Raw genomic sequence first — 72,089 nt, 5'->3', positions numbered from 1 at the left:
TGAAATCTAATCGAGGGGCTCGGGGGGTTTATATATAGAATAACAGATACCCGGGAGTGAGTTACAGACTGGAATCCAATCGAGGGGTTCAGGTGGTTTATATATAGAATAACAGATACCCAGGAGTGAGTTACAGGCTGGAATCTAATCAAGGGGTTCGGGGATGGTTTATATATAGAATAACAGATACCCGGGAGTGAGTTACAGGCTGGAATCTAATCAAGGGGTTCGGGGGGTTTATATATAGAATAACAGATACCCGGGAGTGAGTTACAGGCTGGAGACTAATCGAGGGTTTCGGGGGGATTGATATATAGAATAAAAAATACCCGGGAGTGAGTTACAGGCTGGAATCTAATCGACGGGTTCGGGGGGTTTATATATAGAATAACAGATACCCGGGAGTGAGTTACAGACTGGAATTCAATCGAGGGGTTCAGGTGTTTTATATATAGAATAACAGATACCCGGGAGTGAGTTATAGGCTGGAATCTAATCGAGGGGTTCAGGGGTTTATATATAGAATAACAGATACCCGGGAGTGAGTTACAGGCTGGAATCTAATCGAGGGGTTCGGGGGGGTTTATATATAGAATAACAGATTCCCGGGAGTGAGTTACAGACTGGAATCTAATCAAGGGGTTCGGGTGGTTTATATATAGAATAACAGATACCTGGAATGAGTTACAGACTGGAATCTAATCGAGGGGTTCGGGTGGTTTATATATAGAATAACAGATACCCAGGAGTGAGTTACAGGCTGGAATCTAATCGAGGGGTTCGGAGGGTTTATATATAGAAAACAGATACCTGGAATGAGTTACAGACTGGAATCTAATCGAGGGGTTCGGGGGGTTTATATATAGAATAACAGATGCCCGGGAGTGAGTTACAGGCTGGAATCTAATCGAGGGGTTCGGGTGGTTTATATATGAATAACAGATACCTGGGAGTGAGTTACAGGCTGGAATCTAATCGAGGGGTTCGGGTGGTTTATATATAGAATAATAGATACCTGGGAGTGAGTTACAGGCTGGAATCTAATTGAGGGGTTCGAGGGGTTTATATATTTCGAATAACAGATACCGAGGAGTGAGTTACAGACTGGAATCTAATCGAGGGGTTCGGGGGGTTTACATACAGAAAACAGATACCTGGAATGAGTTACAGGCTGGAATCTAATCGAGGGGTTCGGTGGGGTTTATATATAGTATAACAGATACCCGGGAGTGAGTTACAGGCTGGAATCTATTCGAGGGGTTCGGTGGTTTATATATAGAATAACAGATACCCAGGAGTGAGTTACAGACTGGAATCTAATCGATGGGTTCGGGGGCTTTATATATAGAATAACAGATTCCTGGGAGTGAGTTACAGGCTGGAATCTAATCGAGGGGCTCAGGGGGTTTATATATAGAATAACAGATACACGGGAGTGAGTTACAGACTGGAATTCAATTGAGGGGTTCAGGTGGTTTATATATAGAATAACAGATACCCGGGAGTGAGTTATAGGCTGGAATCTAATCGAGGGGTTCAGGGGTTTATATATAGAATAACAGATACCCGGGAGTGAGTTACAGGCTGGAATCTAATCGAGGGGTTCGGGGGGGTTTATATATAGAATAACAGATTCCCGGGAGTGAGTTACAGGCTGGAATCTAATCGAGGGGTTCGGGGGGTTTATATATAGAATAACAGATACCCGGGAGTGAGTTACAGGCTGGAATCTAATCGAGGGGTTCGGGGGGTTTATATATATAGAATAACAGATACCCGGGAGTGAGTTACAGGCTGGAATCTAATCGAGGGTTTCGGGGGGGTTTATATATAGAATAACAGATACCTTTAACTGAGTTACAGGCTGGAATCTAATCGAGGGGTTCGGGGGGTTTATATAAAGAATAACAGATACCCGAGAGTGAGTTACAGACTGGAATCTAATCGAAGGGATCGGGTGGTTTATATATAGAATAACAGATACCCGGGAGTGAGTTACAGGCTGGAATCTAATCGAGGCGTTCGGGGGGGTTTATATATAGAATAACAGATACCCGGGAGTGAGTTACAGGCTGGAATCTAATCGAGGGGTTCGGGGGGTTTATATATAGAATAACAGATACCCGGGAGTGAGTTACAGACTGGAATCTAATCGAGGGGTTCGGAGGGTTTATATATAGAAAACAGATACCTGGAATGAGTTACAGACTGGAATCTAATCGAGAGGTTCAGGGGGTTTATATATAGAATAACAGATACCCGGGAGTGAGTTACAGGCTGGAATCTAATCGAGGGGTTCGGGTGGTTTATATATAGAATAACAGATACCTGGGAGTGAGTTACAGGCTGGAATCTAATTGAGGGGTTCGAGGGGTTTATATATTTCGAATAACAGATACCGAGGAGTGATTTACAGACTGGAATCTAATCGAGGGTTTCGGGGGGTTTACATACAGAAAACAGATACCTGGAATGAGTTACAGGCTGGAATCTAATCGAGGGGTTCGGTGGGGTTTATATATAGTATAACAGATACCCGAAGTGAGTTACAGACTGGAATCTAATCGAGGGGTTCGGTGGTTTATATATAGAATAACAGATACCCGGGAGTGAGTTACAGACTGGAATCTAATCGAGGGGTTCGGGGGCTTTATATATAGAATAACAGATTCCTGGGAGTGAGTTACAGGCTGGAATCTAATCGAGGGGCTCGGGGGGTTTATATATAGAATAACAGATACACGGGAGTGAGTTACAGACTGGAATTCAATCGAGGGGTTCAGGTGGTTTATATATAGAATAACAGATACCCGGGAGTGAGTTATAGGCTGGAATCTAATCGAGCGGTTCAGGGGTTTATATATAGAATAACAGATACCCGGGAGTGAGTTACAGGCTGGAATCTAATCGAGGGGTTCGGGGGGGTTTATATATAGAATAACAGATTCCCGGGAGTGAGTTACAGGCTGGAATCTAATCGAGGGGTTCGGGGGGTTTATATATAGAATAACAGATACCCGGGAGTGAGTTACAGGCTGGAATCTAATCGAGGGGTTCGGGGGGTTTATATATATAGAATAACAGATACCCGGGAGTGAGTTACAGGCTGGAATCTAATCGATAGTTTCGGGGGGGTTTATATATAGAATAACAGATACCTTTAACTGAGTTACAGGCTGGAATCCAATCGAGGGGTTCGGGGGGTTTATATAAAGAATAACAGATACCCGAGAGTGAGTTACAGGCTGGAATCTAATCGAGGGTTTCGGGGGGGTTTATATATAGAATAACAGATACCTTTAACTGAGTTACAGGCTGGAATCTAATCGAGGGGTTCGGGGGGTTTATATAAAGAATAACAGATACCCGAGAGTGAGTTACAGACTGGAATCTAATCGAAGGGATCGGGTGGTTTATATATAGAATAACAGATACCCGGGAGTGAGTTACAGGCTGGAATCTAATCGAGGCGTTCGGGGGGGTTTATATATAGAATAACAGATACCCGGGAGTGAGTTACAGGCTGGAATCTAATCGAGGGGTTCGGGGGGTTTATATATAGAATAACAGATACCCGGGAGTGAGTTACAGACTGGAATCTAATCGAGGGGTTCGGAGGGTTTATATATAGAAAACAGATACCTGGAATGAGTTACAGACTGGAATCTAATCGAGAGGTTCAGGGGGTTTATATATAGAATAACAGATACCCGGGAGTGAGTTACAGGCTGGAATCTAATCGAGGGGTTCGGGTGGTTTATATATAGAATAACAGATACATGGGAGTGAGTTACAGGCTGGAATCTAATTGAGGGGTTCGAGGGGTTTATATATTTCGAATAACAGATACCGAGGAGTGATTTACAGACTGGAATCTAATCGAGGGTTTCGGGGGGTTTACATACAGAAAACAGATACCTGGAATGAGTTACAGGCTGGAATCTAATCGAGGGGTTCGGTGGGGTTTATATATAGTATAACAGATACCCGGGAGTGAGTTACAGACTGGAATCTAATCGAGGGGTTCGGTGGTTTATATATAGAATAACAGATACCCGGGAGTGAGTTACAGACTGGAATCTAATCGAGGGGTTCGGGGGCTTTATATATAGAATAACAGATTCCTGGGAGTGAGTTACAGGCTGGAATCTAATCGAGGGGCTCGGGGGGTTTATATATAGAATAACAGATACACGGGAGTGAGTTACAGACTGGAATTCAATCGAGGGGTTCAGGTGGTTTATATATAGAATAACAGATACCCGGGAGTGAGTTATAGGCTGGAATCTAATCGAGCGGTTCAGGGGTTTATATATAGAATAACAGATACCCGGGAGTGAGTTACAGGCTGGAATCTAATCGAGGGGTTCGGGGGGGTTTATATATAGAATAACAGATTCCCGGGAGTGAGTTACAGGCTGGAATCTAATCGAGGGGTTCGGGGGGTTTATATATAGAATAACAGATACCCGGGAGTGAGTTACAGGCTGGAATCTAATCGAGGGGTTCGGGGGGTTTATATATATAGAATAACAGATACCCGGGAGTGAGTTACAGGCTGGAATCTAATCGATGGTTTCGGGGGGGTTTATATATAGAATAACAGATACCTTTAACTGAGTTACAGGCTGGAATCCAATCGAGGGGTTCGGGGGGTTTATATAAAGAATAACAGATACCCGAGAGTGAGTTACAGACTGGAATCTAATCGAAGGGATCGGGTGGTTTATATATAGAATAACAGATACCCGGGAGTGAGTTACAGGCTGGAATCTAATCGAGGCGTTCGGGGGGGTTTATATATAGAATAACAGATATCCGGGAGTGAGTTACAGGCTGGAATCTAATCGAGGGGTTCGGGGGGTTTATATATAGAATAACAGATACCCGGGAGTGAGTTACAGACTGGAATCTAATCGAGGGGTTCGGAGGGTTTATATATAGAAAACAGATGCCTGGAGTGAGTTACAGACTGGAATCTAATCGAGGGGTTCGGGGGGGTTTATATATAGAATAACAGATACCCGGGAGTGCGTTACAGGCTGGAATCTAATCGAGGGGTTCGGGTGGTTTATATATAGAATAACAGATACCTGGGAGTGAGTTACAGGCTGGAATCTAATTGAGGGGTTCGAGGGGTTTATATATTTCGAATAACAGATACCGAGGAGTGAGTTACAGACTGGAATCTAATCGAGGGGTTCGGGGGGTTTATATATAGAATAACAGATACCCTGGAGTGAGTTACAGACTGGACTCTAATCGAGGGGTTCGGGGGGTTTATATATAGAAAACACATACCTGGAATGAGTAACAGGCTGGAATCGAATCGAGGGGTTCGGTGGGGTTTATATATAGAATAACAGATACCCGGGAGTGAGTTACAGGCTGGAATCTAATCGAGGGGTTCGGTGGTTTATATATATAGAATAACAGATACCCAGGAGTGAGTTACAGACTGGAATCTAATCAAGGGGTTTGAGGGGATATATATGGAATAACGCATACCCAGGAGTGAGTTCCAGGCTGGAATCTAATCGAGGGGTTCGGGGGCTTTATATATAGAATAACAGATTCCTGGGAGTGTGTTACAGGCTGGAATCTAATCGAGGGGCTCGGGGGGTTTATATATAGAATAACAGATACCCGGGAGTGAGTTACAGACTGGAATCCAATCGAGGGGTTCAGGTGGTTTATATATAGAATAACAGATACCCAGGAGTGAGTTACAGGCTGGAATCTAATCAAGGGGTTCGGGGATGGTTTATATATAGAATAACAGATACCCGGGAGTGAGTTACAGGCTGGAATCTAATCGAGGGGTTCGGGGGGGTTTATATATAGAATAACAGATTCCCGGGAGTGAGTTACAGGCTGGAATCTAATCGAGGGTTTCGGGGGGGTTTATATATAGAATAACAGATACCTTTAACTGAGTTACAGGCTGGAATCTAATCGAGGGGTTCGGGGGGTTTATATAAAGAATAACAGATACCCGAGAGTGAGTTACAGACTGGAATCTAATCGAAGGGATCGGGTGGTTTATATATAGAATAACAGATACCCGGGAGTGAGTTACAGGCTGGAATCTAATCGAGGCGTTCGGGGGGGTTTATATATAGAATAACAGATACCCGGGAGTGAGTTACAGGCTGGAATCTAATCGAGGGGTTCGGGGGGTTTATATATAGAATAACAGATACCCGGGAGTGAGTTACAGACTGGAATCTAATCGAGGGGTTCGGAGGGTTTATATATAGAAAACAGATACCTGGAATGAGTTACAGACTGGAATCTAATCGAGGGGTTCGGGGGGGTTTATATATAGAATAACAGATACCCGGGAGTGAGTTACAGGCTGGAATCTAATCGAGGGGTTCGGGTGGTTTATATATAGAATAACAGATACCTGGGAGTGAGTTACAGGCTGGAATCTAATTGAGGGGTTCGAGGGGTTTATATATTTCGAATAACAGATACCGAGGAGTGAGTTACAGACTGGAATCTAATCGAGGGCTTCGGGGGGTTTATATAAAGAATAACAGATACCCGAGAGTGAGTTACAGACTGGAATCTAATCGAAGGGATCGGGTGGTTTATATATAGAATAACAGATACCCGGGAGTGAGTTACAGGCTGGAATCTAATCGAGGCGTTCGGGGGGGTTTATATATAGAATAACAGATACCCGGGAGTGAGTTACAGGCTGGAATCTAATCGAGGGGTTCGGGGGGTTTATATATAGAATAACAGATACCCGGGAGTGAGTTACAGACTGGAATCTAATCGAGGGGTTCGGAGGGTTTATATATAGAAAACAGATACCTGGAATGAGTTACAGACTGGAATCTAATCGAGGGGTTCGGGGGGGTTTATATATAGAATAACAGATACCCGGGAGTGAGTTACAGGCTGGAATCTAATCGAGGGGTTCGGGTGGTTTACATATAGAATAACAGATACCTGGGAGTGAGTTACAGGCTGGAATCTAATTGAGGGGTTCGAGGGGTTTATATATTTCGAATAACAGATACCGAGGAGTGAGTTACAGACTGGAATCTAATCGAGGGCTTCGGGGGGTTTATATATAGAATAACAGATACCCTGGAGTGAGTTACAGACTGGACTCTAATCGAGGGGTTCGGGGGGTTTATATATAGAAAACACATACCTGGAATGAGTAACAGGCTGGAATCGAATCGAGGGGTTCGGTGGGGTTTATATATAGAATAACAGATACCCGGGAGTGAGTTACAGGCTGGAATCTAATCGAGGGGTTCGGGGGGGTTTATATATATAGAATAACAGATACCCGGGAGTGAGTTACAGGCTGGAATCTAATCGAGGGGTTCGGGTGGTTTATATATAGAATAACAGATACCTGGGAGTGAGTTACAGGCTGGAATCTAATTGAGGGGTTCGAGGGGTTTATATATTTCGAATAACAGATACCGAGGAGTGAGTTACAGACTGGAATCTAATCGAGGGCTTCGGGGGGTTTATATATAGAATAACAGATACCCTGGAGTGAGTTACAGACTGGACTCTAATCGAGGGGTTCGGGGGGTTTATATATAGAAAACACATACCTGGAATGAGTAACAGGCTGGAATCGAATCGAGGGGTTCGGTGGGGTTTATATATAGAATAACAGATACCCGGGAGTGAGTTACAGGCTGGAATCTAATCGAGGGGTTCGGTGGTTTATATATATAGAATAACAGATACCCAGGAGTGAGTTACAGACTGGAATCTAATCAAGGGGTTTGAGGGGTTTATATATGGAATAACGCATACCCAGGAGTGAGTTCCAGGCTGGAATCTAATCGAGGGGTTCGGGGGCTTTATATATAGAATAACAGATTCCTGGGAGTGTGTTACAGGCTGAAATCTAATCGAGGGGCTCGGGGGGTTTATATATAGAATAACAGATACCCGAGAGTGAGTTACAGACTGGAATCCAATCGAGGGGTTCAGGTGGTTTATATATAGAATAACAGATACCCAGGAGTGAGTTACAGGCTGGAATCTAATCAAGGGGTTCGGGGATGGTTTATATATAGAATAACAGATACCCGGGAGTGAGTTACAGGCTGGAATCTAATCGAGGGGTTCGGGGGGTTTATATATAGAATAACAGATACCCGGGAGTGAGTTACAGGCTGGAGACTAATCGAGGGTTTCGGGGGGATTGATATATAGAATAAAAAATACCCGGGAGTGAGTTACAGGCTGGAATCTAATCGACGGGTTCGGGGGGTTTATATATAGAGTAACAGATACCCGGGAGTGAGTTACAGCTGGAATCTAATCGAGGGGTTCGGGGGGTTTATATATAGAATAACAGATTCCCAGGAGTGAGTTACAGGCTGGAATCTAATCGAGGGGTTTGGGGGGTTTATATATAGAATAACAGATACCCGGGAGTGAGTTACAGGCTGGAATCTAATCGAGAGGTTCGGGGGGTTTATATATAGAATATCAGATACCCGGGAGTGAGTTATAGGCTGGAATCTAATCGAGGGGTTCGGGGGTTTATATATAGATTAACAGATACCCGGGAGTGAGTTACAGGCTGGAATCTAATCGAGGGGTTCGGGGGGTTTATATATAGAATAACAGATACCCGGGAGTGAGTTACAGGCTGGAATCTAATCGAGGGGCTCGGGGGGTTTATATATAGAATAACAGATACACGGGAGTGAGTTACAGACTGGAATTCAATCGAGGGGTTCGGAGGGTTTATATATAGAAAACAGATACCTGGAATGAGTTACAGACTGGAATCTAATCGAGGGGTTCGGGGGGGTTTATATATAGAATAACAGATACCCTGGAATGAGTTACAGTCTGGAATCTAATCGAGGGGTTCGGTGGTTTATATATATAGAATAACAGATACCGAGGAGTGAGTTACAGACTGGAATCTAATCAAGGGGTTTGAGGGGTTTATATATGGAATAACGCATACCCAGGAGTGTGTTCCAGGCTGGAATCTAATCGAGGGGTTCGGGGGCTTTATATATAGAATAACAGATTCCTGGGAGTGTGTTACAGGCTGGCATCTAATCGAGGGGCTCGGGGGGTTTATATATAGAATAACAGATACCCGGGAGTGAGTTACAGACTTCAATCCAATCGAGGGGTTCAGGTGGTTTATATATAGAATAACAGATACCCAGGAGTGAGTTACAGGCTGGAATCTAATCAAGGGGTTCGGGGATGGTTTATATATAGAATAACAGATTCCCGGGAGTGAGTTACAGGCTGGAATCTAATCGAGGGGTTCGGGGTTTTTTTATATAGAATAACAGATACCCGGGAGTGAGTTACAGGCTGGAATCTAATCGAGGGTTTCGGGGGGGTTTATATATAGAATAACAGATACCTTTAACTGAGTTACAGGCTGGAATCTAATCGAGGGGTTCGGGGGGTTTATATAAAGAATAACAGATACCCGAGAGTGAGTTACAGACTGGAATCTAATCGAAGGGATCGGGTGGTTTATATATAGAATAACAGATACCCGGGAGTGAGTTACAGGCTGGAATCTAATCGAGGCGTTCGGGGGGGTTTATATGTAGAATAACAGATACCCGGGAGTGAGTTACAGGCTGGAATCTAATCGAGGGGTTCGGGGGGTTTATATATAGAATAACAGATACCCGGGAGTGAGTTACAGACTGGAATCTAATCGAGGGGTTCGGAGGGTTTATATATAGAAAACAGATACCTGGAATGAGTTACAGACTGGAATCTAATCGAGGGGTTCGGGGGGGTTTATATATAGAATAACAGATACCCGGGAGTGAGTTACAGGCTGGAATCTAATCGAGGGGTTCGGGTGGTTTATATATAGAATAACAGATACCTGGGAGTGAGTTACAGGCTGGAATCTAATTGAGGTGTTCGAGGGGTTTATATATTTCGAATAACAGATACCGAGGAGTGAGTTACAGACTGGAATCTAATCGAGGGGTTCGGGGGGTTTATATATAGAATAACGGATACCCTGGAGTGAGTTACAGACTGGAATCTAATCGAGGGGTTCGGGGGGTTTATATATAGAATAACAGATACCCTGGAGTGAGTTACAGACTGGAATCTAATCGAGGGGTTCGGGGGGTTTATATATAGAATAACGGATACCCGGGAGTGAGTTACAGGCTGGAATCTAATCGAGGGGTTCGGTGGTTTATATATATAGAATAACAGATACCCAGGAGTGAGTTACAGACTGGAATCTAATCAAGGGGTTTGAGGGGTTTATATATGGAATAACGCATACCCAGGAGTGAGTTCCAGGCTGGAATCTAATCGAGGGGTTCGGGGGCTTTATATATAGAATAACAGATTCCTGGGAGTGTGTTACAGGCTGGAATCTAATCGAGGGGCTCGGGGGGTTTATATATAGAATAACAGATACCCGGGAGTGAGTTACAGACTGGAATCCAATCGAGGGGTTCAGGTGGTTTATATATAGAATAACAGATACCCTGGAGTGAGTTACAGGCTGGAATCTAATCAAGGGGTTCGGGGATGGTTTATATATAGAATAACAGATACCCGGGAGTGAGTTACAGGCTGGAGACTAATCGAGGGGTTCGGGGGGATTGATATATAGAATAAAGATACCCGGGAGTGAGTTGCAGGCTGGAATCTAATCGAGGGGTTCGGGGGGTTTATATATCGAATAACAGATACCCGGGAATGAGTTACAGGCTGGAGACTAATCGAGGGGTTCGGGGGGTTTATATATAGAATAACAGATACCCGGGAATGAGTTACAGGCTGGAGACTAATCGAGGGGTTCGGGGGGTTTATATATAGAATAACAGATACCCGGGAGTGAGTTACAGCTGGAATCTAATCGAGGGGTTCGGGGGGTTTATATATAGAATAACAGATTCCCAGGAGTGAGTTACAGGCTGGAATCTAATCGAGGGGTTCGGGGGGTTTATATATAGAATAACAGATACCCGGGAGTGAATTACAGGCTGGAGTCTAATCGAGGGGTTCGGGGGGGTTTATATATAGAATAACAGATACCCGGGAGTGAGTTACAGGCTGGAATCTAATTGACGGGTTCGGGGGGTTTATATATAGAATAACAGATACCCGGGAGTGAGTTACAGACTGGAACCTAATCGAGGGGTTCGGGGGGTTTTATATATAGAATATCAGATACCCGGGAGTGAGTCACAGGCTGGAATCTAATCGAGGAGTTCGGGGGGTTTATATATAGAATAACAGATACCTGGGAGTGAGTTACAGGCTGGAATCTAATCGAGGGGTTCGGGGGGTTTATATATAGAATAACAGATACCCGGGAGTGAGTTACAGACTGGAATCTAATCGAGGGGTTCAGGGAGGTTTATATATAGAATATCAGATACCCGGGAGTGAGTTACAGGCTGGAATCTAATTGAGGGGTTCGGGGGGTTTATATATAGAATAACAGATACCCGGGAGTGAGTTACAGACTGGAACCTAATTGAGGGGTTCGGGGGGTTTATATATAGAATAACAGATACCTGGGAGTGAGTTACAGACTGGAATCTAATTGAGGGGTTCGGGGAGTTTATATATAGAATAACAGATACCCGGGAGTGAGTTACAGACTGGAATCTAATTGAGGGGTTCGGGGAGTTTATATATAGAATAACAGATACCCGGGAGTGAGTTACAGACTGGAATCTAATCGACGGGTTCGGGGGGTTTATATATAGAATAACAGATACCCGGGAGTGAGTTACAGGCTGGATTCTAAATTCCTTGTTATCCGAATAGTCGTTTATGTATTTTTTCAGGACACGCTGAGCTGACAGTGTCACGGACCAATCATGACGTCCGAAGATTTCGATGTTGTCATCGAGGCCATGCTCGAGGCCCCGTACAAGAAACAGGTAACAGCTTCGGAAGCGAGAGGAGAGTCTGCATCGAGATCAAGTTACTCGATCCTAACCTGAGCTTTTGGCTTAATTGCACATCTTCTGACCCTCTAGACCGCGCGATGTTGCACCTCCGCTTCTGGAGACACACCTCCTGCCGGTCGGGCATGGTTCTCACGCTTGTCTGTCTCCATTCCCCCACTGTGAGGTCCTATGTAAACATTTGCCATTGAAATTTGCCACGTCAGCCGTCACGTTACCGTCGCGAGCTCCGGCCAGCGGGTGGCGCTGCGTCCGATAAACCGAATCCGATGCTCGTGTGCTGATGGCCGCTCCCATTGGCCTCAGGGCACCGGCGGGAGTTCTCCGCTGCTGTTCAATAACGGCCGCGGAACTTTTTACATCCCAGCCAAGCACCGCCTCCATTTAACGTCTCGTCCGCTAGACGGCACCGCCCGAAAATCTTCGCCGCGGATCGAACCCTCCTGAACAATGCATTTCCCATTTCTTCAGCAGCTTTCTCAACTTCAGCACGTCCCAAAGTGCTTCTCAGCCAATGATGTAATTTTTCTGAAGTGTGGTCAGGGTTGTAATGCAGGGAACGTCAACTTACGCACAGCAAGCTCCCACAAACAACAGAGGGAGTGCAGCGAAGGTTCACCAGACTGATTCCTGGGATGGCAGGATTGTCGTATGAGGAGAGATTGGGTCGACTGGGCCTGTATTCACTGCAGTTTAGGCGCCCTCATTGAAAGGTATAAAATTCTGACGGGATTGGACAGACTGGATGCGGGAGGATGTTTCCCCGGGGGCTGGGAAGTCCAGAACAAGGAGTCACAGTCTCAGGATACGGGGTAGGAAATTTAGGAGCGAGATGAGGAAAAATGTTTTCACTCCGAGGGTGGTGAACCTGTGGAGGCCAAGTCACTGAATATATTTAAGAGGGAGATAGATAGATTTCTAGACACATAGAAACATAGACAATAGGTGCAGGTGTAGGCCATTCGGCCCTTCGAGCCTGCACCACCATTCAATAAGATAATGGCTGATCATTCCCTCAGTACCCCTTTCCTGCTTTCTCTCCATACCCCTTGATCCCTTTAGCCGTAAGGACCATATCTAACTCCCTTTTGAATATATCTAACGAACTGGCCTCAACAACTTTCTGTGGTGGAGAATTCCACAGGTTCACAATTCTCTGAGTGAAGAAGTTTCTCCTCATCTCGGTCCTAAATGGCTTACCCCTTATCCTTAGACTGTGACCCCTGGTTCTGGACTTCCCCAACATCGGGAAAATTCTTCCTGCATCTAACCTGTCCAGTCCCGTCAGAATTTTATATGTTTCTATGAGATCCCCTCTCATCCTTCTAAACTCCAGTGACTATAAGCCTAGTCGATCCAGTCTCTCCTCATATGTCAGTCCTGCCATCCCGGGAATCAGTCTGGTGAACCTTCGCTGCACTCCCTCAATAGCAAGAATGTCCTTCCTCAGATTAGGAGACCAAAACTGAACACAATATTCCAGGTGAGGCCTCACCAAGGCCCTGTACAACTGCAGTAAGACCTCCCTGCTCCTATACTCAAATCCCCTCGCTATGAAGGCCAACATACCTTCTTCACCACCTGCTGTACCTGCATGCCAACTTTCAATGATTGATGTACCATGACACCCAGGTCTCATTGCACCTCCCCTTTTCCTAATCTGTCACCATTCAGATAATATTCTGCCTTCCTGTTTTTGCCCCCAAAGTGGATAACCTCACATTTATCCACATTATACTGCATCTGCCATGCATTTGCCCACTCACCTAACCTGTCCAAGTCACCCTGCAGCCTCTTAGCGTCCTCCTCACAGCTCACATTGCCATCCATTCCCAATACAAAAAAATTCGTTTCATGTTAGCACTAATTCCAAGACCCTAGCTATCCTTCTCCATCATCAACAACAACCTGTATTTATATAGCGCCTTTAACCTAACAACGCGTCCCAGGGCGCTTCGCAGGAGTATTACGAGATAGAAAATTTGATCCGAGCCGCATAAGGAGAAATTAGAGCAGGTGACCAAAAGCTGGGTCAAAGAGGTCGGTTTTAAGAAGCGTCTTGAAGGAGGAGAGAGAGGTAGAGAGCCGGAGAGGTTTAGGGAGGGAGTTCCAGAGCTTGGGGCCCAGGCAACAGAAGGCACGGCCACCGATGGTGGAGTGATTATAATCAGGGATGGTCAGGAGGGCAGCATTAGAGGAGTGCAGACATCTCGGGGGGTTGTGGGACTGGAGGTTACAGAGATAGGGAGGGGTGTAGGGGCTGGAGGGGGTTACAGAGATAGGAAGGGTTGTGGGTGCTGGAGGGAGTTACAGAGATAGGGAGGGGTGTAGGGGCTGGAAGGGGTTACAGAGATAGGAAGGGTTGTGGGTGCTGGAGGGAGTTACAGAGATAGGGAGGGGTGCAGGAGCTGGAGGGGGTTACAGCGATAGGGAGTGTGTAGGGGCTGGAGGGGGTTACAGCGATAGGGAGGGGTGTAGGGGCTGGAGGAGTTAAAGAGATAGGGAGAGGTGTAGGGGCTGGAGGGCTTACAGAAATAGGGAAGGATGTCAGGGTTGGAGGGGGTAATAGAGATTGGGAGGGGTGTAGGGGCTGCAAGGGGTTGCACAGATAGGGAGGGATGAGGGGCCATGGAGGGATTTGTAAACAAGGATGAGACATTGCTTCAAAGCGAGACAATGTAGGTCAGCGAGCACAGGGGGTGATGGGTGCATGGGACTCGGTGCGAGATAGGACACGGGGCAGTGAGCACAGAGGGTGATGGGTGAGCGGGACTCGGTGCGAGTTAGGACACGGGGCAGTGAGCACAGGGGGTGATGGGTGAGCGGGACTGGGTGCGAGTTAGGACACGGGGCAGTGAGCACAGGGGGTGATGGGTGAGTGGGACTCGGTGCGAGTTAGGACACGGGGCAGCCGAGTTTTGGATCACCTCTAGTTTAAGTCGGGTAGAATGTGTGAGGCCAGCCAGGAGTTTGTTGGAATAGTCAAGTCTGGAGGTAACAAAAGCACAAAGGATGCCATCGTCCCTTTCACCACGAAACATGCACGGCTGAAATATTTGCAACTGTGTTCAACACTTTGCTTTCTCCCAATTCTAATGCAGAATGAAAAATTCAAGACCAAGGGTTTCAACAAAGAAAATCAGACCAGGTGAGATTTCATAAACATCGTACACTGTCCCATCAAACACTCCCAGGGCAGGTACAGCACGGGGTTAGATACAGAGTAAAGCTCCCTGTACACTGTCCCATGAAACACTCCCAGGGCAGGTACAGGGGGTTAGATACGGAGTAAAGCTCCCTCTACACTGTCCCATCAAACACTCCCAGGGCAGGTACAGGGGGTTAGATACAGAGTAAAGATCCCTCTACACTGTCCCATCAAACACTCCCAGGGCAGGTACAGGGGATTAGATACAGAGTAAAGCTCCCTCTACATTGTCCCATCAAACACTCCCAGGGCAGGTACAGCACGGGTTTAGATACAGAGTAAAGCTCCCTCTACACTGCCCTAGCAAACACTCCCAGGGCAGGTACAGCACGGGGTTAGATACAGAGTAAAGCTCCCTCTACACTGTCCCATCAAACACTCCCAGGGCAGGTACACCACGGGGTTAGATACAGAGTAAAGCTCCCTCTACACCGTCCCATCAAACACTCCCAGGGCAGGTACAGCACGGGGTTAGATACAGTGTAAAGCTCCCTCTACACTGTCCCATCAAACACTCGCAGGGCAGGTATAGCAGGGGTTTAGATGCAGAGTAAAGCTCCCTCTACACTGTCCCATCAAACACTCCCAGGGCAGGTACAGCACGGGGTTAGATACAGAGTAAAGCTCCCTCTACACTGTCCCATCAAACACTCCCAGGGCAGGTACAGCACGGGGTTAGATACAGAGTAAAGCTCCCTCTACACTGTCTCATCAAACACTCCCAGGGCAGGTACAGGGGGTTAGATACAGAGTAAAGCTCCCTCTACACTATCCCATCAAACACTCCCAGGGCAGGTACAGGGGGTTAGATACAGAGTAAAGCTCCCTTTACACTGTCCCATCAAACACTCCCAGAGCAGGTAGTGCACGGGTTAGATACAGAGTAAAGCTCTCTCTACACTGTCCCATCAAACACTCCCAGGGCAGGTACAGGGGGTTAGATACAGAGTAAAGCTCCCTCTACACTGTCCCATCAAACACTCCCAGGGCAGGTACAGCACGGGGTTAGATACAGAGTAAAGCTCCCTCGACACTGTCCCATCAAACACTCCCAGGGCAGGTACAGCACGGGGTTAGATACAGAGTAAAGCTCCCTCGACACTGTCCCATCAAACACTCCCAGGGCAGGTGCAGCACGGGGTTAGATACAGAGTAAAGCTCCCTCTACACTGTACTGAGGGAGTGCTGCACTGTAGGAGGTTCTTTCGGGTGGATGTAAAACTATTCCTTGTCACTATTTGAAATAAGAGTGCCTGTGGCCAATATTTATCCCACAATCAACAATGGTAACGATGAATATCTGGTCATTATCACATTGCTGTGTGTGGGAGCTTGCTGTGCTCAAATTGGCTGCCGCGTTTCCCACAATACAACAGTGAGCACACTCCATAAAGTACTTCATTGGCGGTAAAGCACTTTGAGACATCCTGAGGTCATAAAAAGCATTTTTGAATTATCTGCAGCATAAATGGATCAAACAAGTGACACTGAGTCACGTCAGGAGATGTTTAGACAGATGACCGAAGGTTTGTCAAAGAGGTCGGGTTTAAGGAGCGTCTTAAAGGAGGAGAAAGAGGGAGAGAGTGCGTGAGAGAGAGAGAGAGGTGCGGAGAGGTTTAGGGAGGGAGTTCCAGAGCATAGGGTCCAGGCAACAGAAGGCACGGCCACCGATGGTGGGGCGATGGGAATCGGGAGATGCTCCAGAGGCCGGAATTGAACGAGCGCAGAGATCTCGGAGAGTTGTGAGGCTGGAGGGATTTACAGAGACAGGGAGGTGTGTAGGGGCTGGAGGAGGTTACAGAGATAGGGAGGGGTGTAGGGCTGGAGGAGGTTACAGAGATAGGGAGGGATGTAGGGGCTGGAGGAGGTTACAGAGATAGGGAGGGGTGTAGGGCTGGAGGAGGTTACAGAGATAGGGAGGGATGTAGGGGCTGGAGGAGGTTACAGAGATAGGGAGGGGTGTAGGGCTGGAGGAGGTTACAGAGATAGGGAGGGGTGTAGGGGCTGGAGGAGGTTACAGAGATAGGGAGGGGTGTAGGGCTGGAGGAGGTTACAGAGATAGGGAGGGATGTAGGGGCTGGAGAAGGTTACAGAGATAGGGAGGGGTGTAGGGGCTGGAGGTGATTACAGAGATAGGGAGGGGTGTAGGGGCTGGAGGGATTTACAGAGATAGGGAGGGTGTGTAGGGGCTGGAGGAGGTTACAGAGATAGGGAGGGGTGTAGGGGCTGGAGGAGGTTACAGAGATAGGGAGGGGTGTAGGGGCTGGAGGTGATTACAGAGATAGGGAGGGGTGTAGGGGCTGGAGGAGGTTACAGAGATAGGGAGGGGTGTAGGGGCTGGAGGAGGTTACAGAGATAGGGAGGGGTGTAGGGGCTGGAGGAGGTTACAGAGATAGGGAGGGGTGTAGGGGCTGGAGGTGGTTACAGAGATAGGGAGGGGTGTAGGGGCTGGAGGGGTTACAGAGATAGGGAGGGGTGTACTGGCTTGAGGAGGTTACAGAGATAGGGAGGGGTGTAGGGGCTGGAGGAGGTTACAGAGATAGGGAGGGGTGTACTGGCTTGAGGGGGTTACAGAGATAGGGAGGGGTGTAGGGGCTGGAGGAGGTTACAGAGATAGGGAGGGGTGTACTGGCTTGAGGGGGTTACAGAGATAGGGAGGGGTATAGGGGCTGGAGGAGGTTACAGAGATGGGGAGGGGTGTACTGGCTTGAGGGGGTTACAGAGATAGGGAGGGGTGTAGGGGCTGGAGGGGGTTACAGAGATAGGGAGGGGTGTAGGGGCTGGAGGGGGTTACAGAGATAGGGAGTGGTGTAGGGGCTGGAGGAGTTTACAGTGATAGGGAGGGGTGTAGGGGCTGGAGGAGTTTACAGTGATAGGGAGGGGTGTAGGGGCTGGAGCGGGTTACAGAGAGAGTGAGGGGTGCAGGGCTGGAGGAGATTACAGAGATAGGGAGGGGATTAAGACCCAGGAAGGGATTTGAAAACAAGGATGAGAATTTTGAAATCGAGGCGTTGTTTAACCGGGAGCACAGGGGGTGATGGATGAGTGGGACTGGGTGTGAGTTAGGACACGGGGCAGTGAGCAGAGGGGGTGATGGATGAGTGGGACTGGGTGTGAGTTAGGACATGGGGCAGCGAGCACAGGGGGTGATGGGTGAGTGGGACTGGGTGTGAGTTAGGATACGGGGCAGTGAGCACAGGGGGTGATGGGTGAGTGGGACTGGGTGCGAGTTAGGACACGGGGCAGCGAGCACAGAGGGTGATGGATGAGTGGGACTGGGTGTGAGTTAGGATACGGGGCAGTGAGCACAGGAGGTGATGGGTGAGTGGGACTCGGTGCGAGTTAGGACACGGATCAGCGAGCACAGGGGGTGATGGATGAGCGGGACTGGGTGCGAGTTAGGACACGGGGCAGCGAGCACAGGGGGTGATGGGTGAGTGGGACTGGGTGTGAGTTAGGACACGGGGCAGTGAGCACAGGGGGTGATGGGTGAGCGGGACTCGGTGCGAGTTAGGACACGGGGCAGTGAGCACAGGGGGTGATGGGTGAGCGGGACTGGGTGTGAGTTAGGATACGGGGCAGTGAGCACAGGGGGTGATGGGTGAGCGGGACTGGGTGCGAGTTAGGACACGGGGCAGTGAGCACAGGGGGTGATGGGTGAGTGGGACTGGGTGTGAGTTAGGACACGGGGCAGTGAGCACAGGGGGTGATGGGTGAGCGGGACTGGGTGCGAGTTAGGACACGAGGCTGCCGAGATTTAGATGAGCGGATGGTTAAGGAGGGTGAAAGGAGGGAGGCCGGCCAGGAGAGTGTTGGAACGATCACGTCCGGAGGGGAGGAAGGGTAGGGTCGAGGGTTTCGGTAGCAGATGAGCTGAGGCGGGCCGGATACGTGATTTCTTCTCTGTGACTTCCCTCTATCTCTCCGTTACAGCATGGTTCAGGATCGGAGCGAGAGTCGGGATCGGAGCGAGAGCAGGAGTAAGAGTCGCGATCGGAGTGGGAGCAGAGTTCGGAGTCGGGAGGCGAGCAGTAGGTACGTAACTCCCCGTCCTCCGACATATTTCTCTGTCTTTGTATCTCACATCCATTCCTACATGCCCTACTGCCATTTCCATCCACTTCTCCCTATCTCCTCTCCCTCAGGGAGATATCTGTACACTGACTGGTGTCTCTCAGTCCCTCTCCCTCAGGGAGATATCTGTACACTGACTGGTGTCTCTCAGTCCCTCTCCCTCAGGGAGATATCTGTACACTGACTGGTGTCTCTCAGTCCCTCTCCCTCAGGGAGATATCTGTACACTGACTGGTGTGTCTCAGTCCCTCTCCCTCAGGGAGATATCTGTGCACTGACTGGTGTCTCTCAGTCTCCTCTCCCTCAGGGAGATATCTGTACACTGACTGGTGTCTCTCAGTCCCTCTCCCTCAGGGAGATATCTGTACACTGACTGGTGTCTCTCAGTCCCATCTCCCTCAGGGAGATATCTGTACACTGACTGCTGTCTCTCAGTTCCTCTCCCTCAGGGAGATATCTGTACACTGACTGGTGTCTCAGTCCCTCTCCCTCAGGGAGATATCTGTACACTGACTGGTGTCTCTCAGTCCCTCTCCCTCAGGGAGATATCTGTACACTGACTGGTGTCTCTCAGTCCCCTCTCCCTCAGGGAGATATCTGTACACTGACTGGTGTCTCTCAGTCCCTCTCCCTCAGGGAGATATCTGTACACTGACTGGTGTCTCTCAGTCCCCTCTCCCTCAGGGAGATATCTGTACACTGACTGGTGTCTCTCAGTCCCTCTCCCTCAGGGAGATATCTATACACTGACTGGTGTCTCTCAGTCCCTCTCCCTCAGGGGGATATCTGTACACTGACTGGTGTCTCTCAGTCGCCTCTCCCTCAGGGTGATATCTGTACACTGACTGGTGTCTCTCAGTCCCTCTCCCTCAGGGAGATATCTGTACACTGACTGGTGTCTCTCAGTCCCTCTCCCTCAGGGAGATATCTGTACACTGACTGGTGTCTCTCAGTCTCCTCTCCCTCAGGGAGATATCTGTACACTGACTGGTGTCTCTCAGTCCCTCTCCCTCAGGGAGATATCTGTACACTGACTGGTGTCTCTCAGTCCCTCTCCCTCAGGGAGATATCTGTACACTGACTGGTGTCTCTCAGTCCCTCTCCCTCAGCGAGATATCTATACACTGACTGGTGTCTCTCAGTCCCTCTCCCTCAGGGGGATATCTGCACACTGACTGGTGTCTCTCAGTCCCCTCTCCCTCAGGGAGATATCTGTACACTGACTGGTGTCTCTCAGTCCCTCTCCCTCAGGGAGATATCTGTACATTGACTGGTGTCTCTCAGTCTCCTCTCCCTCAGGGAGATATCTGTACACTGACTGGTGTCTCTCAGTCCCCTCTCCTTCAGGGAGATATCTGTACACTGACTGGTGTCTCTCAGTCCCTCTCCCTCAGGGAGATATCTGTACACTGACTGGTGTCTTTCAGTCCCTCTCCCTCAGGGAGATATCTGCACACGGACTGGAGTCTCTCAGTCCCCTCTCCCTCAGGGAGATATCTGTACACTGACTGGTGTGTCTCAGTCCCTCTCCCTCAGGGAGATATTTGTACACTGACTGGTGTCTCTCAGTCTCCTCTCCCTCAGGGAGATATCTGTACACTGACTGGTGTCTCTCAGTCCGCTCTCCCTCAGGGAGATATCTGTACACTGGTGTCTCTCAGTCCCTCTCCCTCAGGGAGATATCTGTACACTGACTGGTGTCTCTCAGTCCCTCTCCCTCAGGGAGATATCTGTACACTGACTGGTGTCTTTCAGTCCCTCTCCCTCAGGGAGATATCTGCACACGGACTGGAATCTCTCAGTCCCCTCTCCCTCAGGGAGATATCTGTACACTGACTGGTGTGTTTCAGTCCCCTCTCCCTCAGGGAGATATCTGTACACTGACTGGTGTCTCTCAGTCCCATTCCCTCAGGGAGATATCTGTCGACTGACTGGTGTCCCTCTGTCCCCTCTCCCCCAGGGAGATATCTGTACACTGACTGGTGTTTCTCAGTCCCTCTCCCTCAGGGAGATATCTGTACACGGACTGGAGTCTCTCAGTCCCTCTCCCTCAGGGAGACATCTGTACACTGACTGGTGTGTCTCAGTCCCCTCTCCCTCAGGGAGATATCTGTACACTGACTGGTGTGTCTCAGTCCCCTCTCCCTCAGGGAGATATCTGTACACTGACTGGTGTCCCTCTGTCCCCTCTCCCTCAGGGAGATATCTGTACACTGACTGCTGTCTCTCAGTCCCTCTCCCTCAGGGAGATATCTGTACACTGAGTCTCTCTCCCTCAGGGAGATATCTGTACACTGACTGGTCTCTCTCAGTCCCTCTCCCTCAGGGAGATATCTGTACACTGACTTGTCTCTCTCAGTCCCTCTCCCTCAGGGAGATATCTGTACACTGACTGGTGTCTCTCAGTCCCTCTCCCTCAGGGAGATATCTGTACACTGACTGGTGTCTCTCAGTCCCTCTCCCTCAGGGAGATATCTGTACACTGACTGGTCTCTTTCAGTCCCTCTCCCTCATCGAGATATCTGTACACTGACTGGTGTCCCTCAGTCCCTCTCCCCCAGGGAAATATCTGTACACTGACTGGTGTCTCTCAGTCCCTCTCCCTCAGGGAGATATCTGTACACTGACTGGTGTCTCTCAGTCCCTCTCCCTCAGGGAGATATCCATACACTGACTGGTGTCTCTCAGTCCCTCTCCCTCAGGGAGATATCTGTACACTGACTGGTGTTTCTCAGTCCCTCTCCCTCAGGGAGATATCTGTACACTGACTGGTGTCTCTCAGTCCCTCTCCCTCAGGGAGATATCTGTACACTGACTGGTGTCTTTCAGTCCCTCTCCCTCTGGGAGATATCTGCACACGGACTGGAGTCTCTCAGTCCCCTCTTCCTCAGGGAGATATCTGTACACTGACTGGTGTGTCTCAGTCCCCTCTCCCTCAGGGAGATATCTGTACACTGACTGGTGTCTCTCAGTCCCTCTCCCTCAGGGAGATATCTGTACACTGACTGGTGTCTCTCAGTCCCTCTCCCTCAGGGAGATATCTGTAGACTGACTGCTGTCCCTCTGTCCCCTCTCCCTCAGGGAGATATCTGTACACTGACTGGTGTCTCTCAGTCCCTCTCCCTCAGGAAGATATCTGTACACGGACTGGAGTCTCTCAGTCCCTCTCCCTCAGGGAGATAGCTGTACACTGACTGGTCTGTCTCAGTCCCCTCTCCCTCAGGGAGATATCTGTACACTGACTGGTGTGTCTCAGTCCCCTCTCCCTCAGGGAGATATCTGTACACTGCCTGGTGTCTCTCAGTCCCTCTCCCACAGGGAGATATCTGTACACTGACTGGTGTCTCTCAGTCTCTCTCCCTCAGGGAGATATCTGTACACTGACTGGTCTCTCTCAGTCCCTCTCCCTCAGGGAGATATCTGTACACTGAATTGTCTCTCTCAGTCCCTCTCCCTCAGGGATATATCTGTACACTGACTGGTGTCTCTCAGTCCCTCTCCCTCAGGGAGATATCTGTACACTGACTGGTGTCTCTCAGTCCCTCTCCCTCAGGGAGATATCTGTACACTGACTGGTCTCTTTCAGTCCCTCTCCCTCATCGAGATATCTGTACACTGACTAGTGTCCCTCAGTCCCTCTCCCCCAGGGAGATATCTGTACACTGACTGGTGTCTCTCAGTCCCTCTCCCTCAGGGAGATATCTGTACACTGACTGGTGTCTCTCAGTCCCTCTCCCTCGGGGAGATATCTGTACACTGACTGGTGTCTCTCAGTCCCTCTCCCTCAGGGAGATATCTGTACACTGACTGGTGTCTCTCAGTCCCTCTCCCTCGGGGAGATATCTGTACACTGACTGGTGTCTCTCAGTCCCTCTCCCTCAGGGAGATATCTGTAGACTGACTGGTGTCCCTCTGTCCCCTCTCCCTCAGGGAGATATCTGTACACTGACTGGTGTCTCTCAGTCCCTCTCCCTCAGGAAGATATCTGTACACGGACTGGAGTCTCTCAGTCCCTCTCCCTCAGGGAGATATCTGTACACTGACTGGTGTGTCTCAGTCCCCTCTCCCTCAGGGAGATATCTGTACACTGACTGGTGTGTCTCAGTCCCCTCTCCCTCAGGGAGATATCTGTACACTGACTGGTGTCTCTCAGTCCCTCTCCCTCAGGGAGATATCTGTACACTGACTGGTGTCCCTCTGTCCCCTCTCCCTCAGGGAGATATCTGTACACTGACTGGTGTCTCTCAGTCCCTCTCCCTCAGGGAGATATCTGTACACTGACTGGTGTCTCTCAGTCTCTCTCCCTCAGGGAGATATCTGTACACTGACTGGTCTCTCTCAGTCCCTCTCCCTCAGGGAGATATCTGTACACTGACTTGTCTCTCTCAGTCCCTCTCCCTCAGGGAGATATCTGTACACTGACTGGTGTCTCTCAGTCCCTCTCCCTCAGGGAGATATCTGTACACTGACTGGTGTCCCTCTGTCCCCTCTCCCTCAGGGAGATATCTGTACACTGACTGGTCTGTCTCAGTCCCCTCTCCCTCAGGGAGATATCTGTACACTGACTGGTGTGTCTCAGTCCCCTCTCCCTCAGGGAGATATCTGTACACTGCCTGGTGTCTCTCAGTCCCTCTCCCACAGGGAGATATCTGTACACTGACTGGTGTCTCTCAGTCTCTCTCCCTCAGGGAGATATCTGTACACTGACTGGTGTCTCTCAGTCCCTCTCCCTCAGGGAGATATCTGTACACTGACTGGTCTCTTTCAGTCCCTCTCCCTCATCGAGATATCTGTACACTGACTAGTGTCCCTCAGTCCCTCTCCCCCAGGGAGATATCTGTACACTGACTGGTGTCTCTCAGTCCCTCTCCCTCAGGGAGAAAACTGTACACTGACTGGTGTCTCTCAGTCCCTCTCCCTCGGGGAGATATCTGTACACTGATTGGTGTCTCTCAGTCCCTCTCCCTCAGCGGGATATCTGTACACTGACTAGTGTCCCTCAGTCCCTCTCCCCCAGGGAGATATCTGTACACTGACTGGTGTCTCTCAGTCCCTCTCCCTCAGGGAGAAAACTGTACACTGACTGGTGTCTCTCAGTCCCTCTCCCTCAGGGAGATCTCTGTACACTGACTGGTGTCTCTCAGTCCCTCTCCCTCAGGGAGATATCTGTACACTGACTGGTGTCTCTCAGTCCCTCTCCCTCAGGGAGATATCTGTACACTGACTGACTTCTCTCAGTCTCTCTCCCTCAGGGAGATATCTGTACACTGACTGGTGTCTCTCAGTCCTCTCTCCCTCAGGGAGATATCTGTACACTGACTGGTGTCTCTCAGTCCCTCTCCCTCAGGGAGATATCTGTACACTGACTGGTGTCTCTCAGTCCCCTCTCCCTCAGGGAGATATCTGTACACTGACTGGTGTCTCTCAGTCCCTCTCCCTCAGGGAGATATCTGTACACTGACTGGTGTCTCTCAGTCCCTCTCCCTCAGGGAGATATCTGTACACTGACTGGTGTCTCTCAGTCCCTCTCCCTCAGGGAGATCTCTGTACACTGACTGGTGTCTCTCAGGCCCTCTCCCTCGGAGATATCTGTACACTGACTGGTGTCTCTCAGGCCCTCTCCCTCGGAGATACCTGTACACTGACTGGTGTCTCTCAGTCCCTCTCCCTCAGGGAGATATCTGTACACTGACTGGTGTCTCTCAGTCCCTCTCCCTCAGGGAGATATCTGTACACTGACTGGTGTCTCTCAGTCCCCTCTCCCTCAGGGGGATATCTGTACACTGACTGGTGTCTCTCAGTCCCCTCTCCCTCAGGGAGATATCTGTACACTGACTGGTGTCTCTCAGTCCCTCTCCCTCAGGGAGATATCTGTACACTGACTGGTGTCTCTCAGTCCCTCTCCCTCAGGGAGATATCTGTACACTGACTGGTGTCTCTCAGTCCCTCTCCCTCAGGGAGATATCTGTACACTGACTGGTGTCTCTCAGTCCCCTCTCCCTCAGGGAGATCTCTGTACACTGACTGGTGTCTCTCAGGCCCTCTCCCTCGGAGATATCTGTACACTGACTGGTGTCTCTCATTCCCTCTCCCTCAGGGAGATATCTGTACACTGACTGGTGTCTCTCAGTCCCTCTCCCTCAGGGAGATCTCTGTACACTGACTGGTGTCTCTCAGGCCCTCTCCCTCGGAGATATCTGTACACTGACTGGTGTCTCTCAGTCCCTCTCCCTCAGGGAGATATCTGTACACTGACTGGTGTCTCTCAGTCCCTCTCCCTCAGGGAGATATCTGTACACTGACTGGTGTCTCTCGCCGTCCTCTCTCTTTTTCCCTCGGACACCGATTGCTCTGCAAGCACGACCTCCAACGGTTGCCTTGTTCTCTCTCCCACCTCTCCGCAGCGACAGTCACACGCGGAGACATGGAAAGGACCGGCCCTGGCACCGGAGGCGGAGTCATGGCCGACGGAGGCGTCGCTCCCACAGGCACGGCCGACGAGGCCATCACAGCCGGAGTGGGGGGCACCGGCACGCTCGCCGAAGAGGCCACAGGTGCGGCGAGACGGGCCGGCGTGGGAATTGCGGGCTTACGCCACGCGTTCTGCAAGCAATTGCACTCTGGCTGACCTCAGCCTGCTGAGCTCGTGCACACACCAACCAATTGCTCTCTGACTGACCTCAACCTGCAGCGCTCGTGCTCACACCAAGCAATTGCTCTCTGACTGACCTCACCCTGCTGAGCTCGTGCGCACACCAAGCAATTGCTCTCTGACTGACCTCACCCTGCAGTACTCGTGTGCACACCAAGCAATTGCTCTCTGGCTGACCTCACCCTGCAGTGCTCATGCCCACAGCAAGCAATTGCTCTCTGACTGACCTCACCCTGCAGAGCTCGTGCGCACACCAAGCAATTGCTCTCTGACTGACCTCACCCTGCAGAGCTCGTGCGCACACTAAGCAATTGGTCTCTGACTGACCTCACCCTGCAGAGCTCGTGCGCACACCAAGCAATTGCTCTCTGACTGACCTCACCCTGCTGAGCTCGTGCGCACACCAAGCAATTGTTCTCTAACTCACATCACCCTGCTGAGATCATGCGCACCAAATAATTGCTCTCTGTGTCTGACCTCACCCAGCAGAGCTCGTGCGCATTAGCAATTTCTCTCTGACTGACCTCCCCCTGCTGAGCTCGGGCGCACACCAAGCAATTGCTATCTTACTGACCTCACCCGGCAGAGCTCATGCGCATCAGCAAATGCTCTCTGACTGACTTCACCCTGCAGAGTTTGCTCACCAAGCAATTGCTCTCTGACTGAACTCACCTTGGAGAGTGTGTGCACCAAGTAATTGCACTTTGACTTGATTGCATTTTTTGAGGAGGTAACCAAGAGGGTCCTTGACGGCAGTGTGTACGATGATGTGTATATGGATTTCAGCAAAGCTTTCGATAAGGTTCCACATGGCAGACTGGTCACGAAGGTTAAAGTCCATGGGAACCAGGCCAAAGTGTCAAGTTGGATCCAAAATTGGTTCAGAGGCAGGAAGCAAAGGGTAATGGTTGATGGGTGTTTTTGTGACTGGAAGGCTGTATCCAGTGGGGTTCCACAGGACTCAGCATTAGGTCCCTTGCTTTATGTGGTATATATCAATGATCTAGACTTGAATGTAGGGGGTATGATTAAGAAGTTTGCAGATGATACTAAGATCGGCCGTGTGGTTGATAATGATGAAGAAAGCTGTGGACTGCAGGAAGATATCGATCGACTGGTCAGGTGGGCAGAGCAGTGGCAAATGGAGTTTAATCCAGAAAAGGGTGAGGTAGTGTATTTGTGGAGGGCTAACAAGGCAAGGGAATACACATTAAATGGTCTAACACTGAGAAGTGTCGAGGAACACAGGGACCTGGGAGTGCAGGTCCACAGATCCCTGAAGGTAGCAGGCCAGGTGGATAAGGAGGTTAAGAAGGCATACGGAATACTTGCCTTTATTAGTCGAGGCATAGAATACAAGAGCAGGGAGGTTATGCTTGAACTGTATAAAACACTGGTTAGGCCACAGCTGGAGTACTGCGTGCACAGTTCTGGTCACCACATTACAGGAAGGATGTGATTGCACTGAAGAGGGTACAGAGAAGATTTACCAGGATGTTGCACTGGAGAGGGTACAGAGGAGATTTACCAGGATGTTGCCGGGACTGGAGAATTTTAGCGATGAGGAAAGATTGGATAGGCTGGGTCTGTTTTCCTTGGAACAGAGGAGGCTGAGGGGAGACCTGATTGAGGTGTATAAAATGATGAGGGGCCTGGATAGAGTGGATAGGACGGACCTGTTTCCCTAGGCAGAGGGGTCAACAACCAGGGGGCAGAGATTGAAAGTAATTGCGGGGTGGGGGGGGGGTTTAGAGGGGATTTGAGGGGAAATGTCTTCACCCAGAGGGTGGTGGGGGTCTGGGGTGGAACTCACGGCCTGAAAGGGGGGTAGAGGCAGAAACCCTCACCACATTTGGATGTGCACCTGAAGTGCCGTAACCTACAGGGCTACGGACCCAGAGCGGGAAAGTGGGATTAGGCTGGGTAGCTCTTGGTCGGCCGGCACGGACACGATGGGCCGAATGGACTCCTTCCGTCCTGTAAATGTCTGTGATTCTATGAACCCCACTACCTCCAAGTCTCACACACACCATCCCGACTTGGAATTGTATCGCTGTTCCTTCAATATCACTGGGTCAACATTATTGGACACCACTCCTAACTGCACTACTACTGCAGTGCGTCTTGTAGACTGTGCACACTGCAGCCAGGGGGCGCCGGTGGTGGAGGGAGTGAATGTTGAAGGTGGTGGGTAGCGGGCCGATTTGTCCTGGATGGTGTCGAGCTTCTCGAGTTTTGTTGGAGCTGCAGCTCATCCAGGCAAGTGGGGAGTATTCCATCACACTCCTGACTTGTGCCTTGTAGACGGTGGAAAGGCTTTGGGGAGTCAGGAGGTGAGACACTCGTCGCAGAATACCCAGCCTCTGACCCGCTCTTGTATTCACGTGGCTGGTCCAGTTAAGTTTCTGGTCAACGGTTCCAAGCATTGTCATTGGGCTGCAGGAAGCATGTGATCAGTAGGATCTGCGAAAGTCGGCTTTCCCTGTCAACGTCTCAAATGCTATTCGACTGCACCAGGCAGCGCGGGGTGTGCGGTGCACCCTCAGCCATCGAGCCCAGGTGTGTAACGTTACTCCGCTTCTCTTTCAGGCACCGTCGATCCAACAGTAGGAGCAAGAGCCCCTTCTTCAGGGGGAGGAGTTCCAGCAGGTGAGGGCCAAGGGCTACATTAGGCCCTCCCTGTCCGCCCCCACCCCCCGCCCCCCTTGTTAACGGCACGGTCACTGCGAGGGCAACAGTGCCAGTCTGAATATTCACCTCCGCACAGATGCAACACTTGAACTCTGACTGATCTGCCTCACTCAAGCAATTGAACTCTGACTGACCTCATCTTGCACAGTTCCTTCACTGAACTACAACGTTCATTTGTATAGCGCCTTCAATGTAGTGGAAACGGCCCAAGTCACTTCACAGAAACAATTATAAATAGGAAATTTCGAACCGAGTCATATCAGGAGATATTAGGACATGTGCCCTAAAGCTTGATCAAAGAGTTTAAGGGTTTAAGGTTCGTCTTAAAGGAGGGGACTGAGACGGAGAGGTTTAGGGAGAGAATTCCAGAGCTTGGGGCCCAATCAGCTGAAGGCACGGCCGCCAATGGTGGGATGATGGAAATCGGGGGATGGGCAAGAGGGCAGAATTGGAGGTGCGCAGAGATCTCGGATAGTTGTAGGGCTGGAGGAGGTTACAGGGATAGGGAGGAGCGAGGGCTGGAGGGGGTCACACAGATAGGGAAGGGTGTAGGGCTGGAGGAGATTACAGAGATAGGGAGGGGTGTAGGGACTGGAGGAGGTTACAGAGATAGGGAGGGGTGTAGGGGCTGGAGGGAGTTACAGAGATAGGGAGGGGTGTAGGGGCTGGAGGAGGTTACAGGGATAGGGAGGGGTGTTGGGGCTGGAGGAGGTTACAGAGATAAAGAGGGGTGTAGGGGCTGGAAGATGTTACAGAGATAGGGAGAGGGCGAGGGACTGGAGGAGGTTATAGAGATAGGGAGGGGTGTAGGGGCTGGAAGAGGTTACAGAGATAGAGAGAGCTGTAGGGGCTGGAGGAGGTTACAGAGATAGCGAGGGTTGTAGGGACTGGAGGAGATTACAGAGATAGGGAGGGGTGTAGGGGCTGGAGGAGGTTACAGAGATAGGGAGGGTTGTAGGGACTGGAGGAGATTACAGAGATAGGGAGGGGTGTAGAGGCTGGAGGAGGTTACAGAGATAGGTAGGGGTGTAGGGGCTGGAGGAGGTTACAGAGACAGGGAGGGGTGTAGGGGCTAGAGGAGGTTACAGAGATAGCGAGGGTTGTAGGGACTGGAAGAGGTTACAGAGATAGGGAAAGGTGTAGTGGCTGGAGGAGGTTACAGAGATAGGGAGGGGTGTAGGGGCTAGAGGAGATTACAGAGATAGGGAGGGGTGTAGGGGCTGGAAGAGGTTACAGAGATAGGGAGGGTTGTAGAGGCTGGAGGAGTTTACAGAGACTGGAGGGTTGTAACGACTGGAGGAGGTTACAGAGATAGGGAGGGGTGTAGGGGCTGGAGGATATTACAGAGATAGGGAGGGGTGTAGGGGCTGGAGGAGGTTACAGAGATAGGGAAGGAGATGAGGGTTATGGAGGGAATTGAGTAAAGGAGGGAGGAGAATTGACGCTACCAGAAATGCGAGGGTTTACATATCAGGGAAGGATGAACAGTCTTGAAACGAGAAGACTGAGGGCTGACCTAATAGAGGTCTTTAAAATGATGAAAGGTTTCGATCGAGTGGATACAGAGAGAGTGTTTCCACTTGTGGGGAAGACCAGAACTAGAGGCCATCGATATAAGATCGTCAGCAAGTAATCCAACGGGGAATTCAGGAGAAACTTCTTTACCCGGAGAGGGGTGAGAACGTGTAGCTCGCTGCCACAGGGAGGGGTTGAGGTGAATAGTATCGATGCGTTTAAGGGGAGGCCGGACCAGGTTATGAGGGAGAAGGGAATAGAGGGTTATGCCGATAGATTTAGATGAGGAAAGACGGGAGGAGGCTTGAGTGGAGCATAAACGACAGCGTAGCTGGGCTGTGCCGGAAGGCCTCTTTCTGTGCCGTATATCGGATGTAATCCTACATAAATCTCGATCGTCTCGCAAAACGGGGGGCTGGGTTTACCGGGAGCCACTGTAGGTCAACAAGCAAGGCAAGATGACGGGAGAAAGGGATGAAGTGCGCATTAGGACACGGGGCTACCTGGAGTTTGGGACGAGCTGAAGTCCGTGAACCTTCATGTGACAGAGTCGGTCGGCTAATGTCAGCAATGCCCACCACCCTAGATTGAAACAGACATCTGTGAGCCGCTCAATGATCCTGATCGGTCGGTGGGGTCGTTTGACAACGAAGAGCAAAGCCGCGGACTGCAGGGAGATAGCGATCGACCGGGCGGGTGGGCAGAGCAGTGGCAAATGGAGTTTAATCCGGAGAAGTGTGAGGTGATGCATTTGGGGAGGGGCTACCAAGGCGAGGGAACACACATTAAATGGTCGGACACTGAGAAGTGTAGAGGAACACAGGGACCTGGGAGTGCAGGTCCACAGATCCCTGAAGGTAGCAGGCCAGGTGGATAAGGTGGTTAAGAAGGCATACGGAATACTTGCCTTTATTGGCCGAGGCATGGAATACAAGAGCAGGGAGGGTTATGCTTGAACTGTATAAAACACTGGTTAGGCCACAGCTGGAGTACTGCGTGCAGGTCTGGTCACCACATTACAGGAAGGATGTGATTGCACTGGAGAGGGTACAGAGGAGATTTACCAGGATGTTGCACTAGAGAGGGTACAGAGGAGATTTACCAGGATGTTGCACTAGAGAGGGTACAGAGGAGATTTACCAGGATGTTGCACTGGAGAGGGTACAGAGGAGATTTACCAGGATGTTGCACTAGAGAGGGTACAGAGGAGATTTACCAGGATGTTGCACTGGAGAGGGTACAGAGGAGATTTACCAGGATGTTGCACTGGAGAGGGTGCAGAGGAGATTTACCAGGATGTTGCACTGGAGAGGGTACAGAGGAGATTTACCAGGATGTTGCACTGGAGAGGGTACAGAGGAGATTTACCAGGATGTTGCCGGGACTGGAGAATTTTAGCGATGAGGAAAGATTGGATAGGCTGGGGTTTGTTTTCCTTGGAACAGAGGAGGCTGAGGGGAGACCTGATTGAGGTGTATAAAATGATGAGGGGCCTGGATAGAGTGGATAGGAAGGACCTGTTTCCCTGGGCAGAGGGGTCAACAACCAGGGGGCAGAGATTGAAAGTAATTGGGGGAAGGTTTAGAGGGGATTTGAGGGGAAATGTCTTCACCCAGAGGGCGGTGGGGGTCTGGGGTGGAACTCACGGCCTGAAAGGTGGGTAGAGGCAGAAACCCTCACCACATTTGGATGTGCTCCTGAAGTGCCGTAATCTACAGGGCTACGGACCCAGAGCGGGAAAGTGGGATTAGGCCGGGTAGCTCTTGGTCGGCCGGCGCGGACACGATGGGCCAAAATGGCCTCCTTCCCTGCTGTAAATTTCTGCACGCTCTCGGCGACGAGACTCGAGGTGCTCAGCGCCCTCCCGGATGCACTTCCTCCACTTAGGGCGGGATTGGTCTTTGGGCCCAGGGACTCCCAGGTGTCGGTGGGGGATGTTGCACTTTATCAGGGAGGCTTAGAGGGTGGTCCCTTGTAACGTTTCCTCTGCCCACCTCGAGTCTCGTCGCCGAGAGCCTGCAGAAAGCAAACGCAGGCAGCGGAAGGAGCGTGCGGCAAACCAGTCCCACCCTCCCCTTCCCTCAACCACTGTCTGTCCCACCTGTGACAGGGACCGTGGTTCCCGTATTGGACTGTTCAGTCACCTAAGGACTCATGTTAAGAGTGGAAGCAAGTCTTCCTCGATTCCGAGGGACTGCCTGTGATTGATTAATTGATTGATTGAAATTTCCAGGATTATGATGACTCGTTGTAATATCAAAGGCCCCTCTGATTTCCGTCACACATTAAACACCACCCCCCCGCTCCCATCCACCCTGCTCATCACCGCTCAACCCCCTCTCCCCCACTCCCCACTCCACACCCCTCACCGCTCATCACCGCTCAACCCCCTCTCCCCCATCCACACCACCACTACCCCGAATCCTCGGCCGTCGCTCAAATCTGCCTGTTCCCTGTGCAGGGACCGTTGCTGGACGCGGAGTCCGGAGGAACGGGATTCCTGCACCGTGTTATGCCTGCAGTTCTCCGGACACATCAGGCCCAGGGATCTCGAGGATTTCTTCTCCTCCGTGGGAAAGGTAAGAGGGACGGGTTAGGAATGTGTGGGTGAAGCTGTACCTGCCCTGGGAGTGTTTGATGGGACAGTGTAGAGGGAGCTTTACTCTGTATCTAACCCCCTGTACCTGCCCTGGGAGTGTTTGATGGGACGGTGCAGAGGGAGCTTTACTCTGTATCTAACCCCGTGCTGTACCTGCCCTGGGAGTGTTTGATGGGACAGTGCAGAGGGAGCTTTACTCTGTATCTAACAGCCTGTACCCGCCCTGGGAGTGTTTGATGGGACGGTGTAGAGGGAGATTTACTCTGTATCTAACCCACTGTACCTGCCCTGGGAGTGTTTGATGGGACAGTGTAGAGGGAGCTTTACTCTGTATCTAACCCCCTGTACCTGCCCTGGGAGTGTTTGATGGGACAGTGTAGAGTGAGATTTACTCTGTATCTAACCCCCTGTACCTGCCCTGGGAGTGTTTGATGGGACAGTGGAGAGGGAGCTTTACTCTGTATCTAACCCCCTGTACCTGCCCTGGGAGTGTTTGATGGGACAGTGTAGAGGGAGCTTTACTCTGTATCTAACCCCCTGTACCTGCCCTGGGAGTGTTTGATGGGACAGTGTAGGGGGAGCTTTACTCTGTATCTAACCCCGTGCTGTACCTGCCCTGGGAGTGTTTGATGGGACAGTGTAGAGGGAGCTTTACTCTGTATCTAACCCCCTGTACCTGCCCTGGAAGTGTTTGATGGGACAGTGTAGAGGGAGCTTTACTCTGTATCTAACCCCGTGCTGTACCTGCCCTGGGAGTATTTGATGGGACAGTGTAGAGAGAGCTTTACTCTGTATCTAACCCCGTGCTGTACCTGACCTGGGAGTGTTTGATGGGACAGTGTAGAGGGAGCTTTACTCTGTATCTAACCCCCTGTACCTGCCCTGGGAGTGTTTGATGGGACAGTGCAGAGGGAGCTTTACCCTGTATCTAACCCCCTGTACCTGCCCTGGGAGTGTTTGATGGGACAGTGTAGAGGGAGCTTTACTCTGTATCTTACCATTCTATTAACAACCTCCTTCTCTCAATCCTTGGTAGGTTCGAGATGTGAAGATTATATCAGACCGAAGTTCTCACAGGTCAAAGGGCATCGCTTACGTTGAGTTTTATGACATCGCCTCAGTGGCCTTAGCCATTGCTCTCTCAGGCCAAAGGCTGCTGGGAGTTCCGATCATTGTTCAGGCTTCCCAGGTACGTTGCTCCAAGAAATACTGAGGGAGTGCCGCACTGTCGGAGGGGCAGTACTGAGGGAGTGCCGCACTGTCGGAGGGGCAGTACTGAGGGAGTGCTGCACTGTCGGAGGGATAGTACTGAGGGAGCGCCACACTGTCGGAGGGGTAGTACTGAGGGAGCGCCGCACTGTCGGAGGGGCAGTACTGAGGGAGCACCGCACTGTCGGAGGGGCAGTACTGAGGGAGCGCCGCACTGTCGGAGGAGCAGTACTGAGGGAGCCCCGCGCTGTCGGAGGGGCAGTACTGAAGGAGTGCCGCACTGTCGGAGGGGCAGTTATGCCATTCTAACTAACAGAAAACTGTGAGTCAGGATAAATGGGTAATTTTGCGGTTGGCAATCAGTAACTCGTGAGGTGTCACAGGGATCGGTATTCATGACTTGGATGAAGGGACTGAGTGTAATGTAGCAAGATTTGCTGATGATACAAAGATGGGAGGGAAAGCAATGTGTGAGGAGGACACAAAAAATCTGCAAAATGGCAGGCAGTGACTAGTGGAGTGCCGCAGGGCTCAGTGCTGGGACCCCAGCTATTTACAATATACATTAATGATTTAGATGAAGGAATTGAGTGTAATATCTCCAAGTTTGCAGATGACACTAAGCTGGGTGGCGGTGTGAGCTGTGAGGAGGACGCTAAGAGGCTGCAGAGTGACTTGAATAGGTTAGGTGAGTGGGCAAATGCATGGCAGATGCAGTATAATATGGATAAATGTGAGGTTATCCACTTTGGGGGCAAAAACAGGAAGGCAGAATATTATCTGAATGGCGGCAGATTAGGAAAAGGGGAGGTGCAACGAGACCTCGGTGTCATGGTATATCAGTCATTGAAAGTTGGCATACAGGTACAGCAGGTGGTGAAGAAGGCAAATGGTATGTTGGCCTTCCTAGAGAGAGGATTTGAGTATAGGAGCAGGGAGGTCTTACTGCAGTTGTACAGGGCCTTGGTGAGGCCTCACCTGGAATATTGTGTTCAGTTTTGGTCTCCTAATCTGAGGAAGGACGTTCTTGCTATTGAGGGAGTGCAGCGAAGGTTCACCAGACTGATTCCTGGGATGGCAGGACTGACATATGAGGAGAAACTGGATCGACTAGGCATCTATTCACTGGAATTTAGAAGGATGAGAGGGGATCTCATAGAAACATATAAAATTCTGACGGGATTGGGCAGGTTAGATGCAGGAAGAATGTTCCCGATGTTGGGGAAGTCCGGAACCAGGGGACACAGTCTGAGGATAAGGGGTAAGCCATTTAGGACCGAGATGAGGAGAAACTTCTTCACTCAGAGAATTGTGAACCTGTGGAATTCTCTACCACAGAGAGTTGTTGAGGCCAGTTCATTAGATATATTCAAAAGGGAGTTAGATGTGGTCCTTACGGCTAAAGGGATCAAGGGGTATGGAGAGAAAGCAGGAAAGGGGTACTGAGGTGAATGATCAACCATGATCATATTGAATGGTGGTGCAGGCTCGAAGGGCCGAATGGCCTACTCCTGCTCCTATTTCTTATGTTCTTATGATTCTAAAAGGACATAGACAGGATAAGTGAGTGGGTAAAAATTTGATAATGCAGTATAATGTGGGAAAATGTGAGGTTATCCACTTGGTAGCAAAAAAAAGAAAAGGAAATTATAATTTAAATGGAGAGAGATTGCAAAGTGCTGCAATACAGCGGCACCTGGGGCCTACTTTTTCATGAAACACAAAAGGTTAGGGCTGCTGTGGGTGATGGGTTCTGCTTCGTGGTGAACCGTGGTGCTGGTTGCCACTGGTGTGTGTGTTGGGGGATCAAAAAAGGTAGGGCCCAAGGTGGGTTGCTCAGGGTAGTCCGTGAATCTGAGTTTGATTTGGTCCAAGTGTTTCCGGTGAATGAGTCCATTTGAAAGTTTGACCCGAAACACCCTGCTCCCCTCTTTGACCACGACAGTGCCGGGAAGCCACTTGGGACCTTGTCCATAATTTAATACAAATACAGGATCATTGACTTCAATCTCGCGTGACACATTTGCGCTATCATGGTGTGCACTTTGTTGAAGCCGCCTGCTCTCTACCTGTTCATGTAGATCGGGGTGAACTAACGAGAGCCTGGTCTTAAGTGCTCTTTTCATGAGCAGTTCAGCAGGTGGGATCCCAGTGAGTGAGTGGGGTCTCGTGCGGTAGCTAAGCAGGACTCGGGATAGGCGAGTCTGCAGTGAGCCTTCAGTTACCCTCTTCAAGCCTTGCTTGATGGTTTGCACTGCTCTCTCTGCCTGACCATTGGACGCTGGTTTAAACGGGGCAGATGTGACAAGTTTGATCCTGTTATGGGTCATGAATTCTTTGAACTCAGTATCGGTAAAACATGGCCCGTTGTCGCTCACCAGGACATCGGGTAAGCCGTGTGTGACAAACATGGCCCGCAGGCTTTCAGTAGTGGCAGCGGACGTGCTAGCCGACATTATCTCACATTCAATCCACTTGGAGTAGACGTTTACAACCACAAGGAACATTTTACCCAAGAACGGGCCTGCATAGTCGACATGTACCCCAGACCACGGTTTGGAGGGCCCAGACCATAAACTTAGTGGCGCCTCCCTGGGTACATTGCTTAACTGTGAGCATGTATTACATCTGTGAACACAGGACTCTAAGTCCACATCGATACCGGGCCACCACACGTGGGATCTGGCTATCGCTTTCATCATTACGATGCCTGGGTGGGTACTGTGGAGGTCATTGATGAAGATGTCTCTGCCCTTCTTGGGGACCACTACTCGATTGCCCCACAGAAGGCAGGCTGCCTGTATAGACATTTCATCTTTGCAAAGTTGGAACAGCTTTATCTCTGCCTGCATTTCCACTGGGACACTGGACCAGCTCCCGTGAAGCACACAGCTTTTGACTGGAGATAATAAGGGGTCCTGGCTTGTCCAGGTTTTGATCTGCCGGGCAGTGATGGGTGATTGCTCACACTCAAATGCTTCCCTAACCATGGCTAGATCTGTGGGCTGCGCCATTTCCACCCCCGTGGTGGGCAATGGCAGCCTATTGAGAGCATCGGCGCAGTTTTCTGTGCCTGGCCTGTGGCGGATGGCGTAGTTGTATGTGGACAACGTGAGCGCCCATCTCTGGATGTGGGCCGATGCGTTGGTATTTATCCCTTTACTCTCGGAAAACAGGGATATAAGTGGCTTATGGTCAGTTTCCAATTCGAATTTTAGCCCAAACGGGTATTGATGCATTTTCTTTACCCCATAGACACGTTAACACTTCTTTCTTAATCATGCTGTCGGCTCTCTCAGCCTTAGACAGACTCCTGGATGCATAAGTAACCGGTTGCAGTTTCCCGAAATCATTGGCTTGTTGCAATACACACCCGAAGCCATATGACGATGCATCACATGCTAATACCAAACGCTGACATGGATCATACAACACAAGCAATTTGTTTGAGCATAACAATTTTCTCGCTTTTACAAAGGCATTTTCTTGGCTTTTGCCCCAAACCCATTCGGCCCCTTTTCATAGTAAGACATCTAGTGGTTCTAGCAGTGTGCTGAGACCCGGTAAGAAGTTACCAAAGTAGTTCAGGAGTCCCAGGAACGACCGCAGCTCCGTCATGTTCTGTGGCCTCGGTGCGTTCTCGATTGCCTCCGTCTTCGCGTTGGTGGGCCTGATGCCATTCGCCACAATCCTCCTTCCCAGGAACTCCACTTCAGGCACCAGGAAAACCCACTTTGAGCGTTTTGACCTGAGCCCCACGTGGTTGAGCCGACTAAGAACCTCCTCCAGGTTCTGCAGGTGCTCGACTGTGTTCCGACCTGTGACCAAGATGTCGTCCTGGAATGACTTCAGTAAACGTTCCCTGTTTCTCTGGAATATCGCCGCCGCTGATCTGATTCCACACGGGCATCTGTTATAAACAAAAAGGCCTTTGTGCGTGTTGATGCAGGTGAGGGCCTTCGATGATTCCTCCAGTTCCTGCGTCATGTAGGCTGAAGTCAGATCCAGCTTCGTGAACGTCTTTCCTCCTGCCAGTGTTGCAAAGAGGTCGTCGGCCTTTGGTAGTGGGTATTGGTCCTGCAGGGAGAAATGATTGAGTTACTTTGTAATCGCCACAGATTCTGACGGTGCCGTCTCCCTTGAGGACTGGGACAATAGGACTGGCCCACTTGCTGAACTCGATCGGTGAAATGATGCCCTCTCTTTGTAGCCGGTCTAGCTCGATCTCTACCCTTTCTCTCATCATGTACGGTACTGCTCTCGCCTTGTGATGGATGGGTCGCGCCCCCGGAATTAGGTGGATCTGCACTTTTGCTCCTTGGAATTTCCTGATGCCTGGTTCGAACAGCGAAGGAAATTTGTTTAAGACCTGTGCACATGAAGTGTCGTCAGAGGGCGATAGCGCTCGGACGTCATCCCAGTTCCAGCGTATCTTTCCCAGCCAGCTCCTGCCGAGCAGCGTGGGACCATTGCCCGGTACCACCCAGAGTGGTAGCTTGTGAACCACTCCATCGCAGCACTGCCAATCACAGGAATCAGTTTTTTGGTGTAAGTTCCGAATTTTGTGCGAACTGGAGTTAAGACTAGCCTTGAGGCCTTGTTGCACCGCAACCTGTCGAAAGTCTTTTTGCCCACGATGGACTGGCTCGCGCCCGTGTCCAGCTCCAGTAACACCGGGAGTCCATTTAGTTCAACATTCAGCATTATCGGGGGACAGTTCGTGGTGAATCTGCACACCCCATGTACCTCTGCCTCCTCAGTCTGAGGCTCTGGTTCGTTGTGATCCTCCGTGGATCTGTCCTCCTCTGCAACATGGTGGTTTGCAGGTTTAACAGGCTTTGCAGCTCGTCTGCACACTCGTTGGAGGTGTCCCATTGTTCCACAACCCTTGCAAATGTATTTTGGAAACGGCATGAATGGAAACGATGATCGCCCCCGCAGCGCCAACAAGGTGTTAATGACCTTGCATTCATCACCCTTGATGGTGGACTCTGAGACATCTGCGGACGTGTAGCTGCAGGTATGTGTGAACTGCCCTGTACGTTACAATTCAAAAACAACATCACTTTGTTCACAGTACTTGTAGCAGCACTTGTGTGCTGAGAGATTTACATACGAACATAAGAATTAGGAACAGGAGTAGGCCATCTAGCCCCTCGAGCCTGCTCCGCCATTCAACAAGATCATGGCTGATCTGGCCGTGGACTCAGCTCCACTTACCCGCCCGCTCCCCGTAACCCTTAATTCCCTTATTGGTTAAAAATCTATCTATCTGTGACTTGAATACATTCAATGAGCTAGCCTCAACTGCTTCCTTGGGCAGAGAATTCCACAGATTCACAACCCTCTGGGAGAAGAAATTCCTTCTCAACTTGGTTTTAAATTGGCCCCCCTGTATTTTGAGGCTGTGCCCCCTAGTTCTAGTCTCCCCTACCAGTGGAAACAACCTCTCTGCCTCTATCTTGTTTATCCCTTTCATTATTTTAAATGTTTCTATAAGATCACCCCTCATCCTTCTGAACTCCAACGAGTAAAGACCCAGTCTACTCAATCTATCATCATAAGGTCACCCCCTCATCTCCGGAATCAGCCTAGTGAATCGTCTCTGTACCCCCTCCAAAGCCAGTATATCCTTCCTTAAGTAAGGTGACCAAAACTGCACGCAGTACTCCAGGTGCGGCCTCACCAATACCCAGTACAGTTGCAGCAGGACCTCCCTGCTTTTGTACTCCATCCCTCTCGCAATGAAGGTCAACATTCCATTCGCCTTCCTGATTACCTGCTGAACCTGCAAACTAACTTTTTGGGATTCATGCACAAGGACCCCCAGGTCCCTCTGCACCGCAGCATGTTGTAATTTCTCCCCATTCAAATAATATTCCCTTATACTGTTTTTTTTCCCAAGGTGGATGACCTCACATTTTCCGACATTGTATTCCATCTGCCAAACCTTAGCCCATTTGCTTAACCTATCCAAATCTCTTTGCAGCCTCTCTGTGTCCTCTACACAACCCACTTTCCCACTAATCTTTGTGTCATCTGCAAATTTTGTTACACTACACTCTGTCCCCTCTTCCAGGTCATCTATGTATATTGTAAACAGTTGTGGTCCCAGCACCGATCCCTGTGGCACACCACTAACCACCGATTTCCAACCCGAAAAGGACCCATTTATCCCGACTCTCTGCTTTCTGTAAGCCAGCCAATTCTCTATCCATGCTAATACATTTCCTCTGACTCCGCGTACCTTTATCTTCTGCAATAACCTTTTGTGTGGCACCTTATCGAATGCCTTTTGGAAATCTAAATACACCACATCCATCGGTACACCTCTATCGGTGCACCTTTAGAAAAACATAGAAACATAGAAAATAGGTGCAGGAGTAGGCCATTCGGCCCTTCTAGCCTGCACCGCCATTCAATGAGTTCATGGCTGAACATGCAACCTCAGTACCCCATTCCTGATTTCTCACCATACCCCTTGATCCCCCTAGTAGTAAGGACTTCATTTAACTCCTTTTTGAATATATTTAGTGAATTGTATTGTCACTGGTGGCAATGAACGCCTGGGCTATCGCTATGGCCTTACTCAAGGTTGGGGTCTCTACAGTCAAAAGTTTGCGAAGTATGGTTTCGTGGCCAATGCCAAGTACGAAAAAGTCTCTGAGCATGTGCTCCAAATGTCCTTCAAATTCGCAATGTCCTGCAAGGCGTCTTAGCTCGGCGACATAACTCGCCACTTCCTGGCCTTCAGATCTTTTGTAGGTGTAGAACCGGTACCTCGCCATCGGAACGCTTTCCTTCGGGTTCAAATACTCTCGGACCAGTGTGCACACATCGTCGTACGATTTCTCCGTGGGTTTCGCTGGAGTGAGCAGGTTCTTCATGAGGCCATACGTTGGTGCCCCACAGACGGTGAGGAGGATCGCCCTTCGTTAGGCAGCGCTCTCTTCCCCATCGAGCTCCTTGGCCACGAAGTATTGGTCGAGTCGCTCCACAAAAGTTTCCCAATCATCTCCCTCCGGGAATTTCTCCAGGATGCCCGCTGTTCTCTGCATCTTTGGGTTCGCTATCTGTATCTCGTCGCCGGTTGTTATGTACGGAGAAAGAGTCAGACTGAACACTGTGAGCTCACAGTAATGTGTGACCTTAGTCTTTTATTGCAGGTCTCCAGAGTGCCTCTCCAACCTGTGAAGCCTCCTTAAATACCTGTGCTCCCAAGGGATTATGGGATCCCTTGGGACTCCAGGGGATGAGCCCTCTGGTGGCTGTACAGAGTAAATACAAGTTTACATATATAACAGATAGTATGCAGGAACAGCAAGTGATCAGGAAGGCCAATGAAATTTTTTCTCTCGGAGGGTTGTAAATCTGTGGAATTCGCTGCCCCAGAGAGCTGTGGAGGCTGGGACATTGAATATATTTAAGACAGAGATAGACAGTTTCTTAACCGATAAGGGGATAAGGGGAGTGGGCGGGGAAGTGGAGCTGAGTCCATGATCGGATCAGCCATGGTGGAATTAAATGGCGGATCAGGTTCGAGGGGCCGAATGGCCGACTCCTGCTCCTATTTCTGATGCTGATCCCTTCCCCCACAGGCGGAGAAGAACCGGCCGACTGCGACGGCCAGCAACCAGTTGAAGGGTCTGGATGGGCCCATGCGGCTCTACGTGGGATCGCTCCATTCCAACATCACCGACGACATGCTCCGGGGCATCTTCCAGCCGTTCGGGAAGGTCAGTGTCTCACACAGCTCTCATCCTCTCTCCTTTACTCTCTCAGCCCATCTCCCTTTCTCCCTCTCTCTCTGTGTGTCTCTCTCTCTCTCTGTCTCTCTCTCTCTCTCTCTCGCTCCATCTCTCTCCCTCCCTCTCGCTCACTCTCTCTCTCAATCTCGAAGCCCCTCTCTCTCTCTCCCTCTCTTAGCCTCCCTCTCCCTCTCTCTCTCAGCCTCTCTCCCTTTCTCTCTTTCTCTCTGTCTGTCTCACACTGCTCTCATCCTCTCTCTGTTACTCTCTCAGCCCATCTCCCTTTCTCCCTCTCTCTCTGTGTGTCTCTCTCTCTCTCTGTCTCTCTCTCTCTCTCTCGCTCCATCTCTCTCCCTCCCAATCGCTCACTCTCTCTCTCATCCTCTCTCTCAGCCTCTCGCCCTTTCCCTCTTTCTCTCTGTCTCTCTCTCTCTCTGTCTCTCCCTCTCTCTCCGTCTGTCTCTCTCTCTCTCCTCTCCCTCTCTGTCTGTCTCTCTCTTACTCCCTCTCAGCCGCTCTCCCTTTCTCTCTTTCTCTCTGTCTCTCTCTCTGCCTCTGCCTCTCTCATTGTGTGTGTCTCTCTCTCCCTCCTCTCTCTCTCTCTCTCTCTCTCCCACTCTCTGTCTCTCTCTCTCTCTCTCTGTCTCTCTCTCTCTGTTTCTCTCTTTCAGACTCTAACACTGCCCGTTTCTCTCTCTCTCTCAGATTGACAGCTTGCACCTGATCAAAGATCCAGACACTGGGATTTCCCGTGGCTACGGATTTGTCACAGTGAGTCACGCCGGGAACTCCCAGCTCCTTCGAGTCCGTCCGACAAAACCTCACCTTTAAAATCCTATCCTCACCTTCCAATCCCTCCCTGGCCCTCGCCCCTCCCTATCCCTGTAACCCCCTCCATCCCCTATATCCCTCCCTATCTCTGTAACCCCCTCCAGCCCCTACACCCCTCCCTATCTCTGTAACCTCCTCCAGCCCCTACACCCCTCCCTATCTCTGTAACCTCCTCCAGCCCCTACACCCCTCCCTATCTCTGTAACCTCCTCCAGCCCCTACACCCCTCCCTATCTCTGTAACCTCCTGCAGCCCCTACACGCCTCGCTATCTCTGTAACCTCCTCCAGCCCCTACACCCTTCCCTATCTCTGTAACCTCCTCCAGCCTTTACACCCCTCCCTAGCTCTGTAACCTCCTCCAGCCCCTACACCCTTCCCTATCTCTGTAACCTCCTGCAACCCCTACACCCCTCTCTATCTCTGTAACCTCCTCCAGCCCTTACACCCCTCCCTATCTCTGTAACCCCCTCCAGCCCCTACACCCTTCCCTATCTCTATAACCTCCTCCAGCCCCTACACCCCTCTCTATCTCTGTAACCTCCTCCAGCCCTTACACCCCTCCCTATCTTTGTAACCTCCTCCAGCCCCTACACCCCTCCCTATCTCTGTACCCTCCTCCAGCCCTTACACCCCTCCCTATCTCTGTAACCTGCTCCAGCCCCTACACCCCTCCCTATCTCTGTAACCTCCAGCCCCACAACCCCCCGAGATGTCTGCACTCCTCTAATTCTGCCCTCCTGACCATCCCTGATTATAATCGCTCCACCATCGGTGGCCGTGCCTTCTGTTGCCTGGGCCCCAAGCTCTGGAACTCTCTCCCTAAACCTCTCCGCCTCTCTACCTCTCTCTCCTCCTTCAAGACGCTCCTTAAAACCCACCTCTTTGACCCAGCTTTTGGTCACCTGTCCCAATATCTCTTTATCTAGCTCGGGGTCAGATTTAGTGTCTGATATTCATTCCTATGAAGCGTCTTGGAACATTTTACTCCGTTTAAGGTGCTGTATAAATTTTCTCTTCTTGCGTATGGTACTCAAACGTTAATATCCAAGGCGACTATCCAGGACAGAGCTCTCGATGTGATAGCGTGATTATATTATAGCCTGCCCACAAATTCCCTATGAGGGCAGTGGCTTGGGAAGTGTGGATGTACAGAGGGACCTGGGTGTCCTTGTACACCACTCAGTGAAAGCAAACCTGCCGGTGCAGCAAGCAGTTAGGAAGGCAAATGATATGTTGGCTTTCATTGCGAGAGGGTTTGAGTACAGGAGCAAGGATGTCTTACTGCAGTTATACAGGGTCTTGGTGAGACCGCACCTGGAGTATTGTGTGCAGTTTTGGTCTCCTTACCTAAGGAAGGATATACTTGTCACAGAGGGAGTGCAGCGAAGGTTCACCAGACTGATTCCTGGGATGGCAGGACTGTCGTATGAGGAGAGATTGGGTCGACTAGACCTGTATTCACTAGCGTTTAGAAGAATGAGAGGGGATGTCATTGAAACCTATAAAATTCTGACAGGGTTGGATAGACTGGATGCAGGGAGGATGTTTCCCCGGGGCTGGGAAGTCTAGAACAACGTAAGAACATCAGAAATAGGAGCAGGAGTCGGCCATTCGGCCCCTCGAGCCTGCTCCGCCATTCAATACGATCATGGCTGATCCGATCATGGACTCAGCTCCACTTCCCCGCCCGCTCCCCATAACCCTTCACTCCCTTATCGCTCAAAAATCTGTCTATCTCCACCTTAAATATATTCAATGACCCAGCCTCCACAGCTCTCTGGGGCAGAGAATTCCACAGATTTACAACCCTCTGCGAGAAGAAATTCCTCCTCATCTCAGTTTTAAATGGGCGGCCCCTTATTCTAAGACCATGCCCCCTAGTTCTAGTCTCCCCCATCAGTGGAAACATCCTCTCTGCATCCACCTTGTCAAGCCCCCTCATAATCTGATACATTTCGATAAGATCACCTCTCATTCTTCTGAACTCCAATGAGTAGAGGCCCAACCTCCTCAACCTTTCCTCATAAGTCAACCCCCTCATCTCCGGAATCAACCGAGTGAACCTTCTCTGAACTGCCTCCAAAGCAAGTATATCCTTTCGTAAATACGGAGACCAAAACTGCACGCAGTACTCCAGGTGTGGCCTCACCAATACCCTGTATAACTGGAGCAGGACTTCCCTGCTTTTATACTCCATCCCCTTTGCAATAAAGGCCAGGATTCCAGGGGTCACAGTCTCAGGATACGGGGCAGGAAATTTAGGAGCGAGATGAGGAGAAATGTTTTCACTCCGAGGGAGGTGAACCTGTGGAATTCTCTACCACAGACGGCTGTGGAGGCCAATATATTTAAGAGGGAGATAGATAGATTTCTAGACACAAAAGGCATCAAGGGGTATGGGGAGAAAGCGGGAATAGGGTGTTGTGATAGAGGATCAGCCATGGTCATATTGAATGGCGGTGCAGGCTCGAAGGGTCGAATGGCCTACTCCTGCTCCTATTGTCTATGTTTCTATGTTTCTCTGAGGGCAGTGCTCAATGAAGTGTTCCAGGGACTGATTAGGAGTTCCAACAGTCGCACGATGGGAATTCTTTAATTTTCCACCTCTGGACAGCATTGACCGTGACCAGTTCTGAGGCTGTTGAGGGTTATCCGCTGTTTGTGGGGAAGGTTTGTGTTATGTATCTGGACTTGCATGTGCTCTGTACAGCCACCAGAGGGCTCATCCCCTGGAGTCCCAATGGATCCCATAATCCCTTGGGAGCACAGGTATTTAAGGAGGCTTCACAGGTTGGAGAGGCACTCTGGAGACCTGCAATAAAAGACTAAGGTCACACTTTACTTTGAGCTCACAGTGTTCAGTCTGACTCTTTCTCCGTACACGACAACTGGCGACGAGATACAGATAGCGAACCCAAAGATGCAGAGAACAGTGGGCATCCTGGAGAAATTCTCGGAGGGAGATGATTGGGAAACTTTTGTGGAGCGACTCGACCAATACTTCGTGGCCAACGAGCTCGATGGGGAAGAGAGCGCTGCCTAACGAAGGGCGATCCTCCTCACCGTCTGTGGGGCACCAACGTATGGCCTCATGAAGAACCTGCTCACTCCAGCGAAACCCACGGAGAAATCGTACGACGATGTGTGCACACTGGTCCGAGAGCATTTGAAGCCGAAGGAAAGCATTCTGATGGCGAGGTACCGGTTCTACACCTACAAAAGGTCTGAAGGCCAGGAAGTGGCGAGTTATGTCGCCGAGCTAAGACGCCTCGCAGGACATTGCGAATTTGAAGGACATTTGGAGCACATGCTCAGAGACTTTTTCGTACTTGGCATTGGCCACGAAACCATACTTCGCAAACTTTTGACTGTAGAGACCCCAACCTTGAGTAAGGCCATAGCGATAGCCCTGGCGTTCATTGCCACCAGTGACAATATGAAGCAAATCTCTCAGCACACAAGTGCTGCTACAGTTACTGTGAACAAAGTGATGTTGTTTTCGAATCATAACGGACAGGGCAGGTCACACGTAGCTGCAGCTACACGTCCGCAGATGTCTCAGAGTCCACCATCAAGGGTGATGAATGCAAGGCCATTAACACCTTGTTGGTGCTGCGGGGGTGATCATCGTTTCCATTCATGCCGATTCAAAGAGTACGTTTGCAAGGGTTGTGGAACAATGGGACACCTCCAACGTATGTACAGGCGAGCTGCAAATCCTGTTAAACCTGCAAACCACCACGTTGCAGAGGAGGACAGATCCACGGAGGATCACGATAAACCAGAGCCTCAGACCGAGGAGGCAGAGGTACATGGGGTGCACACATTCACCACGAATTGTCTCTCGATAATGCTGAATGTTGAACTAAATGGACTCCCGGTGTCAATGGAGCTGGACACGGGCGTGAGCCAGTCCATCATGGGCAAAAAGACTTTCGACAGGTTGTGGTGCAACAAGGCCTCAAGGCCAGTCTTAACTCCAGTTCGCACGAAACTAAGAACTTACACCAAAGAACTGATTCCTGTAATGGGCAGTGCGACCGTAAAGGTCTCCTACGATGGAGCAGTGCACAAGCTACCACTCTGGGTGGTCCCGGGCGATGGTCCCACGCTGCACCACCATTCAATACGATCATGGCTGATCCTCTATCTCAACGCCATATTCCCGCTTTCTCCCCAATACCCCTTGATGCCTTTTGTGTCTAGAAATCTATCGATCTCCCTCTTAAATATATTCAGTGACTTGGCCTCCACAGCCTTCTGTGGTAGAGAATTCCACAGGTTCACCTCCCTCGGAGTGAAAACATTTCTCCTCATCTCACTCCTAAATTTCCTACCCCGTATCCTGAGACTGTGACCCCTTGTTCTAGACTTCCCAGCCCCGGGGGAAACATCCTCTCCGCATCCAGTCTGTCCAACCCCATCAGAATTTTGTACCTTTCAATGAGATCCCCTCTCATTCTTCTAAACTCCAGTGAATACAGGCCCAGTCGACCCAATCTCTCCTCATACCACAGTCCTGCCGTCCCAGGAATCAGTCTGGTGAACCTTCGCTGCACTCCCTCTGTGGCAAGTATATCCTTCCTTAGGTAAGGAGACCAAAACTGCACACAATACTCCAGGTGTGGTCTCACCAAGGCCCTGTGTAACTGCAGTAAGACATCCTTGCTCCTGTACTCAAACCCTCTCGCAATGACGGCCAACATACCATTCGCCTCCCTAACTGCTTGCTGCACCGGCATGTTTGCTCTCACTGACTGGTGTACAAGGACACCCAGGTCCCTCTGTACATCGACACTTCCCGAGCCATCACCATTTAAATAATACTTTGTCCTCATGTTTTTCTGACCAAAGTGGATAACTTCACATTTATCCACATTACACTGCATCTGCCATGTGTTTGCCCGCTCACTCAACCTATCTAAATCGCCTTGCATCCTCCTCACAACTCACAATCCCAACTAGTTATTTCGTCGTCAGCAAACCTCGAAATATTACATTTCGTTCCCTCACCCAACTCATTTATATATACTTATATATATATATATCTTGTAAATAGCTGGGGCCCCAGCACTGATCCCTGTGGTACCCCAGTTGTCCTGCGCGGGTTCAGCGGGCGAGGACAAAGGGGCAAGAGAGTTCAAGGGGGAAATGGATGCAGGGAACAGTGACTGAGATGTTGGACACACATACCCCCTGCCCGCCCAGGTCTGACACAATCTCACTCTCTCCCGCCTCGCAGTTCGCGGAGACGGAATGCGCCCAGCGAGCGCTGGAGCAGCTCCACGGATTCGAGGTGGCAGGACGAGTGCTGAAGGTGGGTCCGGTGACGGACCGTGCAGAGCAAGAGGCCGGAATCTCTCTGATGGACAACGAGGAGACCGACCGAGCGGGCATCAACCTGGGCCCCACCGGCCGGTTACAGCTCATGGCCCGCTTGGCAGAGGGTAAGGTCTGCGGGCGATCGGGCTGGAACCGAAGGGGGCGTTTACACATCGAAAAAACGGATAACCGGGGAGTGAGTTACAGGCTGGAATCTAATCGAGGAGTTCGTGGGGTTTATATATAGAATAACAGATACCCGGGAGTGAGTTACAGGCTGGAATCTAATCGAGGGGTTCGAGAGGTTTATATATAGAATAACAGATACCCGGGAGTGAGTTACAGGCTGGAATCTAATCGAGGGGTTCGAGAGGTTTATATATAGAATAACAGATACCCGGGAGTGAGTTACAGGCTGGAATCTAATCGAGGGGTTCGGGGGTTTATATATAGAATAACAGATACCCGGGAGTGAGTTACAGGCTGGAATCTAATCGAGGGGTTCGGAGGTTGATATATAGAATAACAGATAGCCGGGAGTGAGTTACAGGCTGGGATCTAATCGAGGGGTTCGGGTAGATTATATATAGAATAACAGATACCCGGGAATGAGTTACAGGCTGGGATCTAATCAAGGGGTTCGGGTGGTTTATATATAGAATAACAGATACCCGTGAGTGAGCAACAGGCTTGAATCTAATCGAGCAGTTCGGGGGATTTATATATAGAATAACAGATACCCGGGACTAAGTTACAGGCTGAATCTAATTGAGGGGTTCGAGGGGTTTATATATAGAATATCAGATACCCGGGAGTGAGTTACAGGCTGGAATCTAATCGAGGAGTTCGAGGGGGTTTATATATAGAATAACACATACCCGGGAGTGAGTTACAGGCTGGGATCTAATCGAGATGTTCGGGGGGTTTATATATAGAATAACAGATACCCGGGAGTGAGTTACAGGCTGGAATCTAATTGAGGGGTTCGGGAGTTTATATACAGAATAACAGATACCCGGGTGTGAGTTACAGGCTGGAATCTAATCAAGGGTTTCGGGGGCGTTTATATATAGAATAACAGATACCCGGGAGTGAGTTACAGGCTGGAATCTAATCGAGGGTTCGGGGGGGGTTTATATATAGAATAACAGATACCCGGGAGTGAGTTACAGGCTGGAATCTAATCGAGAGGTTCAGGGGGTTTATATATAGAATAACAGATACCCGGGAGTGAGTTACAGGCTGGAATCTAATCGAGGGGTTCGGGGGTTTATATATAGAATAACAGATACCCAGAAGTGAGTTACAGACTGGAATCTAATCGAGGGGTTCGGGGGGTTTATATATAGAACAACAGATACCAAGGAGTGAGTTACCGGCTGGAATCTTATCGAGGGGTTCGGGGAGGATTATATATAGAATAACAGATTCCCGGGAGTGAGTTACAGGCTGGAATCTAATCGAGTGGTTCGGGGGGTTTACATATAGAATAACAGATACCCGTGAGTGAGTTATAGGCTGGAATCTAATCGAGGGGTTCGGGGGGTTTACATATAGAATAACAGATACCCGTGAGTGAGTTACAGGCTGGAATCTAATCGAGGGGTTCGGGGGGTTTACATATAGAATAACAGATACCCGTGAGTGAGTTATAGGCTGGAATCTAATCGAGGGGTTCGGGGGGTTTTTAAATCGAGTCGTTTCAGGGGGGGTTTATTTATAGAATAACAGATTCCCGGGAGTGTGTTACAGCTGGAATCTAATCGAGGGGTTCGGGTGGTTTATATATAGAATAATAGATACCCGAGAGTGTGTTACAGCTGGAATCTAATCGAGGGGTTCGGGTGGTTTATATATAGAATAACAGATACCCGGGAGTGAGTTACAGGCTGGAACCTAATCGAGAGGTTCAGGGGGTTTATATATAGAATAACAAATACCCGGGAGTGAGTTACAGGCTGGAATCTAATCGAGGGGGTTCGGGGGGTTTATATATAGAATAACAGATACCCAGAAGTGAGTTACAGGCTGGAATCCAATCGAGGGGTTCGGGGGGTTTATATATGGAATAACAGATACCCGGGAGTGAGTTACAGGCTGGAATCTAATCGAGGGGTTCGGGGGGTTTATATATAGAACAACAGATACCCGGGAGTGAGTTATAGGCTGGAATCTAATCGAGGGGTTCGGGGGGTTTCTAATCGAGGGGTTTAGGGGGGGTTTATTTATAGAATAACAGATTCCCGGGAGTGAGTTACAGCTGGAATCTAATCGAGTGGTGCGGGGGGTTTTATATATAGAATAACAGATACCCGGGAGTGAGTTATAGGCTGGAATCTAATCGAGGGGTTCGGGGGGTTTCTAATCGAGGGGTTTAGGGGGGGTTTATTTATAGAATAACAGATTCCCGGGAGTGAGTTACAGCTGGAATCTAATCGAGGAGTTCGGGTGGTTTATATATAGAATAACAGATACCCAGGAGTGAGTTACAGGCTGGAATCCAATCAAGGGTTTCGGGGGGTTTATATATAGAACAACAGATACCAAGGAGTGAGTTACAGACTGGAATCTAATCGAGGGGTTCGGAGGTTGATATATAGAATAACAGATAGCCGGGAGTGAGTTACAGACTGGAATCTAATCGAGCAGTTCGGGGGATTTATATATAGAATAACAGATACCCGGGAGTAAGTTACAGGCTGAATCTAATTGAGGGGTTCGAGGGGTTTATATATAGAATATCAGATACCCGGGAGTGAGTTACAGACTGGAATCTAATCGAGGAGTTCGGGGGGTTTATATATCGAACAACAGATATCAAGGAGTGAGTTACAGGCTGGAATCTAATCGAGGGGTTCGGGGAGGTTTATATATAGAATAACAGATACCCGGGTGTGAGTTACACGCTGGAATCTAATCAAGGGTTTCGGGGGGGTTTATATATAGAATAACAGATACCCGGGAGTGAGTTCCAGGCTGGAATCTAATCGAAGGGTTCGGGGGTTTATATATCGAATAACAGGATACCCTGGAGTGAGTTACAGGCTGGGATCTAATCAAGGGGTTCGGGTGGTTTATATAAAAAACAACAGATAACCGGGAGTGAGTTACAGGCTGGAATCTAATCGAGTGGTGCGGGGGGTTTATATATAGAATAACAGATACCTGGGAGTGAGTTGCAGGCTGGAATCTAATCGAGGGGTTCGGGGGTTTATATATAGAATAACAGATACCCAGAAGTGAGTTACAGACTGGAATCTAATCGAGGGATTCGGGAGGTTTATATGTAGAACAACAGACACCCGGGAGTGAGTTACAGGCTGGAATCTAATCGAGGGGTTCGGGGAGGATTATATATAGAATAACAGATTCCCGGGAGTGAGTTACAGGCTGGAATCTAATCGAGTGGTGCGGGGGGGTTTATATATAGAATAACAGATACCCGTGAGTGAGTTATAGGCTGGAATCTAATCGAGGGGTTCGGGGAATTTTAATCGAGGGGTTTCGGGGAGTTTATTTATAGAATAACAGATTCCCGGGAGTGTGTTACAGCTGGAATCTAATCGAGGGGTTCGGGTGGATTATATATAGAATAACAGATACCCGGGAGTGAGTTACAGACTGGAATCTAATCGAGGAGTTCAGGGGGTTTATATATGGAATAACAGATACCCATAAGTGAGTTACAGACTGGAATCTAATCGAGGGATTCGGGAGGTTTATATATAGAATAACAGATACCCGGGAGTGAGTTACCGGCTGGAATCTTATCGAGAGGTTCGGGGAGGATTATATATAGAATAACAGATTCCCGGGAGTGAGTTACAGGCTGGAATCTAATCGAGGAGTTCGGGGGGTTTTTAATCGAGGGGTTTCGGGGGGTTTATTTATAGAATAACAGATTCCCGGGAGTGAGTTACAGGCTGGAATCTAATCGAGTGGTGCGGGGGGTTTTATATATAGAATAACAGATACCCGGGAGTGAGTTATAGGCTGGAATCTAATCGAGGGGTTCGGGGGGTTTTTAATCGAGGGGTTTCGGGGGGTTTATTTATAGAATAACAGATTCCCGGGAGTGAGTTACAGGCTGGAATCTAATCGAGTGGTGCGGGGGGTTTTATATACAGAATAACAGATACCCGGGAGTGAGTTATAGGCTGGAATCTAATCGAGGGGTTCGGGGGGTTTCTAATCGAGGGGTTTAGGGGGGGTTTATTTATAGAATAACAGATTCCCGGGAGTGAGTTACAGCTGGAATCTAATCGAGGAGTTCGGGTGGTTTATATATAGAATAACAGATACCCGGGAGTGAGTTACAGGCTGGAATCCAATCAAGGGTTTCGGGGGGGTTAATATATAGAATAACAGATAGCCAGGAGTGAGTTCCAGGCTGGAATCTAATCGAGGGGTTCGGGGGGTTTATATATAGAACAACAGATACCAAGGAGTGAGTTACCGGCTGGAATCTAATCGAGGGGTTTGGGGGTTTATATATAGAATAATAGATACCCCGGAGTGAGTTGCAGGCTGGAATCTAATCGAGGGGTTTGGGGGTTTATGTATAGAATAATAGATACCTGGGAGTGAGTTACTGGCTGGAATCTAATCGAAGGGCTCGGGGGGTTTATATATAGAACAACAGATACCAAGGAGTGAGTTACAGGCTGGAATCTAATCGAGGGGTTCGGGGAGGTTTATATATAGAATAACAGATTCCCGGCAGTGAGTTACAGGCTGGAATCTAATCGAGGGGTTCGGAGGGGTTTATATATAGAATAACAGATACCCGGGAGTGAGTTACAGGCTGGAATCTAATCGAGGGGTCTCGGGGGGTTTATATATAGAATAACAGATACCCGGGAGTGAGTTACAGACTGGAATCTAATCGAGGGGTTCGGGTGGTTTAAATACAGAATAACAGATACCCGGGAGTGAGTTACAGGCTGGAATCTAATCAAGGGTTTCGGGGGGGTTTATATATAGAATAACAGATACCCGGGAATGAGTTACAGGCTGGGATCTAATCGAGGGGTTCGGGTGGTTTATATATAGTATAGCAGATGCCCGGGAGTGAGTTACAGGCTGGAATCTAATCGAGGGTTTCGGGGGGTTTATATATAGAATAACAGATACCCGGGAGTAAGTTACAGGCTGAATCTAATCGAGGGGTTCGAGGGGTTTATATATAGAATATCAGATACCCGGGAGTGAGTTACAGGCTGGAATCTAATCGAGAAGTTCGGGGGGTTTATATATAGAATAACAGATACCCGGGAGTGAGTTACCGGCTGGAATCTTATCGAGAGGTTCGGGGAGGATTATATATAGAATAACAGATTCCCGGGAGTGAGTTACAGGCTGGAATCTAATCGAGGGGTTCGGGGGGTTTTTAATCGAGGGGTTTCGGGGGGTTTATTTATAGAATAACAGATTCCCGGGAGTGAGTTACAGGCTGGAATCTAATCGCGTGGTGCGGGGGGTTTTATATATAGAATAACAGATACCCGGGAGTGAGTTATAGGCTGGAATCTAATCGAGGGGTTCGGGGGGTTTTTAATCGAGGGGTTTCGGGGGGTTTATTTATAGAATAACAGATTCCCGGTAGTGAGTTACAGGCTGGAATCTAATCGAGTGGTGCGGGGGGTTTTATATCCAGAATAACAGATACCCGGGAGTGAGTTATAGGCTGGAATCTAATCGAGGGGTTCGGGGGGTTTCTAATCGAGGGGTTTAGGGGGGGTTTATTTATAGAATAACAGATTCCCGGGAGTGAGTTACAGCTGGAATCTAATCGAGGAGTTCGGGTGGTTTATATATAGAATAACAGATATCCGGGAGTGAGTTACAGGCTGGAATCCAATCAAGGGTTTCGGAGGGGTTAATATATAGAATAACAGATAGCCAGGAGTGAGTTCCAGGCTGGAATCTAATCGAGGGGTTCGGGGGGTTTATATATAGAACAACAGATACCAAGGAGTGAGTTACCGGCTGGAATCTAATCGAGGGGTTTGGGGGTTTATATATAGAATAATAGATACCCCGGAGTGAGTTGCAGGCTGGAATCTAATCGAGGGGTTTGGGGGTTTATGTATAGAATAATAGATACCTGGGAGTGAGTTACTGGCTGGAATCTAATCGAAGGGCTCGGGGGGTTTATATATAGAACAACAGATACCAAGGAGTGAGTTACAGGCTGGAATCTAATCGAGGGGTTCGGGGAGGTTTATATATAGAATAACAGATTCCCGGCAGTGAGTTACAGGCTGGAATTTAATCGAGGGGTTCGGAGGGGTTTATATATAGAATAACAGATACCCGGGAGTGAGTTACAGGCTGGAATCTAATCGAGGGGTCTCGGGGGGTTTATATATAGAATAACAGATACCCGGGAGTGAGTTACAGACTGGAATCTAATCGAGGGGTTCGGGTGGTTTATATACAGAATAACAGATACCCGGGAGTGAGTTACAGGCTGGAATCTAATCAAGGGTTTCGGGGGGGTTTATATATAGAATAACAGATACCCGGGAATGAGTTACAGGCTGGGATCTAATCGAGGGGTTCGGGTGGTTTATATATAGTATAGCAGATGCCCGGGAGTGAGTTACAGGCTGGAATCTAATCGAGGGGTTCGGGGGGTTTATATATAGAATAACAGATACCCGGGAGTAAGTTACAGGCTGAATCTAATCGAGGGGTTCGAGGGGTTTATATATAGAATATCAGATACCCGGGAGTGAGTTACAGGCTGGAATCTAATCGAGAAGTTCGGGGGGTTTATATATAGAATAACAGATACCCGGGAGTGAGTTACAGGCTGGAATCTAATCGAGAGGTTCGGGGGGTTTATATATAGAACAACAGATACCAAGGAGTGAGTTACCGGCTGGAATCTAATCGAGGGGTTCTGGGAGGATTATATATAGAATAACAGATACCCGGGAGTGAGTTACAGGCTGGAATCTAATCGAGTGGTGCGGGGGGGTTTATATAGAATAACAGATACCCGGGAGTAAGTTACAGGCTGGAATCTAATCGAGGGGTTCGGGGGGGTTTACATATAGAATAACAGATACCCGGGAGTGAGTTACAGGCTGGAATCTAATCGAGGGGTTCGGAGGGTTTATAAGGCTGGAATCTAATCGAGGGGTTTGGGAGGTTTATATAGAGAATAACAGACACCCGGGAGTGAGTTACAGGCTGGAATCTAATCAAGGGTTTCGGGGGGGTTTATATATTGAATAACAGATACCCGGGAGTGAGTTCCAGGCTGGAATCTAATCGAAGGGTTCGGGGGTTTATATATCGAATAACAGATACCCGGGAATGAGTTACAGGCTGGGATCCAATCAAAGGGTTCGGGGGATTTATATATAGAATAACAGATACCCGGGAGTAAGTTACAGGCTGAATCTAATCGAGGGGTTCGAGGGGTTTATATATAGAATATCAGATACCCGGGAGTGAGTTACAGGCTGGAATCTAATCGAGAGGTTCGGGGGGTTTTATATATCGAATAACAGATACCCGGGAGTGAGTTACAGGCTGGAATCTAATCGAGGGGTTTGGGGGGTTTATATATAGAATAACAGATACCCGGGAGTGAGTTACAGGCTGGAATCTAATCGAGAGGTTCGGGGGGTTTTCTATAGAATAACAGATACCCGGGAGTGAGTTACAGGCTGGAGTCTAATCGAGGGGTTCGGTGGTTTATATATAGAATAACAGATACCCGGGAGTGAGTTACAGGCTGGAATCTAATCGAGGGGTTCGGGGGGTATATATATAAAATAACAGATACCCGGGAGTGAGTTCCAGGCTGGAATCTAATCGAGCGGTTCGGGGGGTTTATATATAGAATAACAGATACCCGGGAGTGAGTTACAGGCTGGAATCTAATCGAGGGGTTCGGGAGGTTTTTATATATAATAACAGATACCTGGGAGTGAGTTACAGGCTGGAATCTAATCGAGCGGTTCGGGGGTTTATATATACAATAACAGATACCCGGGAGTGAGTTACAGGCTGGAATCTAATCGAGGGGTTTAGCAGGGTTTTTATATAAAATAACAGATACCCGGGAGTGAGTTACAGGCTGAAATCTAATCGAGGGGTTCGGGGGGTTTATATATAGAATAACAGATACCTGGGTGTGAGTTACAGACTGGAATCTAATCGAGGGTTTCGGGGGGGTTTATAGATGGAATAACAGATACCCGGGAGTGAGTTACAGGCTGAATCTAAACGAGGGGTTCGAGGGGTTTATATATAGTATAACAGATACCCCGGGAGTGAGTTGCAGGCTGGAATCTAAACGACCGGTTCTGGGGGTTGATATATAGAATATCAGATACCCGGGAGTGAGTTACAGACTGGAATCTAATCGAGGGTTTCGGGGGGGTTTATATCTAGAATAACAGATACCCGGGAGTGAGTTTCAGACTGGAATCTAATCGAGGGGTTCAGCGGGGTTTATATATAGAATATCAGATACCCGGGAGTGAGTTACAGGCTGGAATCTAATCGAGAGGTTCGGGGGGTTTTATACATCGAATAACAGATACCCGGGAGTGAGTTACAGGCTGGAATCTAATCGAGGGGTTCGGGGGGTTTATATATAGAATAACAGATACCCGGGAGTGTGTTACAGGCTGGAATCTAATCGAGAGGTTCGGGGGGTTTATATATAGAATAACAGATACCCGGGAGTGTGTTACAGGCTGGAATCTAATCGAGAGGTTCGGGGGGTTTTCTATTGAATAACAGATACCCGGGAGTGAGTTTCAGACTGGAATCTAATCGAGTGATTCGGGGGGTTTATATATAGAATAACAGATACCCGGGAGTGAGTTCCAGGCTGGAATCTAATCGAGCGGTTCGGGGGGTTTATATATAGAATAACAGATACCCGGGAGTGAGTTACAGGCTGGAATCTAATCGAGGGGTTCGGGAGGTTTTTATATATAATAACAGATACCTGGGAGTGAGTTACAGGCTGGAATCTAATCGAGCGGTTCGGGGGTTTATATATACAATAACAGATACCCGGGAGTGAGTTACAGACTGGAATCTAATCGAGGGTTTCGGGGGGGTTTATAGATGGAATAACAGATACCCGGGAGTGAGTTACAGGCTGAATCTAAACGAGGGGTTCGAGGGGTTTATATATAGTATAACAGATACCCCGGGAGTGAGTTGCAGGCTGGAATCTAAACGACCGGTTCTGGGGGTTGATATATTGAATATCAGATACCCGGGAGTGAGTTACAGACTGGAATCTAATCGAGGGTTTCGGGGGGGTTTATATCTAGAATAACAGATACCCGGGAGTGAGTTTCAGACTGGAATCTAATCGAGGGGTTCAGCGGGGTTTATATATAGAATATCAGATACCCGGGAGTGAGTTACAGGCTGGAATCTAATCGAGAGGTTCGGGGGGTTTTATACATCGAATAACAGATACCCGGGAGTGAGTTACAGGCTGGAATCTAATCGAGGGGTTCGGGGGGTTTATATATAGAATAACAGATACCCGGGAGTGTGTTACAGGCTGGAATCTAATCGAGAGGTTCGGGGGGTTTATATATAGAATAACAGATACCCGGGAGTGTGTTACAGGCTGGAATCTAATCGAGAGGTTCGGGGGGTTTTCTATTGAATAACAGATACCCGGGAGTGAGTTTCAGACTGGAATCTAATCGAGTGATTCGGGGGGTTTATATATAGAATAACAGATACCCGGGAGTGAGTTACAGGCTGGAATCTAATCGAGGGGTTCGGGGGGTTTATATATAGAATAACAGATACCCGGGAGTGTGTTACAGGCTGGAATCTAATGGAGAGGTTCGGGGGGTTTTCTATTGAATAACAGATACCCGGGAGTGAGTTTCAGACTGGAATCTAATCGAGTGATTCGGGGGGTTTATATATAGAATAACAGATACCCGGGAGTGAGTTACAGGCTGGAGTCTAATCGAGGGGTTCGGTGGTTTATATATAGAATAACAGATACCCGGGAGTGAGTTACAGGCTGGAATCTAATCGAGGGGTTCGGGGGGTATATATATAAAATAACAGATACCCGGGAGTGAGTTCCAGGCTGGAATCTAATCGAGCGATTCGGGGGGTTTATATATAGAATAACAGATACCCGGGAGTGAGTTACAGGCTGGAATCTAATCGAGGGGTTCGGGAGGTTTTTATGTATAATAACAGATACCTGGGAGTGAGTTACAGGCTGGAATCTCATCGAGCGGTTCGGGGGTTTATATATACAATAACAGATACCCGGGAGTGAGTTACAGGCTGGAATCTAATCGAGGGGTTTAGCGGGGTGGGTTTATATATAGAATAACAGATACCCGGGAGTGAGTTACAGACTGGAATCTAATCGAGGATTTCGGGGGGTATATATATAAAATAACAGATACCCGGGAGTGAGTTCCAGGCTGGAGTCTAATCGAGTGGTTCGGGGGTTTTTATATAAAATAACAGATACCCGGGAATGAGTTACAGGCTGAAATCTAATCGAGGGGTTCGGGGGTAGGTTTATATATAGAATAACAGATACCTGGGTGTGAGTTACAGACTGGAATCTAATCGAGGGTTTCGGGGGGTTTATAGATGGAATAACAGATACCCGGGAGTGAGTTACAGGCTGAATCTAAACGAGGGGTTCGAGGGGTTTATATATAGTTTAACAGATACCCCGGGAGTGAGTTACAGGCTGGAATCTAAACGACCGGTTCTGGGGGGTTTATATATAGAATAACAGATACCCGGGAGTGAGTTACAGGCTGGAATCTAATCGAGGGGGTCAGTGGGATTTATATATAGAATAACAGATAACTGGGAGTGAGTTACAGGCTGGAATCTAATCGAGAGGTTCGAGGGGTTTATATATAGAATAACAGATACCCGGGAGTGAGTTACAGGCTGGAATCTAATCGAGGGGTTCGGGGGTTTATATATAGAATAACAGATACCCGGGAGTGAGTTACAGGCTGGAATCTAATCGAGAGTTCGGGGGGGTTTATATATAGAATAACAGATACCCGGGAGTGAGTTACAGGCTGGAATCTAATTGAGGGGTTCGGGGGATTATATATACAATAACAGATACCCGTGAGTGAGTTACAGGCTGGAATCTAATCTTGGGGTTCGGGGGGTTTATATATAGAATAACAGATACCCGGGAGTGAGTTTCAGGCTGGAATCTAATCGAGGGGTTCGGGGGTTTATATATAGAATAACAGATACCCGGGAGTTAGTTACAGGCTGGAATCTAATCGAGGCATTCGGGGGGTTTATATATAGAAGAACAGATACCCGGGAGTGAGTTACAGGCTGGAATCAAATCGAGGGGTTCGGGGGTTTATATATAGAATAACAGATACCCGGGAGTGAGTTACAGGCTGGAGTCTAATCGAGGGGTTCGGGGGTTTATATATAGAATAACAGATACCCGGGAGTGAGTTACAGGCTGGAATCTAATCGAGCGATTCGGGGGGTTTATATATACAATAATAGATACCCGGAAGTGAGTTCCAGGCTGGAATCTAATCGAGGGGTTCAGTGGGATTTTTATATAGAATAACAGATACCCAGGAGTGAGTTACAGACTGGAATCTAATCGAGGGTTTCGGGGGGGTTTATATATAGAATAATAGATTCCCGGGAGTGAGTTACAGGCTGGAATCTAATCGAGTGGTTCAGGGGGGTTTATATATAGAATAACAGATATCCGGGAGAGAGTTGCAGGCTGGAATCTAATCGAGGGGTTTGGGGGTTTATATATAGAATAACAGATACCCGGGAGTGAGTTACAGGCTGGAATCTAATCAAGGAGTTCTGGGGGTTTATATATAGAATAACACATACCCGGGAGTGAGTTACAGGCTGGAATCTAATCAAGGGGCTTGGGGGGTTTATATATAGAATAACAGATACCGGGAGTGAGTTACAGGCTGGAATCTAATCGAGGGGTTCAGGGGATAGTATATATAGAATAACAGATTCCCGGGAGTGAGTTACAGGCTGGAATCTAATCGAGGGGTTTGGGGGTTTATATATAGAATAACAGATACCCAGGAGTGAGTTACAGGCTGGAATCTAATTGAGGGGTTCGGGTGGTTTATATACAGAATAACAGATAAGCAGGAGTGAGTTACAGACTGGAATCTAATCGAGGGTTCGGGGGGGTTTCTATCTAGAATAACAGATACCTGGGAGTGAGTTACAGACTGGAATCTAATCGAGGGTTCGGGGGGGTTTCTATCTAGAATAACAGATACCCGGGAGTGAGTTACATACTGGAATCTAATCGAGGGTTCGGGGGGGTTTCTATCTAGAATAACAGATACCTGGGAGTGAGTTACAGACTGGAATCTAATCGAGGGGTTCGGGGGGGTTTATATATAGAATAACAGATACCCGGGAGTGAGTTACAGGCTGGAATCTAGTCGAGGGGTTCGGGGGGTTTATATATAGAATAACAGATACCCGGGAGTGAGTTACAGGCTGGAATCTAGTCGAGGGGTTCGGGGGGTTTATACATAGAATAACAGATTCCCAGGTGTGAGTTACAGGCTGGAATCTAATCGAGGGGTTCGGGGGGTTTATATATAGAATAACAGATACCTGGGAGTGAGTTACAGACTGGAATCTAATCGAGGGGTTCGGTGGGGTTTATATATAGAATAACAGATACCCGGGAGTGAGTTACAGGCTGGAATCTAGTCGAGGGGTTCGGAGGTTTATATATAGAATAACAGATACCCGGGAGTGAGTTACAGGGTGGAATCTAATCGAGGGGTTCGGGGGGTTTATATCGAATCACAGATTCCCAGGTGTGAGTTACAGGCTGGAATCTAATCGAGGGGTTCGGAGGTTTATATATAGAATAACAGATACCCGGGAGTGAGTTACAGTCTGGAATCTAATCGAGGGGTTCGGGGGGGTTTATATATAGAATAACAGATACCCGGGAGTGAGTTACAGGCTGGAATCTAATCGAGGGGTTCAGGGGGGTTTATATATAGAATAACAGATACCCGGGAGTGAGTTACAGACTGGAATCTAATCGAGGGGTTCGGGGGTTTATATCTAGAATAACAGATACCTGGGAGTGAGTTACAGGCTGGAATCTAATCGAGGGGTTCGGGGGATTTATATATAGAATAACAGATACCCGGGAGTGAGTTACAGGCTGGGATCGTGTACATTATGTTGGGGGGGCTGCCTGTTGCTCGGGGGGTTTTCAGCGGTGATTCGAAGAGGCCCCCCCTCAGTCAGAGGCCTGTGTGTTCCTCTTCCCTCAGGGTCCGGGCTCGAAATTCCTGCGGTCACTCAGGCTGCTCTCCAGCTGAGCAACCTCTTCCCGTTCGGGATCCTCATGCCGGCGATCTCGGGTAAGGGAAATGGACGGGGAACGTGTGGGAAAGGCCGGGGACGGTGTTTTTTGAGGGAGAGGCTGCGGTGGGCCCGAGGCCTGGCCAAATCGAAGAGGGCGAGCTTTTGGCCCGTGTCGCCGAGGGAGAGCGAGGCCTGTCTGTGGCCCACGGGAGAAGGCGGAGGGGAGGGGCCGGTGGCGGGGGGGGGGCGGGTGGGGGCGGGAGGAGGAGATGGGGGTTGGCCCCAGAGAGAGGGAGGGGGGAATGAATGGGATCTGGTGAATATTAGGAACAGGAGGAGGCCCATTCAGCCCCTCGGGCCCGTTACACAGGAACAGGAGGAGGCCCATTCAGCCCCTCGAGCCTGTTACACAGGAACAGGAGGAGGCCCATTCAGCCCCTCGAGCCTGTTACACAGGAACAGGAGGAGGCCCATTCAGCCCCTCGGGCCCGTTACACAGGAACAGGAGGAGGCCCATTCAGCCCCTCGAGCCTGTTACACAGGAACAGGAGGAGGCCCATTCAGCCCCTCGAGCCTGTTACACAGGAACAGGAGGAGGCCCATTCAGCCCCTCGAGCCTGTTACACAGGAACAGGAGGAGGCCCATTCAGCCCCTCGGGCCTGTTACACAGGAACAGGAGGAGGCCCATTCAGCCCCTCGAGCCTGTTACACAGGAACAGGAGGAGGCCCATTCAGCCCCTCGGGCCTGTTACACAGGAACAGGAGGAGGCCCATTCAGCCTGCCGAGCCTGTCACACAGGAACAGGAGGAGGCCCATTCAGCCCCTCGGGCCCGTTACATAGGAACAGGAGGAGGCCCATTCAGCCCCTCGAGCCTGTTACACAGGAACAGGAGGAGGCCCATTCAGCCCCTCGAGTCTGTTACACAGGAACAGGAGGAGGCCCATTCAGCCCCTCAAGCCTGTTACACAGGAACAGGAGGAGGCCCATTCAGCCCCTCGAGCCTGTTACACAGGAACAGGAGGAGGCCCATTCAGCTCCTCGAGCCTGTTACACAGGAACAGGAGGAGGCCCATTCAGCCCCTCGAGCCTGTTACACAGGAACAGGAGGAGGTCCATTCAGCCCCTCGAGCCTGTTACACAGGAACAGGAGGAGGCCCATTCAGCCCCTCGAGCCTGTTACACAGGAACAGGAGGAGGCCCATTCAGCCCCTCGAGCCCGTTACATAGGAACAGGAGGAGGCCCATTCAGCCCCTCAAGCCTGTTACACAGGAACAGGAGGAGGCCCATTCAGCCCCTCGAGCCTGTTACATAGGAACAGGAGGAGGCCCATTCAGCCCCTCGAGCCTGTTACACCGGAGCAGGAGGAGGCCCATTCAGTCCCTCGAGCCTGTTACACAGGAACAGGAGGAGGCCCATTCAGCCCCTCGAGCCTGTTACACAGGAACAAGAGGAGGCCCATTCAGCCCCTCGGGCCTGTTACACAGGAACAGGAGGAGGCCCATTCAGCCCCTCGAGCCTGTTACACAGGAACAGGAGGAGGCCCATTCAGCCCCTCGGGCCTGTTACACAGGAACAGGAGGAGGCCCATTCAGCCTGTCGAGCCTGTCACACAGGAACAGGAGGAGGCCCATTCAGCCCCTCGGGCCCGTTACACAGGAACAGGAGGAGGCCCATTCAGCCCCTCGAGCCTGTTACACAGGAACAGGAGGAGGCCCATTCAGCCCCTCGGGCCTGTTACACAGGAACAGGAGGAGGCCCATTCAGCCCCTCGAGCCTGTTACACAGGAACAGGAGGAGGCCCATTCAGCCCCTCGGGCCTGTTACACAGGAACAGGAGGAGGCCCATTCAGCCTGCCGAGCCTGTCACACAGGAACAGGAGGAGGCCCATTCAGCCCCTCGGGCCCGTTACATAGGAACAGGAGGAGGCCCATTCAGCCCCTCGAGCCTGTTACACAGGAACAGGAGGAGGCCCATTCAGCCCCTCGAGTCTGTTACACAGGAACAGGAGGAGGCCCATTCAGCCCCTCAAGCCTGTTACACAGGAACAGGAGGAGGCCCATTCAGCCCCTCGAGCCTGTTACACAGGAACAGGAGGAGGCCCATTCAGCCCCTCGAGTCTGTTACACAGGAACAGGAGGAGGCCCATTCAGCCCCTCAAGCCTGTTACACAGGAACAGGAGGAGGCCCATTCAGCTCCTCGAGCCTGTTACACAGGAACAGGAGGAGGCCCATTCAGCCCCTCGAGCCTGTTACACAGGAACAGGAGGAGGTCCATTCAGCCCCTCGAGCCTGTTACACAGGAACAGGAGGAGGCCCATTCAGCCCCTCGAGCCTGTTACACAGGAACAGGAGGAGGCCCATTCAGCCCCTCGAGCCCGTTACATAGGAACAGGAGGAGGCCCATTCAGCCCCTCAAGCCTGTTACACAGGAACAGGAGGAGGCCCATTCAGCCCCTCGAGCCTGTTACATAGGAACAGGAGGAGGCCCATTCAGCCCCTCGAGCCTGTTACACCGGAGCAGGAGGAGGCCCATTCAGCCCCTCGAGCCTGTTACACAGGAACAGGAGGAGGCCCATTCAGCCCCTCGAGCCTGTTACACAGGAACAGGAGGAGGCCCATTCAGCCCCTCGAGCCTGTTACACAGGAACAGGAGGAGGCCCATTCAGCCCCTCGAGCCCGTTACATAGGAACAGGAGGAGGCCCATTCAGTCCCTCGAGCCTGTTACACAGGAACAGGAGGAGGCCCATTCAGCCCCTCGAGCCTGTTACACAGGAACAGGAGGAGGCCCATTCAGCCCCTCGAGCCCGTTACATGGGAACAGGAGGAGGCCTATTCAGTCCCTCGAGCCTGTTACACAGGAACAGGAGGCGGCCCATTCAGCCCCTCGGGCCTGTTACACAGGAACAGGAGGCGGCCCATTCAGCCCCTCGAGCCTGTTACACAGGAACAGGAGGAGGCCCATTCAGCCCCTCGGGCCTGTTACACAGGAACAGGAGGAGGCCCATTCAGCCCCTCAAGCCTCTTTCCTCATTTACCAGCTTTCGTTCCGTAACCCTAGGAACCTGCGGGGAGGGATTTGAAGGGTGGGGGAGGGTGGAGGAGGGGTTTGTAGAGTGGTGGAGGGGTTTGAAGAGTTGGGGAGGTGTTTGAAGACTGGGGAAGGAGTTTTGAAGGGCGGGGGAGGGTTTTGAAGGGTGGGGATGGGGTTTTGAAGGGTGGGGGAGGGTTTTGATGGGTGGGGATGGGGTTTTGAAGGGTGGGGGAGGGTTTTGAAGGGTGGGGATGGGGTTTTGAAGGGCGGGGGAGGGTTTTGAAGGGTGGGGATGGGGTTTTGAAGGGTGGGGATGGGGTTTTGAAGGGTGCGGGACGGGTATGGAGGGTGGGGGAGGGGTTTGAAGAGTTTGGGTGCAGGTTGGACAAGACCTTTAACTCTTGTTGTTCGACCATCTCTCCCCAGTTCTGACTCCGGCCCTGGGGGGTATTTCGAAGACCCAAACATCGTCAGAAGTCCCTCTCCCAGATCCCACCGAACATCTCCAGTCCGCCAAGATCCCAGGGTAAGGACTGGGAGCCCTGGAGTGTGGGAGCAGGTGGGGTGGGAGCAGATGTGGGGTGATTGAGACCAACCAATGATATCGTGAGGAAGGGTCGGCAAATGAGGCGGTCACTCGGTCCATTGGCCAACAGGCTATCTCTCTCTGAAAACCATCTTCCATCTTTATGGCTTAATGGGAAGCACACTGCCCTCTGAGTCCGAAGGTTGTGGGTTCAAATCTCACTTCAGGGACTTGATCACAAAAATCTAGACTGACACTGCAGTACTGAGGGAGCGCCGCACTGTCGGAGGGGCAGTACTGAGGGAGCGCCGCACTGTCGGAGAGGCAGTACTGAGGGAGCGCCGCACTGTCGGAGGGGCCGTACTGAGGGAGCCCCGCACTGTCGGAGGGGCAGTACTGAGGGAGCGCCGCACTGTCGGAGGGGCAGTACTGAGGGAGCCCCGCACTGTCGGAGGGGCAGTACTGAGGGAGCGCCGCACTGTCGGAGGGGCACTGCTGAGGGAGCGCCGCACTGTCGGAGGGGCAGTACTGAGGGAGCGCCGCACTGTCGGAGGGGCAGTGCTGAGGGAGCGCCGCACTGTCGGAGGGGCAGTACCGAGGGAGCGCCGCACTGTCGGAGGGGCAGTACTGAGGGAGCGCCGCACTGTCGGAGGGGCAGTACTGAGGGAGCGCCGCACTGTCGGAGGGGCAGTACTGAGGGAGCGCCGCACTGTCAGAGGGCCAATACTGAGGGAGCGCCGCACTGTCGGAGGGGCAGTACTGAGGGAGCGCCGCAGTGTCGGAGGGGCAGTACTGAGGGAGCGCCGCACTGTCGGAGGGGCAGTACTGAGGGAGCGCCGCAGTGTCGGAGGGGCAGTACTGAGGGAGCGCCGCACTGTCGGAGGGGCAGTACTGAGGGAACGCCGCACTGTCGGAGGGGCAGTACTGAGGGAGCGCCACACTGTCGGAGGGGCAGTACTGAGGGAGCGCCACACTGTCGGAGGGGCGGTACTGAGGGAGTGCCGCACTGTCGGAGGGGCCGTCTTTCAGCTGAGGCATTAAACCGAGGCCCCGCCTGCTCTCTCAGCTGAACATCAAAGAACCCAGGGTCAGTATTCCGAAGAAGATCAGGGGAGGTGTCCTGGGGCCAATATTTATCCCTCAATCAACACAACAGTAACAGATGATCTGGACCATTGTCACATTGCTGTGTGTGGGAGCATGCTGTGCGCAAATTGGCTGCCGCGTTTCCCACAATACAGCAGTGAGCACACTCCAAAAGTACTTCATTGGCTGTAAAGCGCTTTGAGACGTCCGGTGGTTGTGAAAGGCGCTATATAAATCCAAGTCTTTCTTTCTTTACTTCGTCCCATTTTCCTCAGCGACAAAGCAGGGCAGGGAGGTTATGCTTGAACTGTATAAAACACTGGTTAGGCCACAGCTGGAGTACTGCGTGCACAGTTCTGGTCACCACATTACAGGAAGGATGTAATTGCACTGGGGAGGGTACAGAGGAGATTTACCAGGATGTTGCACTGGAGAGGATACAGAGGAGATTTACCAGGATGTTGCACTGGAGAGGGTACAGAGGAGATTTACCAGGATGTTGCACTGGAGAGGGTACAGAGGAGATTTACCAGGATGTTGCACTGGAGAGGGTACAGAGTAGATTTACCAGGATGTTGCACTGGAGAGGGTACAGAGGAGATTTACCAGGATGTTGCACTGGAGAGGGTGCAGAGGAGATTTAACAGGATGTTGCACTGGAGAGGGTACAGAGGAGATTTACCAGGATGTTGCACTGGAGAGGGTACAGAGGAGATTTACCAGGATGTTGCCGGGACTGGAGAATTTTAGCGATGAGGAAAGATTGGATAGGCTGGGGTTGTTTTCCTTGGAACAGAGGAGGCTGAGGGGAGAGCTGATTGAGGTGTATAAAATGATGAGGGGCCTGGATAGAGTGGATAGGACGGACCTGTTTCCCTGGGCAGATGGCTCAACAACCAGGGGGCAGAGATTGAAAGTAATTGGGGGGAGGTTTAGAGGGGATTTGAGGGGAAATGTCTTCACCCAGAGGGTGGTGGGGGTCTGGGGTGGAACTCACGGCCTGAAAGGGGGGTAGAGGCAGAAACCCTCACCACATTTGGATGTGCCCCTGAAGTGCCTTAACCCACAGGGCTACGGACCCAGAGCGGGAAAGTGGGATTAGGCTGGGTAGCTCTTGGTCGGCCGGCACGGACACGATGGGCCGGAATGGCCTCCTTCCTTGCTGTAAATTTCTGTGATTCGCTGAAAGGAGTTTTTTTCCCATCTTCTCCAGCAGTGACATTGAGCGAAGTCTGAACGTCAAGCTTCCCGGCGAGCTCTCGGAGGAAGAATCCTAGATGTGTCCTCGCGGTGAAGGAGTCAATGGAGAAGGGCCTCCCAGGACATTCATTAAGATCCACAGAAGTTCCCAGCACATGGTACCTTGACCTGCATTTGACCTGCCCACGATTGCAATTCACACCCTCGAGGAACTTGGAGTAGGAGATGAGACCCATTCAGGAATGTACGGCATCAACGGACATCTGGAGCTTTACTCTGTATCTAACCCCGTGCTGTACCTGCCCTGGGAGTGTTTGATGGGACAGTGTAGAGGGAGCTTTACTCTGTATCTCACCCCCTGTACCTGCCCTGGGAGTGTGTGATGGGACAGTGTAGAGGGAGCTTTACTCTGTATCTAACCCCCTGTACCTGCCCCGGGAGTGTTTGATGGGACAGTGTAGAGGGAGCTTTACTCTGTATCTAACCCCGTGCTGTACCTGCCCTGGGAGTGTTTGATGGGACAGTGTAGAGGGAGCTTTACTCTGTATCTCACCCCCTGTACCTGCCCTGGGAGTGTGTGATGGGACAGTGTAGAGGGAGCTTTACTCTGTATTTAACCCCCTGTACCTGCCCTGGGAGTGTTTGATGGGACAGTGTAGAGGGAGCTTTACTCTGTATCTAACCCCCTGTACCTGCCCTAGGAGTGTTTGATGGGACAGTGTAGAGGGAGCTTTACTCTGTATCTAACCCCCTGTACCTGCCCTGAGAGTGTATGATGGGACATTGTAGAGAGAGCTTTACTCTGTATCTAACCCCCTGCACCTGTCCTGGGAGTGTTTGATGGGACAGTGTAGAGGGAGCTTTACTCTGTATCTAACCCCCTGTACCTGCCCTGAGAGTGTTTGATGGGACAGTGTAGAGGGAGCATTACTCTATATCTAACCCCCTGTACCTGCCCTGAGAGTGTGTGATGGGACACTGTGGATTCCCCTCTCCCTTTAACCCCGACCCTGATATTCCTGCGGGCTGTTTTTTGGTGTAACGCTGCCCCTTTCCTCTCGGTCCCTGTTGATACATCCTTACTATACAGTCTAAATGCACACAAGGCCCATGCTTGAGAGAAGGTCAGTCTGTGACCTTCTTCCTCTGTTCTTCCTCTGCTTCTTCTATGGGGTTGCTGAACCTCCTTTTAGTTTGATCCACGTGTTTGCGGCAGATTTGTCCATTGGTAAGTTTAACTACCAGAATCCTATTTCCCTCTTTGGCAACCACAGTGCCTGCGAGCCATTTGGGCCCTGCAGCATAGTTGAGGACAAAAACAGGGTCATTGACATCAATACACCGCGCCCTCGCATTCCTGTCATGGTAGTGATATTGTGACTGGCGCCTGCTCTCGACAATTTCTTTCGTGGTGGGGTGTATAAGGGATAATCGGGTTTTGAGCGTCCTTTTCATTAGTAGCTCTGCGGGTGGAACCCCTGTGAGCGAGTGTGGTCGGGATCTATTGGCCAACAGGAGGCGTGATAAGCGGGTTTGTAGGGAACCCCCTTGGATTCTGAGCATCCCCTGTTTGATTATCTGCACTGCTCGTTCTGCCTGGCCATTTGAGGCCGGCTTGAACGGTGCCGTTCTAACATGGTTAATTCCATTGCCTGCCATGAAGTCCTGGAATTCAGTGCTTGTGAAGCACGGGCCATTGTCACTGACCAAGATGTCCGGTAGACCGTGGGCGGTGAACATTGCCCGTAGACTTTCTACCATGGCAGAGGATGTGCTTGAATTTAAAATGTCACACTCGATCCATTTGGAGTAGGCGTCTACTACAACCAAAAACATTTTTCCCATGAAAGGACCTGCGTAGTCCACATGGATGCGTGACCAAGGCTTGGCGGGTCAGGACCAGGGGCTAAGGGGGGCTTCCCTGGGCGCATGGCCCAGCTGGGCACACGTGTTGCACCTGCGAACACAAAGTTCCAGATCTGCGTCTATCCCTGGCCACCAAACGTGTGACCTGGCAATTGCCTTCATCGTGACAATGCCCGGGTGCCCATTGTGGAGTTCTCTGATGAACACCTCTCTGCCCATCTGGGGCATGACTACGTGGTTTCCCCACAGTAGGCAATCGGCCTGAATCGAGAGTTCATCCCAGCGCCTGTGAAATGGTTTAAATTTCTCAGGCCATGCCCTGTACGCAGCTGCCCAGTCCCCATTCAGGACACATTTCTTGACTAGAGACAATAGCGGGTCTCTATTTTTCCAGACTTTAATCTGACGGGCTGTCACGGGTGAGCCTTCTCTTTCGAAAGCTTCAACAGCCATGACCATCTCAGCACCATGCTCTGTAGCCCCCTCAGTGGTGGCTAGTGGGAGCCTGCTGAGTGCATCGGCGCAGTTTTCGGTGCCCGGTCTGTGCCGAATTGTGTAGTCATAGGCAGCTAACGTGAGTGCCCACCTCTGTATGCGGGCCGATGCGTTTGCATTTATGGCCTTGTTGTCTGCCAAAAGGGACGTTAGGGGTTTGTGATCTGTCTCCAGCTCAAATTTCCTGCCAAACAGGTACTGGTGCATTTTCTTTACCGCATATACACATGCGAGCGCTTCCTTTTCTACCATCCCGTAGCCCCTTTCTGCCTGGGACAGACATCTGGAGGCATAAGCTACCGGCTGTAACTGACCCTTGGCATTCACCTGCTGCAACACACACCCGACACCATAGGACGACGCATCGCACGTTAACACAAGTTTCTTACATGGGTCATATAGCGTTAACAGATTGTTGGAACATAACAAATTGCGTGCTCTATTAAAAGCCCTTTCCTGGCTGTCCCCCCAGACCCATTTGCGACCTTTGCGTAGGAGCACGTGTAGCGGCTCTAGCAGTGTGCTCAATTTGGGAAGAAAGTTACCAAAATAGTTCAGGAGCCCCAGGAACGAACGCAGCTCCGTCGTGTTACGGGGTCTGGGTGCTCTCTGGATCGCTTCCGTCTTGGACGCAGTAGGTCTGATCCCGTCTGCTGCTACCCTCCTCCCCAGGAATTCTACCTCTGGAGCTAGGAAGACGCACTTCGCCTTTTTCAGTCGCAGCCCTACCCGGTCCAGTCTGCGTAGCACCTCCTCCAGGTTGTGGAGGTGCTCTTCAGTATCGCGACCCGTGATGAGGATGTCGTCCTGAAAAACCACCGTCCTTGGAATCGACTTGAGGAGGCTTTCCATATTTCGTTGGAAGATCGCGGCGGCCGAGCGAATCCCGAACGGACATCTGTTGTACTCAAACAACCCCTTGTGTGTCGTGATGGTGGTCAGCTTCTTCGACTCACTCGCCAGCTCCTGGGTCATGTAAGCTGAGGTCAGGTCCAATTTTGAAAAAGGTTTGCCACCGGATAGCGTCGCAAAGAGGTCCTCCACTCTCGGTAGCGGGTACTGGTCTTGGAGTGACACCCGATTGATGGTGGCCTTGTAATCGCCACATATCCTGACCGGCCCATCCGCCTTGAGCACCGGCACAATCGGGCTCGCCCAGTCACTGAATTCAACTGGCGAGATGATGCCTTCCCTCAGCAGGCGGTCCAATTCGCCTTCTATCTTTTCCCGCATCACGTACGGCACCGCTCTGGCCTTGTGGTGTACTGGCCTGGCGTCCGGGTTTATGTGAATCACTACCTTGGTCCCCATGAAAGTGCCAATGCTGGGTTGAAATAATGAGTCAAATTTGTCCAGGACTTGTGAGCATGATACTCGCTCCACAGAGGAAATTGCATTGACATCGCCCCATTTCCAGTTCATGACAGCAAGCCAACTCCTCCCCAGTAGTGCGGGACCGGACCCCCGGGACAATCCAGAGTGGCAACCTGTTCTCCGAATCTTTGTGGGTCACGACTACCGTGGCGCTGCCTAGCACCGGAATGATCTGCTTTGTGTAAGTCCGTAGCTGTGCGTCAATCGGTGATAATTTTGGCCTCCTGGCCTTGGATGCCCACAACTTTTCGAACTGTTTGATACCCATCAGGGACTGGCTGGCCCCTGTGTCTAGCTCCATTGATACTGGGATGCCATTGAGGAGCACTTTCACCATTATCAGTGGCGTCCTGGTGTATGAACTGTATACGTGCTCCACATGAACTCGCTGAACTTCAGCTTCCAGCGATTTCCCCCAGTGTCCATTTCTGCAATTTCTGCAGGTATTTTGCTCATCTCTGCAAACTCCGGCTGAGTGTGTGCCTCCACGCCTCCAACATGAGCTGTTGTTGGAAACAAAAGGTCCCTTGCCAGTCGATCGTCCTTGACTGCCCCAGTTATTGTCCTTGAGTGCACCATTAACAGGTGTTGATGGCCCTATTACTGGCCGCATTGTCCCTTGCAATGGCGTGAATCGCTGTTCAGCTTGCCATTGTCTCTGTCGAACTCCCCCTCTGGGTTCGACTACATGTTGGGGCATGCCCGACTGCCCTTGTCTGCCTGGAGAACTGTGTGCTGCTTTAACAATGTTGAATCTCTGTCTCAACCATTCCTTAACACAGTACCTCTCGTCTGTTCTGCTAGTGGCCATGCTCGCGTGGTTTAAATCCCAGTTTCTCGTCGCCATTGATACGTCCTTACTATACAGTATAAATGCACACAAGGCCCATGCTTGAGAGAAGGTCAGTCTGTGACCAGTTACCTTTATTACCAAGACCTCAAGTGATGAAGGTGGGTGGAGCTTCCCCTTTTATACCTGAAGGTCCAGGTTAGGAGTGTCTCCCACCTAGTGGTCAGTGTTCTCACGGTGTACAACTTAGGTCAGTTTATACATGGGTTACAATGCTGGTTAAATACATGATACCCGTGTTGCTCTCGGTGTTGGATAAACGAGTGAGTCCTGAGTTCTTGGGCAGACTCATTCTCCCTGACCCCAGTCTGAGACCAGCCCCTGTCAGTCTTCAGCCCTGCCTTTTAACATTCAGGATTTGCCCAGTTACGGCAGTGAGAACCTGAAGGGTTTGTTAATGTGGGAGACGAGAATTGGATGTGTGTTGGTATCTCAGTCTGGGTCATTAAAGCATGGAAGCAAGCTCGCTTACTGTCTGATTATTATTCCAGGGCCGTGTACTGATTGGGAAAGAAACTC

At 50.2% G+C, this 72,089-nt stretch overlaps 1 protein-coding gene across 1 annotated transcript; it reads left to right on the top strand.

Annotated features, from left to right (window-relative positions):
- The first annotated feature begins 25,639 nt into the window (after positions 1 to 25,639).
- On the top strand, positions 25,640 to 67,062 carry LOC139235709 (RNA-binding protein 39-like). The gene is made up of 9 exons (XM_070866749.1): positions 25,640 to 25,824; positions 32,535 to 32,652; positions 33,709 to 33,861; positions 41,480 to 41,617; positions 42,335 to 42,400; positions 47,704 to 47,908; positions 61,103 to 61,192; positions 64,600 to 64,699; positions 66,999 to 67,062. Exons 1-9 carry the CDS (start codon positions 25,640 to 25,642, stop codon positions 67,060 to 67,062), a joined length of 1,119 nt encoding a protein of 372 aa, XP_070722850.1.
- The last annotated feature ends 5,027 nt before the right edge of the window (positions 67,063 to 72,089 follow it).

Source organism: Pristiophorus japonicus, chromosome 23, assembly GCF_044704955.1.
Source record: "Pristiophorus japonicus isolate sPriJap1 chromosome 23, sPriJap1.hap1, whole genome shotgun sequence".
NCBI classification, from domain to species: domain Eukaryota; kingdom Metazoa; phylum Chordata; class Chondrichthyes; family Pristiophoridae; genus Pristiophorus; species Pristiophorus japonicus.
The sequence above is the reverse complement of the archived record's forward strand: the minus strand, read 5'-3'. Positions and strand labels throughout refer to the sequence as shown.

Excerpts from the sequence above, each read along its gene's own strand:
- LOC139235709 (XM_070866749.1), top strand. The coding sequence starts at position 25,640 with ATGGAAAGGACCGGCCCTGGCACCGGAGGCGGAGTCATGGCCGACGGA. Across the intron at positions 42,401-47,703 it reads GTGGCTACGGATTTGTCACA|TTCGCGGAGACGGAATGCGC; the intron begins GTGAGTCACGCC and ends CCCGCCTCGCAG. Across the intron at positions 64,700-66,998 it reads CAGTCCGCCAAGATCCCAGG|CAGTGACATTGAGCGAAGTC; the intron begins GTAAGGACTGGG and ends CATCTTCTCCAG.